Here is a 72,089-nt window from a genome sequence, read left to right on the forward strand (position 1 = left end):
AGGTGCCAAGACAAGAAATAATCGAAAATAAACTAGAGAGAGAGAGAGAGGATTTTCGGCCAAGTTCTAGAGAGAGAGTCTCTCAAATCTCTTAAACTTGGATGAATGAAATGTGAGGAAATGAGGCTCCTATTTATAGGAGAGGTCTCACCTTCAATAAGGTAGTTTCCTCTTCTATAGAATATCACATATTCATGAGCAATTTCCTCTTTTTTCCCTTTGAGACACTCGGCCAACTCAAGGCTTCTAGAAGCCTTGATTTGTTTCCAATTTTGTTCAAGGCCTTGCCTTGTCTCTCACTTGGCCGATTCCCACTTTCCTCTTGGAGGAAATTTGTCTCCTCTTTTTCTTTTGGCAAGTATCTAAATACATTTATGCACAAAATAAACTCTCCTATTTCTCTATTAGGGTAGGCGCCCAAGTCTCTCTAGAAGGAGCTTCTAGAAGCTTCTTCATTTGTTCATGACAACATGAGAAAGGCCCATTAGGAATTTTCAATAAAATTCTCATGAAATGAAATTAATTCACAAGGCCCAGTTAATCATATTATGGCCGAGTGACATTAAGTCATCAAATGAACTTGTCAAAATTTATTGACATCCATTTCATCTTTATGTCTCAAAAGACAAAAATACCCTTTCGACAATTTTCGTTCTTGTTTTGACTTAGCTTCCAGTTTAACTATTCCTATCGATGTGATTCGTGACAGTGACCTCATGGACCCAAATGAACAAAGCTTGAGCTAAACACTTGGACTCAAAAGTTCACAAACCTTTTCCAAGTTTAGCTTAATGTCAACTGACTCCACTAAAGAGCTGACACTGAAAATCTCTCGGTTCAAATGAATTTATTTTCTACTCAAGAATTCGACCTAATTATGATGAGCGGATCCACTGAATATTATCTATGTTTACCCTTCATGAATGTCATCAGCTAGTCGGGATTTACTAAATTACCATTTTACCCTTCTAGCTGTTATTTCCTCAACTCCTTTGTCGCTTGTGAATAAGTTAGAAACAATGTATTGACGAGGAGCTAACAAGTCACATTGTTTCATCCAAAAGAGTCAGGACTCAATTTGGACACTGGCCAGTTCATTTATTCACACTCCAAGGAACAAAGCATGAGGTGACATACATTGCATTTCAGCAATCTTGTACATGAATTCCATATCTATGAGAACTTCACAAAGTTACTCATGACAGACTCACAACTTAGTACTTCACCAATAGGCCTTGTTCGGAATCACATAGTGAGTCCGAACTTTGACTTTCTCAAATGAGAATACTAAGGTGTGAAATGGCATGTCTCATTTCAGGATTAAGGTAAGCATGATGCAATTCATACATAGTGACTTCGTGACATAAGAGGTTAAATGGTTTGTTCTTATATTGTCTCTAGAAGTGCACTGGTCAATTCAGTACCTTCGGAAGATACCTAGAAGAACTATAGAGTCCCCAACTCTCAATGCCTCATAACCAGACATCATAGATTCTTCTAACAATCATACTGAGGTCAATAGTCCTTTGACCCTAAGATTGCGAATATATCGTTTTAAGCAAACTACGAAGAGCTTGTTTATGCAAATCTACATTTGTCTCTTCGTAAGTTGTTAAGTTTGTTTATGGACTAAAAGACTAAGGTTTTATCATAAAGCTTCAAACAAAGAAAGAATGAATGAACGTTTCAACTTTATTAATGAATGAATAGGCAATTACAAGCAAGAGTCTTCGTAAGACTATATGACATCAAATGTACATAAATAGACACTACTACTCTTCTTGTGGGCACCATTGACAACAGCCCGTACTGGCATAAAACCCGAAAAGGACTGGACCCCCACTGAGGATGAGGCGGCCCTTGGTAACTCCCGTGCTCTTAATGCTATATTTAACGGAGTCGATAAAGATGTTTTCAGGTTGATAAATACATGCACTACTGCCAAATAGGCCTGGGAAATCCTCGCTGTTGCCTATGAGGGAACTACAAAGGTCCGTGAACAGAAGCTCCAATATCTCACAACCAACTTTGAAGCCCTCACGATGCTCGAGGATGAATCAGTTGCTGAGTTCAACGTTCGCATTCGTGATCTCGCCAATGAATCATATGCTCTCGGGAAACCAATGACAGATGAAGATCTTGTTCGAAAAACCCTGAGAGCCTTGAGCTCTAGGTTCAAAATGAAAATCACGGCCATTGAGGAAGTTCATGACCTAAAGACGTTGAAGTTCGACGAGCTAATGGGATCCCTCATGACTTTTGAGCTCTCCCTTCCTAAGGTGGAAAAGAAACACAGAGGGATGGCCCTCAAAAGCTCTGTTCATGAACAAAGGGAACAGGTATATTCAGACTCTGACAATGATATTGACGATACTATAGCTATGCTTGCAAAAAACTATGGCAGGGTCATGAAAAGACTCAACCAGATGAATGGGAAAAATGTCCCGCAAGATGTCAAGGACAATTTCCAACAACGATTCCAGAAGAATACTAATCCTCACAGGAATAGTAAAAGTGGTGAACGATCTAGGAAACGCAAAGGCATTCAGTGCCACGAATGTGAAGGTTTTGGACATATTCAAAAGGAGTGTCCCAACTTCCTCAAGAAACAGAAAAAGGGATACAACGCTACTCTTTCAGATGAAGAAGATGAAGATAGCGACTCAGATCAGATAAGTAACTTTGTAGCCTTTACTGCCTCTGTCCATACTCATGAGTCTACTAATGAATTTGGTGAATGCTCTCATAAATATGTTCTAGATGAAGAACTATCTGGCGATGCTATGAATGAAGCATACAATACCTTGCACACCAAATGGGTTGAGGAATCCCAGATTCTAGACAAACAGAGTGCTCTTATTCTTTCCCTGACAGAAGATAAGGCAAGGCTCCTAGAGACGATTGTGGATCTGAAGAAGGAAGTCAGTCGGCTGAATGGCGAACTCGATCACATGACCAAAACTGTCAGAATGTTGAACTCTGGGACTGACAGCCTTGACAAAATCCTCACCATTGGCAAACCTGCGAAGAACATGAAGGGGATTGGATATACCCATGGAGCTTCATCATCCCAGACTACGTTCGTTCCTCAAAAGCAGACTAGCTAGATGTCGCGAAACATGCCTCAACCATCTGGTAACTACAATTCTCATGATCTCTCTCGGCATCATCTCTCTGGATCAACCAGGTCTCCTGTCAACAGACCTCGTTGGGTATGCCATTATTGTGGTAGGAAGGGCCATATCCGTCCTTTTTGCTATCGGTTGTATGGGAGAAATGTCCGTCAGCAAAGGTCCATTCACAGGAATGTCCCATCTCGTCAACAACCTACTACTCGGCTGGAATGGAGAGTGAAAAATGCCTCATATCGTGCCAATATTGCCTACACATCTCTGAGTGCATCCACCGGGAATGACTGGTATTTCGACAGTGGTTGCTCTCGCCACATGACTGGTGATCACATCTTCCTGACCAACGTGAAACCTTATTCTAACTGTCATGTTACCTTTGGAGATGGAGTAAAAGCCAAAATTGTGGGTAAAGGTCAATTAAACTATCCTGGTATGTCTTGCTTGACTAAGGTTTTGTTGGTAGAAGGACTTACTGCTAACCTTATCAGTATTAGTCAGCTTTGTGATCTAAATTTGCATGTCAACTTTACTCGTGATAAGTGTGTGGTGATTAATGAGGAACAGGATGAACTTATGCGAGGAAACAGATCTCGTGACAACTGCTATATGTGGTCTCCCGTACCAAATAGCAATTGCCTCTTGACCAAAGTTGACGAAACCAGACTGTGGCACCAAAAGCTTGGTCACCTGAATCTCAGAAGCATGCAGAAAATTGTCTCTGAGAAAGCCATCATCGGTGTCCCAAACCTGAAGATTGTAGAAGGAAAAATTTGTGGTGAGTGCCAGATTGGGAAACAGGTCAAGAAATCTCACAAGATGGTGCAACATCTTACCACATCTCGTGTTCTGGAACTTCTTCACATGGACCTGATGGGACCGATGCAGGTCGAGAGTCTTGGAGGGAAGAGATACGTGTTCGTGTGTGTGGATGACTACTCCAGGTACACTTGGGTTGATTTTATTCGTGAGAAATCTGACACTTTTGCTGTTTTTGAAGCTCTATGTAAGAAGGTTCAGAGAGAAAAAGGAGAGAGCATATGCAAAGTGATCAGAATCCGGAGTGATCATGGAAGGGAATTTGAGAACATGAGCTTTGCTAAGTTTTGTACTGCAGAAGGGATAGCCCATGAGTTCTCTGCTCCAATCACACCACAAAAAAATGGAATTGTTGAAAGGAAAAATCTAACCCTCCAAGAGATGGCTAGAGTGATGATGTTGGCCAAAGATATTCCACCACATATCTGGCTGAAGCTCTCAATACTGCCTGCCATATTCACAATAGAGTTACTATTCGTCCAGGTACTTCCAGCACTCATTATGAAATATGGAGGGGGAGAAAGCCGAATGTGAAATACTTTCATGTCTTTGGTTCTGTTTGTTATATACTTGCTGACAGAGACCCTCGGCGTAAATTTGACCCGAAAAGTGATGAAGGTATATTTCTTGGATATTCTAGAAATAGTCGTGCCTACCGTGTTTTTAACAAACGCACTAAGACTATGATGGAATCCATAAATGTGGTGGTAAACGATGATCATGATGTTACTAACAGTACTAATGATGAAGATGAAGTTTTTCCTAGTAACACAGATGTCAGGACAGATGCTGAAAACTCTTTGGACGACATCTCTACTGGAAATCCAAATGTCAGGACTAATGTTGATGACAAAGTAAGCGACATTGTTCAAGATGAAGGATCTCCTCCTGAGACTGAACAGAGAATTCCTTCCCGAAGAATTCAGAAAAATCATCCGACTCATGAGGTGATTGGCGAAATCAGTGAAGGAATAAAGACTCGTCCAAAACCTCATGTTAACTACAGGGAGATGATTGGTAATCTCTGCTTTGTCTCTAATATTGAACCTAAGAATGTTAATGAGGCTATTGATGATGAATACTGGGTTAATGCTATGCAAGAAGAACTTGTTCAGTTTGAAAGAAATGAAGTCTGGGAGCTGGTTCCTAAACCTGACAATGTGAATGTCATTGGAACTAAGTGGATTTTTAAGAATAAATCTGATGAACATGGTAATATAACTCGGAACAAAGCTAGACTTGTGGCGCAGGGCTATTCTCAGGTGGAAGGCGTAGACTTTGATGAAACCTTTGCCCCTGTTGCGAGACTTGAAGCCATCAGACTCCTGCTTGGCATCTCTTGTCACCTGCACTTCAAGCTTTACCAGATGGATGTTAAGAGTGCTTTTCTCAATGGGTACCTGAATGAGGAAGTCTATGTAGCACAACCAAAAGGGTTTACAGATCCTACCTCTCCACAGCATGTCTACAAACTCAGAAAAGCTCTCTACGGCCTTAAGCAGGCTCCTCGTGCATGGTATGAGAGACTGACCCAGTTTCTTGTGCAGAATGGTTATACCCGAGGTGGAGTTGACAAGACCTTGTTCGTGAAAAAGGAGAATGGCAATCTCATGATAGCTCAGATCTATGTTGACGATATCGTCTTTGGAGGAATGTCAAACAAGATGGTGGATCTTTTTGTTCGACAAATGCAGTCTGAATTTGAGATGAGTATGGTCGGTGAGTTAAACTACTCTCTGGGCTTTCAGATCAAACAAATGAGTGATGGTATCTTCATCTCCCAAAGTAAGTATGCCAAAAACTTGGTGAAGAAGTTTGGCTTGGAAAAATCTTCTCACAAGCGGACCCCTGCCGCTACTCACATCAAACTCACTAAGGATGAGCATGGAGAATCTGTTGATCAAAGCCTCTACAGGAGTATTATTGGCAGCCTTCTTTACCTCACTGCCAGCCGACCAGACATAGCCTACTCGGTAGGTGTATGTGCGCGCTATCAAGCCAATCCCAAAGCTAGCCATCTGGCTCAAGCTAAGCGAATCATAAGGTACATCTCAGGAACTGCTGATTTTGGTTTACTGTATACCTATGATACTTCCTCTACGCTTGTGGGAAACTGTGATGCTGACTGAGCAGGTAGCACGGTTGATAGAAAAAGTACTTCTGGTGGATGTTTCTATCTTGGAAACAATCTCATCTCCTGGTTCAGCAAGAAGCAAAACTGTGTATCCTTATCCACAGCTGAGGCTGAATATATCGCCGCTGGGAGTAGTTGCACTCAGCTCCTCTGGATGAAGCAGATGCTCGCTGAATATGATGTTGGACAAGATGTCATGACATTGTTCTGCGACAACATTAGTGCAATCAACATCTCAAAGAATCCTGTTCAACACAGTAAGACCAAGCACATTGAGATCAGACATCATTTCATTCGAAATCTTGTAGAAGAAAAGAAGATCAAACTCGAATACATTCACACCGAGAAACAGCTTGCAGATATTTTCACCAAGGCTTTGGATGCTAACCGGTTTGAAAATCTCAGATCCTCTCTTGATTTATGCGTTATTGATCAATAGCAATTACTGTTTATCGGAGGAATTTTTGGTTTTAACTTCTGTGCTAATCCTTCGCTGATTCTTGTTGTGAAATTTCTCTCATGGGCCCATGTATCTGGTTGGCCCATTCGACTGGTTTGCCGGGCTAAAATGCCAATTATTGTCTCTCTGGGCCTAAGTCCGATCAAGGCCCACTTTAACTTTAAGTCCCGACGTCGTTTTACTCCCTGCCATGCTCTCATTCATGTAGACGGTTACATTCTCGAGAAAGAAGGGGAAGTTACTTCTTGTTTGAACTTTGAAATTTCCCGTTTTTCTTCGGTTTTCTTAAGCTTTGTTTCCCATATTTGCTCGCTTACCCTCTTTGACAGTTACCTGTGTGGCAGTTTCCTTAAAATTCTTTTCAAAATGGTTGGCACAAGAAGCGGGATCAGTACCACCACTCCCTCTGAAAAGGTGAAAGCCACAATGAAGAAGAAAAATGTCGCGACAAGAAAGCTAGACGCTGAAAGCAACATGCACGGAGTTAGGTGCGATCGCTGGGTCACATAGTGAATCTGAACTGTGACTTTCTCAAATGAAAATACATAAGCTATGAAATGACATGTATCATTTCAAGATTAAGGTAAGCATGATGCAATTCATACGTAGTGACCTCGAGACATAAGAGGTTAAATGGTTTGTTCTTATCTTGTCTCTAGAAGTGCACTGGTCAATTCAGTACCTTCGGAAGATACCTAGAAGAATTATAGAGTCTCCAACTCTCAATGTCCCATAACCAGACATCATAGATTATCCTAACAATCGTACTGAGGTCAATAGTCCTTTGACACTTAGATTGCGAATATATCGTTTAAACAAACTACGAAGAGTTTTTTCATGCAAATCTACATTTGTCTCTTCATATGTTGTTAGGTTTGTTTATGGACTAAAGACTAAGGTTTTATCATAAAGCTTCAGACAAGGAAGAATGAATGAACGTTTCAACTTTTTATTAATAAATAAGCAATTACAAACAAGAGTCTTCGTGAGACTTTATTACATGAAATGTACAAAAGTAAAGACTACAACTCTTCTTGTGGGCACCACTGACAACCATCGCCGGACCTGTGTTAGGAGTGAAACCTGGGTTCAGAACAAGGGAGTGAGAGAGTGAAAGAGGTAAAGAGAACGAATGAGAGACACAATCACCACAAACCATGGCGGGGCGGAGATGGCCATCAATTTATGGGAAAGTGCATAGCACAGAGCGGAAGAGTTGAGAGAGTGGTAACGTGGGAGGTTTAAATTTGGGTTATGAGTTTTTATTTATAAAGCCATAAATTCATTAATTAGTTGTTTCTATTTCATTTTCAACCTACAGACACGACGATACCCTACAGATGCAATTACTCACGCTTATATCTTTAGCGCAAAAAAATATGGAAGCAAAATTTTCCCTTTTATATCCCCCAGTTTTATATAGACGCGATTTTTTATTTTTAACGCGACAAGTCACGTCTATTACCAAACAAATTTAATAAAAATCAGGATAAATACGCGATCAAAATTTTTGTGAAATTTTGTATAAGATGCGACTTGTCGGTCTGTAATATTAAAAGTTGCATCTACATAGATGCGACTAGTCGTGTCTCAAAGTTTTTGTGTCTGAAGCCTTAGTTTGTAGTAGCGGTAGCTTGCCAAAGGACGATCACGTAGCTGGCTGAAGGAAAGTCACGTAACTTGCCGAGGGACGGTGACGTAGCTTAACGAAAGTCGGTCACGTGGCGCTCTAAGGGAAGGTCACGTAGCTTGCCAAAGAACGGTCACATAACTTGCCAAAGGACGATCATGTAGCTTGCCGAAAGAAGGTCTTGTAATTGGCTAAAGGAGAGTCATGTAGCTTGCCGAAGGACGGGCATGTAGTTGGCTGAAAGAAAGTCACATAGCTTGCCGAAGGATAGTCACGTGACGCGCCAAGGTCACATGATACGCCAAGGGAAGGTCATGTAGCCTCACACGTTCTGCTCCAAATCCTCCTGAGCCGAGCCTAATGAGTATTTTTATCCCATGTTTTTTGGGTTGTGTTTTCACTTTTTTTTTTATTTTTTTTTTTGGTGAAAACACCTTTGGAGTCTTTCTATCCCTCTATCCCTCCGAAGGTGAAGCTCTTGGCTTGGCGAGTGTGTAAGGGGTGGCTTCCGACCCTTACCTCTCCTGAGCGTCGGAAGATCGCTAGGGACATTCGCTGCCCCATTTGCTTAGGCTCCCCGGAGACGGTGTGCACGTCGTGCGGGGCTGCCCGCGGGGTCCGAAAAGGTGGAAAATTGTTTGGTTCAGTGCATTAGTGAAGCCTCTTCAAGGAATAGACGCAATTAGCCTATTCGCTAAGGCTATGGAGACACTCAAGGTTAGTGATCTTGAATTTTTTGTGTTTCTGTCGTGGGAAATGTGGAATTACAAGAACAATGTCTCCATCTGCAAGCCGTGGTGGTCCCCCGAAGATCTTTGGAGTGGAGTGGAGGGTACTTGGAGGACTTTCGGTGCTGCGATGGTGCCTTCTTCGATGGCGCCTCATGCCGAGCTTTCATCTTGGTCCGCGTCCGCGCGGGGAATGGTGTCGGCATGCGTCGATGCGGCTACGATCAACGAGGTGGGCAGCTTTGGCATGTGGTGTATCATTTGTGACCATGATGGTAAGGTGGTTTGCTTTGAAATTTCCTCAAAGTTCAGTAGACTCTCCCCCGTGCTTGCGGAAGATATGGCCATTCTTTATGGCTTGTCGCTGGCTAGGCACTTCGGGAGAGACTATGTTGTGGTTAAGTTGGATTGCATGGAGGTGGTCATGGCGGTCAAGAAGGGAATTATTCCTGCGAAGGAGCTTGGAACGATTCTTAAGGATATGCATGGTTGCTCATAAATTTGCGTGTTTTTCGCTTCGATGTCGGAGATGTTCTCACTGTGTGTGTGGCGAGAGGTCATCTCTGAGTGATCGAGTTCCTCTTAATTTATGTAATCACAGTATTTCTCCGCCACTAAGTAAGGGTTTTAATGAATATCTTCCGTGGTATTGCCCATGTTTACTAAAAATAAATAATTTTTTTTCTACCAATATACCAGTGACATAGCTGGAATTATTATGAGAATTGTTATGAGAGTTTGTGTTGATGATAATGACCCAGCAACAATCTCGCTAGAGACATTACTGGGCCCATCGCCTAAAGTGTTTAGTATTTGGTTCTAAATGGCCATTCCCATTACTAATGATATGAAATGCTAACCACCATCACACGAATGAAAAAAAAAAAGGCCTTTTTAGCATTTGTGTGTATGTTTATTGTTATTATTATATTTTTTTTTTTTGGTAAGCTAGCTCAATTGTTATTTAAGCTATTCCCATAATTGAGCTTCTATAATGTTCTTAGGATTCATAAGTAATAAACTTAAATGTGAGAAGGACAAATTATGACTAATGGATAGCCATATTGACAATAGTATATCCGAATATACAGGATTATTCACTACTGTGAAATGAAACTGTTAGAGGTATTTGAACAATTAAATTTCAAAAGATGCTACGGAAGGAACCTAAAATCATAATACATGAACGTTCCAATTCGGTAGTAGTGGGGTAGGCCATTTAGCCCATGTTAAAACAACCAGCGCCAAGTAATTGGAAACGGTCTACGGTAGTGTTTTTATTTTTTTGTTCTTTTTTTTTTTTTTACTTTCAAATAATGGAAAATATAATGTATGTAAACTTTTTATCGTGAAAATAGCTTTTCTTTAGTGTAAATAATCAATTTTTTTTATTTTTTATAAATTCGTTTATTGTTTTGCACTTTATTTAATTTTTTCTTTACTAAATACATATTTATTTATAAGAAACATAATTGTTTAAAATTTGAATTTTTTTGAAAACATACTATTATGTAAAGAGTTTCAAACACCTACAATTTTAGAAATGTTGTATTTTTTTAAATACAAACCCTGTAATTTTCCAATATAAGCAACAAAGTTAAAGGCCCAATAAAATTTCCTAGCGGGATAAAGAATAGATACTTGAAATAAAGACATGAATAGTGTGTTTTTTTAAGTGGAATTTGCTCTTAAAGTTATAACAACACATTATTTTATTTGTATCACAAATGAGTCTAAATTACATTCGTGTTTTTTTTTTTTTGCATATTTATCACCTATACATTGTCTTTATTACCTTTCTATTTTATATCCAACAAGAATCCATATCCACACCCAAACCTTAATCTCTCATCAAATTCCCTCCCAAACCTTAATCTTTCTAGCTCAAGCTCCGGCCACCGCGCGCGCCGATCGCCGCTCCGACGAGACCACCACCGTCGTAGCCCTCGTCGGAGTCGAGACGCTTCAGATTATCGATTTCTTCTTTTAGTCTATTTTTGTTATATAAATATTTAACTGTGGTTGTACTTTCTTCTTCTAGTCTACTTTTGTTTTGTAAATATTTAACTCTGGTTCTACTTTAAATGTATTTTGGCCTAATAATAAATCAAAGTGACTTACTTGCAACAAATTTTTTTGTGGTGACATAGATACAATTTTGTTCATAGTGACTTTGGTGCAAGCTAGTCCCTGAACCGTTGGACGAATACCTCAAGTCCGTCTATATGGCCCAAGCTAGACCCGAGTTTCATGTGCCAAAATATTTGTGGCCTAAAAGCCTCAACGAATTAGCAAGTGCGTTTCGCAAATTTATTTTTATCTATGGAGGTGTGGTTCCAAACTCAAGAACTTGCAAGCATGAGGTGGTATTGGAGAGTGGAGAGTATGTAAAAATTATATATAATTATTCGCCAATAAATGTCATTATTGCATCCACATGAGTCAGACACATTCATGCATATTTGTGTGCATGGAAGTGAATCCATGTGAGTTTCAAGCCAAAAATAAATTACACAACACAAACATAAGAGAATCCTTGTGAGAGTAATATTGTATTACATGCAATATTTTCAGTTGTTTCACTCGTTTTCATGTGACTCATTCGATGTCCCATATACGGTCTGTGACACACATCAATATTATATCCTCGTATAAAATCAATCCTTACAACTTTTTTTATTTCAATTCACCTCGCAACTCAAACCGACACCTACGTAGTTCTATCTTTTTATTACTTACTAAAAGTTATACAAATAGGTTGACAAATATATCACACCCCTAGCAATGAAGGCTTTTCTAAAATTTTCAGTGGCAATATTATTACTTGTGTTTATTCCAATAACATCGTTTGCCCGTCATGATTCTTCTTCTAAAACATGTACGTCGATACTTTTCTTACTCTTATGTGCCTATTGGATGCCTATATCTATGATTTCTATCAAGTTATTATACAAATTTTCATGTTATAATACAAATACATACATATCTATATATATAGTTTTTATTACCACTACGATTTATTAGTTATATGTTTACTCAATTTTGTTACTATTATTATTGAGGACCTTTAAGATGATTTTCTAGTTTTTCATAATTGTAGTATGAAAAAAAAAAACCTGATGAACGTGTAAAATTGAGTTTCTATCTATTGAAAGTGTCAAATTTTTATCAGAATAATTATCTGTATAATTTCAATTTTAATGACATTCACACATAGCTAATCATTTTTTTATGTCTACTTCAATGTCCATTTAACTAAATTATGATTCAAATTCTCACTTGTTTAATTTTTTTTTAAACAGAAAAATACAATGTGTTTTAAAAAGTGATGACATATCATAATTTCATTGGACAAATAAGGAAAAAAAAGGATATAAAAGATAAATATTCAATTAAAACTGAATTATTAAAAATTATGTTTTGTCAACTCTAAATTTTAGCAAAATGTTATGCGATTCTAATTATTTTTAATTTTACAAAATATAGACGACGAGAGGTGCGATGGTGTTCAGGGCGACCGCGCAAATATTAAATCCAAAAACATGATCAATGATCATCAAGAGTACAAGATGGGAACGAAGATGCTGCGTCCTTTGCAAATGGCAGCGGGGTCAAGGCTTCCAGATTGTTCCCACGCGTGTGGATCGTGCATGCCATGTCGCCTAGTTGCGGTTGGCTTAGTTTGCTCTTCTGCCGCTCACTCCGAGCCTTGTCCCATTTCCTACCGGTGTCTTTGCAACGGAAAATCATATCCTGTTCCTTAAATTATTAGTTAATTACATGTAGACGAGTCTCTGCTTTCACCGAATTTTTCGTATTCTTCCATAATCCATATAGTGGCGCTAGCTAGTAATCTTTTAGTACCAATTATTGCTTGATTTTTTTATTGTGCATTTGAAATATAGGCTTTGGAATTTAAATACGTATTGTTGATGTCAGATTCGGCTCATCAATAATCACGAGCTATATATTATATTTGATGTATCGTTTTAATTAGGCTTATGTGGATTTCAAGAATTCGTCGTATAAGAATTGAGTAAAATTAATTAATAGCGAAGTAATAAAAGAAAATAGAACAGAAGAGAAGAACAAATTGAAAATGATGTGTTTATTAAAGACTTATCAAATGAGTATAACTGTGATCGACCTCAACTCAATATGAGGACGAGCTTAACAAAAATTTCGAGTACAAACGTGACAAAAATAATAGCGACAATAAGATAACATAATGTAATTTCCATCTTAATTAGGTCTATTTATAGCTAAGGTTGATTCATCCTTGTCCTCGATCTGAATGACACATGGTTAGACTGAAGATCTTCACGGAGCTCTCTGTATGCTGACTTGAGCTTGTGGAGATGAGAAAACCGAAGGAAGACCGCTTCTTTCATGTTGACGACGTTGGAAACTGTGACTGAGTCATGACGCGGGATTGAGGTCGCCTGGACGAAATGGGCCTGGACAAGCTGGGCCTAGGATCTTCAGATCTTCGAGTGGGTTGAATATTGTTAGTGGGGAGGTCAAACTCCACCCACACACTGTCAGTCTTCTCAAGTTTTATACTTAGGAAATGAGAACATATTTTCAAACAGAAAGAAAATATTGCAGAATATAATGAAAGTAATGTTTTAAATATATGATTAATTAATATATAAAAAATTAATTATACATCAAATCAAATATATATACCTTAATTTAATAATCGATAAAGAATACATATAGATGAGCAAGCAATTAATTACTTATTGAAGATTTAGGGATAGTCTGAATTATAATACAGTAAAGAGAAATAGAATAGTGTGGGTATATATAATCATAATACAACCAAAAAAAAAGGAAAATAATCCTAAATAAATATTATAATAATAATAATGACTAATATAATAATAATAATAATAATAATAATAATAATAATAATAATAATAATAATATCCCACTAAAAGTCACGATGCTACAACAATAAACACTAAGAGTTTGTCAGCTAAGAAGCCGAAGCGCGAAGTGGAGTGGGCATTCGTGAATAAATCGACAATCTGAAGAGAAGAGGGAACATAGGGCAATGCGATCGTACCAAGCTCTAAATGATGGTGGGTGTAATGGCAATTTGTCTCAATATGTTTGGTTTGCTCATGAAAGACCGAGTTACAAGCGATCTGGATGGCTCTTTGATTATTACAATATAGCGGCGTAGGATGATGAAAAACAACACTTTGATCAACAAGTAACCATCGTAACCAAACAATCTCACATGTAGTTGTGGCCATAGCGCGATACTCAGCTTCAGTGGAAGAGCCAGAAATAACATCATGCTTCTTTCTTTTCCAAGAGATGAGTGACTCTCCAAGGAAAACACAAGACGACCTGTACTAATCATAGCAAAGCACCTAGTCAAATCAAACTTCAACAATTCAATCCCATCATAATCATCGCCGGTACTAATCATATCATCAACATACAAGAACATAAGGATACGACATGTACTTGTACGCTTGACAAACAAGACGGTTTCATGCTGACTAGGGAGAAAGCCAAGAGAGGTAATCACAGTGGAGAACTTCTTAAACCAAGCACGGGGAGCTTGTTTGAGACTATAGAGAGCTTTGGGCAGCTTGCACAAATGACCAGACTGTGGATTCTTCACATCCATCTGAGATATCTTCCACCGATGAACAGAAGCCACGGCGATCAGAGTGTGGATTGTCGACCTTTTACCGCTCCACGGACCCATCATATTTGGTCTTGATCTTATAGACCCATTGCGAGCCAATATCTCGCTTCCCCGATGGTAACGGTACGAAGTTCCAAGTACGAGTTTGCTCTAGAGCAGTAAGTTCCTCAGCCATAACAGTATCCTAAATGGGGTCAACAACAGCTTCTATAGGACAAAGGCTCAGACAAAGAGTGAAGAGACAACTGAAATGAAACAAAAGAGGTAGAGTTTGAAGAATAGGCAAAATCAGGAAGTTTAGTTGACTTACGAGGACGAGTGGACTGACGTAGAGGAGGATGATCCGCAATCTCGAGAGACGAATGAGCAGTCGTAGTATGGGAGTTCAGAGGCGTGTGTGTCTCGGGAACCAAAGTATCAGTGGGTATAGCTTCATAGGTATCGATATCAAAAGAATCAATACGAATAAAGTCATCCTGAGTGAAGTGATGAGAACTACGGGAATAGAGAAGAAATGAATATGCTCTAAGAATATGACATGACGACAGAAATACAATTTTTGATTAACCGGATCGAAACAACGGTATCTTTTTTTACCAATACCATATCACAAAAAGACACATAAACTAGACTTAGGAGACAATTTAACGCGCTCGACGTGAGGTCGAAGCATGAAACAAGTGGAACAAAAAACACGCAAAAAGGCATAATCAGGGACATTATCAAACAATTTTTCAAAGGGGGACAAACCTGAATTCTGCTTATGACATAGGCAGCGGCATGAATAGCCTCCCTCAAAAAAATACTAGGAACCTCGGCGGACATAGGAATGAGCGAGCGATCTTCCTTTCGCAACACCGTTTTGCTAAGGTGTATCGGTGCATGAGATTTGATGAATGGTACCAACAGAAGCAAGTATCTGGAAAAAATCATTAGAACTATATTCATGTCCTAAATCACAACGAAAGCATTTAATGACAAGTGAGTGTTGTGTTTAACGAGAGCTCTAAAATCACGATAAATGCCCAAGTGTTGAGTTTGTTGGAATAGATCTGGGATTAAGAATAATTTATCGCTTCAAGCAAGCGGCAGAATATAAAAATTCTTTAAAACATGTAAAACTATTTTACTACCTAGACAAATTGCATGAACATATAATCTAAAATAAAAATATAATGAGTTTTCACTCGCTACCAACCTTGCTTGAAGCTTGAGCGTTGAGAAGCTTTTGGATTGATTGAATCGCTCGTCTCCCCACTTAGCTTGTCTCCTTCGTGTCTTCTTGAATCCGAGTAATCACGATAGTTTCTACCACTAGAGTCTTCGAGTTTGGAAAGGATTTAGTGTGTGGGTACTATTAAACACAATGAGTCAAGAACTAGTCTTAGAGCCAAAGAGATAATAAAAAACACTAGGTCTAATAAGGACCTAGGTGCCAAAACAAAATAGCAAGAAGAAGAAGAAGAAGAAGAGAGAGAGAGAGAGAGAGAGAGAGAGAGAGAGAGAGAGAGAGAGAGAGAGAGAGAGAGAGAGAGAGAGAGAGAGAGAGAGAGAGAGGTCGGCCAAAACTAGAGAGAGAAGTTCTCACCAAAAACTTGTTTCAACATTGTGAATGAGGTGTGATATTTATAGGAGAAGAGATTGCCTTTAAGAGGTAATTTCCGCTTTACCATTGAATATTACATATTCGTGAGCACAATCTTTATTTCCCATTCCTATCATTAATAATACCAAGGTTGGAAATTTATTTCCCTTTTCTCCTCTCTTGGCCGTCCAACATCTTGTGGCATGTGCCATAAATTTGTTTCCTATTTTCCTTTTTGGCAAGTATCTTCATTCATCAATGCAAAAAATAATTTTTCTCTTTCTTTTATGATAGTGGCCACGAAATTCTTCATCTAGACATGCTTCTAGATGTTTCTTTATTTGTTCATGACAATACAAGAAAAAAGCCCATGTAGAATTTTCACATAAAATTCCATAAAATGAAATTCAATCCTCAAGGTCCAAATACCATACTTGGCCATGTGGACTTAATTCACATTGTCATCATATGAAAATGTCCAAAATCTTATTTTGACATTTATACCATCTTATGTCCTTATGTACAAAATTACCCTTTAGACAATATTCGTAAAATTCGTCTAGTTCAATACTTGAACTTGTTTTGACTTAGCTACTAGTTTAACTAATCATAGTCTAATGACTTGTGGTAGTGACCTCATGGATCTAAATGAAGAAATCTTGAGCTAGCATACTTGGACACAAAAGTTCACAAACCTTTACCAAGTTCTAGCTTAATGTCAACTCACTCCACTAAAGAGTTGGCATTGAAAATCTCTCGGTTCAGATGAATATATTTTCTACTTAAAATTCTACTTAATTGTGATGAGTGGATCCATTGAATATTATCTATGTTTATCCTTCATAAATATCATCAACTAGATGAGATTTATAAAATTACCATTTTACCCTTCTAGTTGTTATTTTCTCAACTCTTTTATCACGTGTGAATAAGTTAGAAACTATATATTGACGAGGAGCTAACAAGTCACATTGATTCATCCAAAAGAGTCATGACTCAATTTGAAAACTTGCCAGTTCATTTATTCACATTCCAAGGAACAAAGCATGCGGTGATATACATTGCATTTCCGCAATCTTGTACATGAATTCCATATCTATGAGATCTTCACAAAGTTACTCTTGACATCTTCATAACTTAGTACTTCACTAATAGGTCCTATTCAGAATCACATAGTGAATCCGAACTCTGACTTTCTCAAATGAGAATACGTAAGCTATGAAATGACATGTCTCATTTCAGGATTGAGGTAAGCATGATGCAATTCATTTGTAGTGACTTCAAGACAGAAGAGGTTAAATGGTTTGTTCTTATCTTGTCTCTAGAAGTGCACTCGTCAATTTAGTACCTTCAAAAGATACCTAGAAGAACTATAGAGTCTCCAACTCTCTATGTCTCATAACCACACATCCTTAGATTGTGAATATACTGTTTTAAGCAAACCATGAAGAGTTTGTTCATGCAAATCTGTATTCGACTCTTCATTTGTTGTTAGTTTTATTAAAGGACTAAAGACTAATCATAAAGCTTCAAACAAATAAGGAAGAATGAATGAGAGTTTCAACTCTTAATTAATTATTTAGCACCTAAAGCAAGAGTCTTCATGAGACTTTATTACATAAAATGTATATAAGTTATAACTACTATTCTTCTTGTGGGCACCAATGCCAACAGCGTTCATAAGATAAACTCAAGTGTAACGAGTGAAATCATCAATAAAAGAGACGTAATATCTAGAACAACCCTTAGTAGACACAGGGGTGGGTTCCCACACATTAGAATGCACAATATCAAACGGAGCAAGAAATGAAAAAACACTGTTTTGAAAATGGTAATACTGAGAATTTTGAAAGTTTAAAACAACTACAATCAGAAATATCATGGGAGTTCAATATGACCTAAAGCTCCCTTAGAAACCAAATTACGCAAACGAGACGCTGAAACATGACCCAAACGAGAATTCCACAAATAAAAGTCAGACGACAAATGACGCAAATGAAAAGAAGATAAATCCACACTAGAGGCAACCATAACCGATACTTTGAGTTCATCAAATTCATAGAGTCCCCCCTGCTTACGGCCTGTCCCAAGCACCGTCTAAGATCGCGGATCCTGAACACAATAAGTGGAAGAAGAAAATGTGACTAAGAAACCAGATTCAGTTAATTGACTAACAGACACAAGATTTATAGCAAGACTAGGGATATAGTAGACATCAAGAATAAAAATATGAGATATAACAATAGAACCGATGTCTCCTGATGGAATAGGGGTGCCATCGGCGGTCATAACGTGACGAGATGAATGACGAGAAAATGACACAAAAGATGAAAAGTGAGGAGACATATGGTTGGAGGCATCTGAATTAATGATCCACACGACAAGGACAAACCTTTTAAGGAAGAGGGGGACATGACATGAGGCTGCGAGGCAAGGAACTTCTCAAACATGTACGGATCCACAAATGAGGCCAACGACCGCTTATGGGACTGCGGTGGTTGTTGGTGTTGCGGCTGCGTTTTGCCTCTGCTCAACAATACGGGACACTCAGCCTTCCAATGACCCTTCTTCTTGCAGTAAGCACATTCGTCATTGTGCCTCACAATAACAAAAAATACTCAAACCCAAAACACTCCAACGATCGAATCAAACAACCAAATTCGAAATCCAAACAATCAAATAGACACTCCAAATCGAAGCAATTTGCAAACAAACAACAACCAAACTATACAATGCAAAGTAAAATTGTCCGAACAATTTGTGGCTCTGTGATTCACCTGATAGAGATATTTAGAAAGTTTGAAACTTTAATCCCACCGTTCAAAATGTTCTGTTTGTCCCGAACATGTTGTTCAAATTTTGTGACAATCTAACGGTTGACAAAAGCGAAAACTCAATTTCCCCGTTGTTGATTGGGACTGTTGTGAAAGTAAATTTGCAATTCATCTCTTTACTCGATAGACAAACTTAAAATTCTCAAAACAGTAATCCAACCATTAGAATGAGCGAATATGTTTCATGAATATTCTCTGAAAATATCGTCATAATCCAACGGTGAACAAATATAAAAAATCGATTTTAGAGCTCTGTTACTATGAAGATTTAGTAATTACGAAAATGGATGAGATATTCTGAATTATAATACATTAAAGAGAAACACAATTAGTCTTAGTGTATATAATCTTAATACAACAAAAAAGAAAATGGAAATAATCCTAAATAAATATTATATACAGTGCCGGCCTTGGGCTAAGGCGAGATAGGCATGGGCCTAGGGCCCCGTATTTGTATGGGCCCCCAAAAAAAAATATGTATATAATGCAGGGCTCAATCGACCCCAGACGAACGAACGAGTGCGACTGCGACCCAGACCTGCCTCCGCGCCGCGCGACCCAGTCGAACGCCGAACGCCGAACGCGCCATCTCCGCCCCGCGCGACCAGACGAACGCCATCTCCGCCCCGCGTGACCCAGATGAACGCCATCTCCGCCCCGCCCAGACGAACGCCATCTCCGCCCCACGCAACCCAGACGAACGCATCTCCGCCCCGCGCGACCCAGACGAACGCCATCTAAAACAGTTTACAAGTTTTAAAAAACAGTTTACAAGTTTTAAAAAACAGTTTACAGTTTACAATTGAGAATAATTTTGATCATTCTTTGCGTGTTTTCAGCAGTTAATTTAATGAGTTCAATTAGAAGATACAAGTCGGGTGCCGAAAAAAGAAAAGAAAAGGAGAAAAAAGAAGTTTTACATAAGAGTCAAATTGGTTCTCTCGATAGGTATTTTAAAAAAGATGTGGTTACGGATAAAACAAGAGCTGAAGTCGGCATTGAGAACGAACAAACTAGTCAAAACGAGAACGAGAACGAGAACGTGAACGAGAATGAGAACGAGAATGAGAACGAGAACGAGAACGAGAACGTGAACGTGAACGTGAATGAGAACGAGAATGAGAATCAGAATGAGAATGAGAACGAGAACGAGAACGTGACCCCGAATGAAGAACACGATAATGAAATAGGTTCCATTTGTTTGGACGAGGATGATCCGGCAAATTGGAAGCAAATAAATCAAAGTCTTATCGATTTTCTTGTTGAAAAAGGTCCTAAAAGAAACATTGATGTGAGATTTCCTAAAGATGAGTCTGATAGAAGTTTCTCTTCAAGTCATTATTGGCGAGTGTTACCGAATGGAGAGAGACAAGACATGAGGTGGTTGGTGTATTCAGCTTCAGTCGATAAAGTTTTTTGTTTTTGCTGTAAGTTATTTGCAATGAATCGTCATAATGTAGGCCTCTTAGGTGATGGAGGTTTAAATGATTGGCATAATATTTCTGCACGACTTTATAGCCACGAGAGAAGTAAGCTACACGTTGACGCTATTGCTAATTGGGTGGATTTGGAAAAAAGACTTAAACAAGTGTCAACCATTGATTCGAGTTTACAAGAACATATCAACAAAGAAAAGGAGCACTGGAAACAGGTTCTACAAAGGATACTAGCTGTTGTAAAAAGGCTTGGGAGAAATAATTTGGCATTTCGCGGGGATAATGAAAAAATATATGACGAGAGGAATGGGCTTTTTCTACAGATGATAGAATTGCTTGCAGAGTTTGATCCCACGATGCAAGAACATGTTCGCCGTATCTCGAAAAAGGAAATTAATTATCATTATTTGAGTCACAAAATTCAAAATGAATTGATTCAATTGATGGAAAACGAGGTGAAACTCTCAATTGTTTCTACAATCAAAGAAGCAAAATATTTTTCGGTTATACTTGATTGTACGCCGGATGTTAGCAATGAAGAACAGATGTCTCTAGTAGTAAGGTGTGTGAATATTTCCAAAAATCCAATTGTGGTTGAAGAGTTTTTTATAGAGTTCATAAAGGTAGATGACACTTCAGGACTTGGACTCTTTAATGAACTTCTTCATGTTTTGGAGGCTCTTCATCTTAATTTTGATGACATAAGAGGGCAGGGATATGATAACGGTGCTAACATGAAAGGTAAAAATAAAGGTGTACAAAGTAGAATGCTTGAAAAGAATCCTAGAGCATTTTATTCACCTTGTGCTTGTCATTCTCTAAATCTTATGCTTTGTGATATGGCTAATTGTTGTCCCAAAGCTGTGTCATTTTTCGGTGTCATACAACGAATATACACATTATTCTCAGCTTCTACGAAGAGATGGAAAGTCTTTAATGATCATGTGAAAGGTCTCACTGTCAAGCCATTGTCGGAAACACGTTGGGAAAGTCGCATTGATAGCGTTAAAGCAATAAGATACCAAGCCCCGCAGATAAAAGAAGCTTTAATGTTTTTGGCAAATAGTAATGAAGATGCTAAGACAAAAAGTGATGCTGAGACTTTAGCCGTATACAATATCCAGAATTATGAGTTCTTGTTGGCATGAATTATTTGGCATGATCTGTTATTTGTTGTTAACAACGTGAGCAAATTTCTCCAAACTAAAGATATGCAAATGGATGTTGCCATCAAAGAATTAGAAAGTCTACTTGGCTTTTTGAAGCAATACAGGGAAATTGGATATGATCAAGCTAAATTGCAAGCTACAACGATAGCAATTGAGATGGATATAGAGCCTGTGTTCATTGAAAAACGAAGAGTACAGAGGAAAAGACAATTTGATGACAACGCTAGTGACGCGCTCTCACAATCCGAGGAAGAGTCCTTCAAAATTAACTATTTTTTCTACATTGTTGATCAAGCTATATCGTCATTCCATAGCAGGTTAGATTATTTAATCTTATTATTCAACACTTACTGTATCAAGAAATATTTTTGTTCATAATTTATTGTCATAATTATCTTTGTCAATAGGTTTGTACAGTTTCAGGATTTTGAAAAACAGTTCGGGCTTTTATTTGATTTGAAGAAATTAAAGGTCGTCGATAAACACACTTTAAAGAGTTTCTGCGACAATCTTGCATCATCGATGGAGCATAATGAGATTTCAGATTTAGACAAGAATGATCTCTTCAAGGAACTGGAAATGTTGAGCCGTAGTGTCCCGGAAGATATAAACCAAGGATTAAATTGCCGGGGAAAGTCGTCGAAAGGGCGGCGAAATCGCGAGATTCAGAGGTGGCCGGCAAAAATATGCCCATTTGTCGTTTCGTGTTAAGTTGTCGTCGACATATCCTGGGGATGTCGTTTTCGCGTCGTCGTCGTCTTGCCGAAGCTATGTCGTTTGGGGGCTGGTATAAAACCATCATTTTCGGGGAAAAATCATCGACTCAAACCAGGAAGAAACCCTAAAAATCCTCTGCTCTAAGTCGACGAAGATCACCGACAAAACGGCGCGATTCCCACCGTGCCCAGGTAATGTCGACTGCTCATGAACAAAATCAGCGTTTTTTCGGTCATGTCGTCGACAAGGCGACGTGATTTCGGTCAGTTGTCTGAGAATTTGTTTCGGACTGAGAAGAAATAGCCATTTTTGTGGGTCTGTGAATTGTTTTGGTGAAACTTTCCAAAATGAAGGTTGAAGATGAGTGAAGTGCGGCTGTCATCTTTTTTTTTCCAAATTTTTTTAAAATAAGTCCGAATGTGTGGTTGTCATTTAATGTGAGTTAAATACCTTTTCTCTAACAAAGTTTGTGTGGTTGTCAACCAACTTGTTGTCAACTTTGTGTGGTGGTCAACTTTGTGCGGCTGGAACTTGGAAATTGGAAATTTGGAATCATGTAATTAATTAGTAATAATGGATTTTTTTCAAATCATGTTACCTTCTTGATCAACCCATCATTAAATCACGTTAATGAATTGTCATGAATATATTTTGTTATTTAATTAATTAGTAATAATGGGTTTTTTTTCAAATCATGTTACCTTCTTGATCAACCCATCATTAAATCACATTAAAAAATTTCAAACAGACACGGGTATTTAACTAAATTTTTTTAAATAGTTATAAAAAAATATTTTCATGATATGGGTATTTAACTAAATTTATTAAGTAGTTATTTTCATTAACATATTTCTTTTATTGCTGTGATATGGGTTTTTGTCTATAAATGTATTGATGGATTTGAACTTTGAAATGTTAATGAATTGTCAAGGAATTGTTAGTTGATGTTTACTATTTGGTGGACAAAATTATTATACAATGCTTGTAGGTAAGTAACGATGGCAGATGAAGGTGTACGAAAGCATTGTATGCAGGTGCCGGGAAGCAATAATCATTTTACATGCAAGTACTGTGGAGTGACGACACGAGGAGGGGGTGTGACTCGTATGAAACTTCATTTGAGTGGAAACGACCCGAAAAAGAACGTGAAGCGGTGTGAGAAGTGTCCGCCAGAAGTTAGAGAAGAAATGACGTTGTTGCTACAAGAGGCAGAAAGGAAGAAGAAAAATAAACAAACCATGGAGGAGACAATTCGGAGAGAGATGCGTGCGACTCTTGGTCCACTTGATGAAGAAGGAGACTTCGATGCTGAGATGGAGCGTGACCTATACAAGGCAATGAAGAGAAGTCGTGAAGAAACTGCTGCGGCAAATTGGAGATCCGGTCCAGGTGGAGGTTCACAACCGCATCGTGATTTGGGAAGGGGGACGTCAACGGCTGCACCATCTCTTTATCGATCCGATAGTGCACGGCAAGCAACCCTTCATCCGGAGGGAAAGACGTCACTGAAAAAGCGTTTGGGTAAAATTGTGAGTCGTTTCTTTATTCACGAGAGTGTGCCGGCTAACAAAGTGAAGTCCCACCATTTTCAGAACATGATGCACGAAGCGTCGGAGATAGGTAAGGGAATTTGAAAAATTATTAGGTGAAAACTGATGAATCGATTAATAGGTTTCTAATATTGGATTACTAAAATTATGTTTCTTTACAGGTCGTGGTGTCCCTTTACCTTCCCCGTACGAGATTCACAACACGTATCTTCAAGAAGAGGTGGCGGAAGCACAAGCTTACGTTGATAGTCAAAGACCAATATGGCAAGAGTATGGGTGCACCATCATGTCTGACGGTTGGACCGGACCAACTAGATTGAGTATTATCAATGTCATGGTCTACTCCGCTGGAAAGACTGTTTTCTTGAAGTCTATAGACGCGTCGGACAAGATAAAGAATTGGCAATACATTTTCAAGATATTGTCGGACGTGGTCAAAGAGATCGGGCAACACAACGTCATCCAAGTTGTGACAGATAACGGATCGGCATACAAAAAAGCCGGTAAGAAATTGATGGACAAATTTAATTTGTATTGGACACCGTGTGCAGCTCATTGCATGGATTTGATGTTGGAAGACGTTGGTAAGAGAGAAACTATCTCACGGATCGTGAAGGATACAAGGGAAATTACTAAATTCATCTACAATCACGGGATTGTGTTATCGAAGATGAGAGAGCAAGGAGAAGGTGAGATTGTTCGCCCAGGTCCGACGAGGTTTGCCACCAACTATTTAGCCCTTACAAGTTTAAAAAGCAATAAGGGAGGGTTGAGAAAAATGTTCACCTCTGATTGGTGGGAGACGACCACGTTCCGTAATACTTCGATCGGAAGATTTGTTGAATCAAAAGTACTCGATCAAACGTTTTGGTTACACCTTGACGGAGTTTGTAAGGTGTTCGAGCCGATGTATACCGCTCTACGCTTTGTGGATATAGAAGTCGTCCCGACCCTAGGTACGTGTTTGAACTTGCTACACATTCAGTAACATATTATGGTATGAGCTTAACATGTTTTGAATTTTTTTAGGTGCGCTTTACCACGTATTCAACTTGATGAAAGCAAAGTTGGAAAAAATTCCAAACAAACAATGGGTTGTGGATATCGCAGTCGAGCGGTGGGAGAGACAACTTCGTCACCCGTTACACGAGGCAGCCTACTACCTAAACCCGAGGTGTCAATATAATTCGAGCATCCTGATGAAGCCAGAGCATGTCACTGCAGTGACTACCGTTTTTGAAACATTGCACCCACATGATGATTGCTCTAGCCTTGGCAATGAGGTACGTGTTTCAAATTGTACATGTTTTGTTTGAGGTTGTTTGTATTGAGACCTTATTTTTTAGATTATCCAATTTCGTGAGGCGAAAGGATTATTCGGAAAGAAAAGTGCGGTGGCTAACCGAGAGAAGATGGCCGCTGGTATGTTTATCCAACTCATATAGTTTATGCTTTACGAACTAATTATCTCTCAGAGTTTGATTCTAAGACTCATTTTGTAGCCGAATGGTGGAGCATGTTCGGGATCGAGACACCGACGTTAAGGAGGTTGGCCATGCGAATCCTTTCACAAACATCATCGTCATCGGCATGCGAACGAAATTGGAGCACTTTTGCTCTAGTCTACACCAAACAGCGAAACCGTCTGGCTTATAAAAGGTTGGAACAACTCGTCTTTTGTACCTACAATATGAAGTTACAACTCCGAGACTGAAAAGACAGGTATGAAAATAATGAGAGGCGAGATCCGTTAGACATCATAGAAAGTTCCATGCAAGCCATGGGAGACGATGTGGACGATGATATTCTTCTTGACTGGATTCGACCTGCGCACCTTGATGATGAATCGCAACGGCCCGAGCCACAAGTTGCTGCACAAGCTCGATCAGAAGGCATCAATGTCGAACGAGTATTGAGTGAAGATGTGGGTGTAACTTCATCTGACGATGACATTGATGGTGGTGATGGTGGTGATACTGGTGGTACTAGTGGTGGTGGTGGTGGTGGTATTGATGTTGCTAGTGGCAGTGGTGGTGGTGGCCATGGTGGTGACGGTGGTGGTGGTCTTCCTTATGATCCCTGGACTATGGAATCAGGATACCAAGCTACACAAGATGAGGACCACGGAGCGCGCGATCCAGCTGGAAGGTATGTTCATTAATATGTTTTATGTATTCGATTGATCTTCATGCAATTAAATATGTCTACCAGGTCCGACCAATTCTTTGATTTTGAGACTGATCAATACAGTGGTGGTAGACAAAGGGGAATGGGTTCCACCATGTCCATGACCTCTACTGAGTATGATGTCGATTCCATAGCGACTCAATTTGGCTCAATGTCGTTTGACCAAATGTCGACTCAATCATATGGTGACGGTTCGTATGCGTATCCTTACCCATGTCCTTATCCAGTGCCTGTGCCTGTACCTGTTCCCGTCCCCACCCCCATGGACAACGTAGATGATGGTTCGCCTCAAATTCTTGGATATACGGTCGAGACGCTTCATGGGGCATTACCGGAGTATCTCGTCCTTTGCAGTGTTGTTGGAGATAACCAGTTTAACTACAACGCTCATTTCGTAAACTATCGAACCAACTATGAGGATCACATGACATGGGCCGACTATTGTGATCTCCAAGCACGAACGGGGGGTTTCTACCAACCCCACCGCCACTCAACATACTATTGAGTCGGTTTTACTTTGTTGTTGGACATTTTGTTTATGTTTTTTTTGTCATGTGTGAACTTATTACGTGTGTTGAAGACTTGAATTTCGAATTTAAACTTATTATATGTGTGTTAGAAATTACTTTTCTTACGTGTGCCTACTATGAATTTTATTTCTTATATTCGGGATTATGCAACATTTTTTCCGTCGGCATTTCCGTGTTTTATCGAAATTTCCATCGGCATCGAAATTTCCGTCGGCATTTTCTTCAGCAAATTTCCGCATTTTTTCCGTCGCAATTCCCATCGGCCACCGCAATTCCCGTTTTTGGAGACCATCGACACGAAATCGGCAATCGGCATTTCAATCCTTGATATAAACAAAGCAATCGATGTTTTGAATTACATAAAGGACTTGGATTGCATTTATCCAAATGCGTGGATCGCTTACAGAATTATGTTAACTTTACCAGTCACGGTTGCCCATGCAGAAAGAAGCTTCTCAACGTTAAAATTGATCAAGTCTTATCTTCGTTCAACTATGTCGCAAAAAAGATTGAGCGCTTTAGCTACTTTGTCTATTGAAAAAGATATGGTCGAGAAATTTGATTATACGAATTTGATTAGTACTTTTGCATCTAAAAGTGCTAGGCGTGTTATGTTTTGATGAATGAAAAACTTGATTATAATTTTTTGTTTTATATTTAATTTTTTATTATTATTAAAAGGCCCCAAAAATTTTATTCGCCTAGATATGCAATACATATAATACCCAAACAAAAAAAAAATGACATTATTTCATAGAAATTCTGCTTGTCCGGTCAAATACATCACAAGAAATAATTTATATCAAAATTTTATTAAAATATAAAAATGCAATTATAAGATAATTCCGTTGATTTTGACCGAAATTATGACCTTTGATTATTTAGTTGGTTTGTGGCTAGTAATAGACACTATTATAAATATTGATCTTATTTGTGTATCTTGGTTTGTGGAGTAGTTTCAGGCGTTCACCTTCTGATCGTGACTGACTTTTTAAGAAGATGAATAAAGACTATGATCCAAAACCCAAAAAGTTCAATAAATCGATGTGCAAATACACGTGATTAAACAACTAACAATGTATACAATTGACAGACAAAATTAATACAACAATTATCTTACGGATAGCACTTAGTTCAGAGTAGGCAGTCTCTAGAATTCCGAGCATCTTGACAATATTATCTGCAAATACAGACGAATTTAATAAAAGAGGAAAAGTAATTGAGGGTACTAAACAACATGTGAAATTTCTGGAATGTGCTTGTGTGTATCCAAATGTGGATCTCCCTCGCTTCAACTCTGCTCCTTTCTATTTATAGTCTTTTGGGTCGAGTTCATGGGGTGATCAATTTCAAGTCCTTGACAGTTACTGAATAACCGCTCTTGAGCATTCGTAGTTGACGGTTATTAATTTGCTCTTCTGCTCGCCATAACCTTTGAGGTGAGTGTTTTATTTAAATTTGAATTTTTACATGTGTTTACATTTAGTTTAACTAGTCTTTGACCTATCAGCTTCTCTTCTCTATGAAGTTCTGCTCGGTAAGGTTCATTATTGCTTTATGAACGGATCGTTCATTATTTGACTCAGGCTCGGTGCTAGATTCCTAACATTTTCGGTGCATCCGAGCTCTTGCTTGGACCGTGCAAATTATATGAGTAACACATGGCATGCTAAAAGTTAATATTTGTTTGTGCGAAAAAAATAATATTTTATTTGTTTTATTTCTGAGCTCAAGAAACAAGTTCAAATTATACCATACATTACCTGTATTTTAGTCTGATCCCGTTTTTTAACCCAAAATTACAATTGTGATCAAGATATATTTTTATTTTACTTTACTTATTTTCTCTGATACACTTTTGAAGGAAAAAAATGATACATCTGCACAACTGATTTAGCTAATGTAATGATCATTTTAGCAAATCTAGTTTTTGATTTCCATAGGCAGTTACAAACTTACAATAGCTCTCCTCGGAACCAGTCAGCGTTAATTTCCAAAATGATAACGAAAGTCTTCGTTTTACTTTTCAATATCCATTGCATTACATTCAACAAAACCATCTCACAGCAGTCATCCTCATATTTAACAACTCTATTCATATACAAGAGAAAACACATGAAATCTATGTTTTCTATTTGTTTTAGTTTCTTTAAAAAAAATGTATTCAGCGAATCAAGTCAGAGAACAATTCAAACGATATGCATTATGGTTCTCTACAGTGTGTGTGTAATCTCGTGGAAGTTTCTGACTGTTTTTTTAAGACAGTCAAATAGTCTTATTTTTGTTAGTGTCTAATCATATATAGCTTTCTCATTATATATTGTGTTTATAACCTCTGTTTCTATAAATGTTTACCACCGACGTGATGATTTATAATAGAAGATTGAAATTAGCTATGATGGACTTTTCTGACTCGGATTTTTTTTATTAAAATTTAAAACCAAAAAATATGACAAAGCTGGCTGTCGATATTTTTAGGTCAAAAGAAAACATTCTAAATAGTACAACTGAACATTGTCGGGTGAATAATGTAGGACTCTAAACTTGGTAGTTAAGGAAGTAAACATAGAATTGCAAGGAACAAAAACGTTTTCAAGCAAAAAAAGAAAAAGAAAAAAAAAGGACCATAACGTCTGTAGAGAACGCGCATATGTGCCATACGTACGTTTTTCCACAAATATTTCCATGGTTGACACACCCATTTTTGGCTCCAGAAATAACGATGATTACGTTTACGTAATTTCATACTAATGTCGAGGACATTTTAAAATAATTTTGTATACTCCTCATATACGACTTTTTGTACATATAAATTGGCTTAATTATTATAAGTAATAAAATTCATTCCATAAGTGAAAGTTGCAAAGAATTGTAAGATGGATATCAATGTATTATTAATTTTATTTTTTATTTTTAGAAAAAACTTGACATGAATATTATCAATAACAAAGATAGAGACAATTATCACGTATTCTTGTTTTAGGCCTTTTTATTACTATATTGTACGATAATTATAATGTTTTATGATGATGTCGCGTGGCAGAAATAATTTTATTTTAATTAGTAGGGACATAAATGACGAATTTTTTTAGGAGGGGCATTTATGAGAAAAAAAAAAGGTCATTCGATCTTATCAAATCTGCAGATATTGATTGACTTTTCCTGATGATAAAAGATCTACTGGTGTTTATTTTGTTTCTAACTGCGGCAAGGACTTGTTGCCAGATCGAATATTGAAGCTTAATACGGCATTGGCTTATATTGCAGTTGAGCTTTTGTAGATCAAAATATTGACTGAGAGAGTTGGAAGTAACACTGCCACAATAACATGTGAAGTGTGACAATCTCAAAGCTACAGCTATAGCTACTAATCAGGTGCGACTTTTGCACTTTCAAGTGCGAAAACAGTCGCACCTGATGTTATATTTTGTAATAGTGATCTTATTAGTACAAGTGAGCCAACTTTGTATGAGCTAGTTAGAGAATAGGTAGTTGTGACGTGGTTATGTATGAATACGCAAAACTCTGACCACTACTACAAACAGTGGATTCCACAACGGTACAATACCGTTGTGGAATGATTCCACAACGGTTCTGTACCGTTGTGGAATCCTCCGCTGTGTAATGATTCCACAACGGTACTCGTACCGTTGTGGAATCTTAGGGATTCCACAACGGTACTGTACCGTTGTGGAATCCATAAGATTCCACAACGGTATTGTACCGTTGTGGAAAAATTTAACAGATTTAAACATCTCGCCGCGGCAACATGTATAGTTCGCCGCGGCGAATCTTTCCACAACGGTACAATTGTACCGTTGTGTAAAGTTTCGCCGCGGCGAAATATACACGTAGCCGCGGCGAAATTGTACCTGAGAGCTTATTTTGTAGTTTTCTAATTAAAAAACCTGAAATGAAATTATATATCCAAAACAAAATATTCATAACATCCAAAACCAAATATATATAAAAAAAACATCCAAAACAAATATCTATATCATCCAAAATCAAACTAATATTCACATTCTATAAAAGTTTGTACATAAAATACCCACTCTTCTCGAACTTAAAAAAAAAACATCCAAAACAAATATCTATATCATCCAAAATCAAACTAATATTCACATTCTATAAAAGTTTGTACATAAAATACCCACTCTTCTCGAACTTTTTCTAAGTTATCCGGTGTATATGACTTCTTCAATTGTACGTAAACTTTGATTGACTGTTACTTCGGGCTCCTTGGTTGTCAAGCTTGAAATCCGAAAAAAAATCATTATACGCACAACAACAAAAAACATTAGAAAACAAATATTCGTGTAAATTCAATACTTCAAATAACATGTAATTAATTTACCTTTTTATCAACTTCCTTGGTTGTAGTAGACATAATCTATGAAAAAAAAAATTAAATATAATCTCAATTCAAACCAATTCCAACACAAACTCAAAACGAAATTCAATTTCAATTCAAACTAATTCCGACATAAACTTAAACCGAAATTCAATTTCAATTCAAAACAATTCCAACACAAACTAAAACCGAAATTCAATATAATATTCTAACTCAATTCCAACTCAAACTCAAGGTAATCAAATATTCTAACTCAAATCCAACATAAACTCAAACCAAAATTCAATTCCACACTCATTTTCTACATAAATATCAAATTCAATATTCAATATCTACATAATTTAGACACAAATAAACAATTCTAACCTAATTTCAACATAAAAATACAAATTAAATAAAAAAAATACTTACCCGGAGTGAAGACGACGAGCATGGGGCGTGGTGAGTCAATGAAGTTGTCGGAGATGTGGGTTGTGTTCGGAGGCAAGGTTTTTGTTATTGTCTACTTCAACAATAAAAAACATTAGAAAACAAATATTCGTGTAGATGAAATACTTCAAATAACATGTAATTAATTTATCTTTTTATCCACTTCCTTGGTTGTAGTAGATATAATCTATGAAAAAACAAAATTAAACATAATCTCAATTCAAACCAATTCCAATACAAACTAAAACCGAAATTCAATTTCAATTCAAACTAATTCCGACATAAACTTAAACCGAAATTCAATTTCAATTCAAAACAATTCCTACACAAACTAAAACCGAAATTCAATCTAATATTCTAACTCAATTCCAACTCAAACTCAAGGTAATCAAATATTCTAACTCAAATCCAACATAAACTCAAACCAAAATTCAATTATTCAATATCTATATAATTTAGACACAAATAAACAATTCTAACCTAATTTCAACATAAAAATATAAATTAAATAAAAAATACTTACCCGGAGTGAAGACGACGAGCATGGGGCGTGGTGAGTCAATGAAGTTGTCGGAGATGTGGGTTGTGGTCGGAGGCATGGTTTGTGGGTTTGTGTGGGGGTGGGTCGGAATGTTTGGTGGGTTTGTGAAGAGTGGGTTTGGTGGGTTTGGAAGAAGGAGAGGCGGAGAAGAAGAAGGAGGGCGGAGAAGAAAAAGGGGGCGGAGAAGAAAATGAGGACGGGGAAGAAGAAATGGGCGGAGAAGAAAAAGGAGGGCGGGGAAGAAGAAGAAGGGCGGAGAAGAAGGAGAGGGTTGCGGGGAAGAAGAAGGGCGGGGAAGAAAAAAAGGTGAGAAGAAGAGAAGGTTGGAGGAAGAAGAGAGAAGGGCGGATAAGAAGAAGAGAGAAGAGAGAGAGAGAGATGGCGGCGACGGCGGCGGAGGAAGAAAGAGGGGCGGCGAGTGGGCGTGGGTTGGAGAGAGAGAGAGAGAGAGATAGAGAGAGAGAGATAGTGGGTTTTGGTCGGGGAGAGAGAAAGAGAAGAAGAAGAGAATGAAATTTCTGAAATTTTTGAAAAAAAAATCGAGAGGAAAATTTTTAAGTTCCAGTCTGCGACATTTCGCCGCGGCCAAATATATACGTGACCGCGGCGAAATGTTTCCACAACGGGTTATTGTACCGTTGTGGAAACATTTCGCCGCGGCCAAGGCATAAGCTCGCCGCGGCGAAATGTTTGGTTTTACAGATCTCCCACAACGGTACATTGTACCGTTGTGGAAGAGTTTGGCCGCGGCGAGTTGATGCCTTGGCCGCGGCGAGATCCAACAACGGGTCATTGTACCGTTGTGGAATGTCCGGGATTCCACAACGGTACCACAGTACCGTTGTGGAAGCATAAAGATTCCACAACGGTACAGTTGTACCGTTGTGGAATCCCGGACATTCCACAACGGTACAGTGACCCGTTGTGGAATCCCGGACATTTCACAACGGTACAACTGTACCGTTGTGGAAGCATTATAGATTCCACAATGGTACTGTGTTCCGTTGTGGAATATCCGTTGTGTAATCCAACATTTGTAGTAGTGGACATAGGTGAGGAAACTCACTTTGGAGAGTATATAAAATTATTTTGGAAAAGCATTCCGACTTTCAAAAATGACCTAATTTGGTAGAGGAATTAAGATGCACATAAGTCCATCTCCACAATCACACGCACGCCTGCACCATCGCCCCTGTCAGGACTGAGCTAAGGTTGGGCCTACCTTAGGACCATTTTTATTTTTCCTAGATTTTATTTTATTTTATTTATAAAAGAAATAAAAAAATATTATTATTAAAAAGGTGACCACAATTTTCTTGGAACCGCGAACGTTCCAGCAGTTTGAACGTGTGAAACCTTAGATTAACCGTGCAATAACATGAGTGTTAACGTTGTAACTGTTGGTAGTTTCTTTCAATTCTTCACAGATTATTTAAAAACTTTTAATGTGAGCCCATGAAGCTCACAACGGAATCTGGTAGATTTTTTTTTTTTATATTTAATGCGGAAAAGGTAAGTTCAAAACAACTTTAATATAAAACAAGGATAGCTCGATTTAGCTCCCTAGAAAATCTAACTAATCATAGAGGAAGGTATGGCTAACAAAACAACCACAAGACGTAAATATCAAGATCAGAAGACTTACATGATATCCTGCTATTTAAATTGCCACGCCGGTTGACAGTCTTCGTGTTCACCACGTTCCTCTCGTTATTCGGAATGGATCAATACACCAAGTCTTCCAAGCTGTTTCTCCTAATGAGATAGAACCAATGTGTTGAGATTTCTTCATCGAAACCCTACTCCCAGACAGAAACAAATTAAATAAATAGCAAAGAAACGACACAAGAATTTATAATGGTTCACTTTCAATGCGAAAGTTACATCCACTTTGCCGCGACACAATCACTATAAACCCAATAGAGAGGTGTTTACACTATACAAGTGTTTCTTATTTTGGGATGATGAGAATACACCCTATGGAACCCCTTTTATGTACTAAAGAGCTTACAAAAGTGATTATCCCTATCCGATGTGGGACTTTTTTTTTACTCTTATAAATTAGGCTCCATCTCTCTAACAATCTTCCGCTTGGAGACTAATCATCACATATCTCCATTCTGCAGCGGCGACTCAACTCATCAAGCAAGGAGTCCAACTGAGGTCAAACATATGTTTGTCGTATGGCATTGACTTCGTCAACATGTTAGCTGGATTCTGACTTCCCGCGATCTTCTCAAGCATTAACACTCCATCTTCTAACACCAATCTGATGAAGTGGTATCTCAATTGTATATGCTTCATCCTAGCATGATACACCGAGTCCTTCACCAACTGAATGACATTCTGGATGTCACTGTACATCACACTCCCGTCATGGTCTTGATCCAGCTCACACACTCGGTGATGGCCACGTACACCGCCTCGAAGCTCGACAAGGCAACAATCTTCTGCAACCTCGACTCCCAGCAGATAGCCGTCCATCTGAAAATGTAGACGTATCTGGATGTGCTCTTCCTGCTGTCGACGTCGCCCCCATTGTCAGCACCGACATAACCTTGGAGTTCCAGCTCGGACTTCCTGAATACTAAAGCCGAATTCGATCTGCCTCTCAGATATCAGAGGATCCACTTCACAGCCTCCAAGTGCTCTCTCCCTGGGTTACTCGTAAACCTACTCACAACTCCCACTGCATGAGCAATTTTTGGCCTCGTACATAGCATTTCGTACATCAAACTTCCGATGGCTGAAGCATTGGGGATATTGGCCATTTACGCCAGCTCGTCCCCCGTGACTGACGATTGCTCCTTGGACAATTTAAAGTAGCTGACCAGCAGCGTGCTGACCGACCTCGTGTCTTCCATGTTGAAGCATTCGAGAACCTTCTTCACGTACTCCTCATGTGAGAGCTCGATGCTCTCTCTGGTCCTCTTGATCCTCATCCCGAGAATCTGCTTCGCGGCTCCTAGATCCTTCATCGCGAACTCTTTGGACAGTTTCTTCTTCGGCTCGTCGATCTTGTGTAGGTCGGCACCTACAATCAACATGTCATCGACGTACAACAGAAGAATCACGTAGGAGCCTTCAAGTCTCTTGAAGTAGCAGCAATGGTCGGCCTCGCATCTGCCGAACTTAGCTCGTTTCATGAAGTTATCGAACTTCTTATACCACTATCTTAGGGCCTGTTTCAACCCGTATAGACTCTTATGGAGCTTGCACACGAGCTCCTCTTTTTCCTTCACCTCGAAGCCTTCGGGCTGCCTCATTTAGATGTCTTCATCGAGATCATCATGAAGAAATGTCGTCTTTACATCGATCTGTTGCAGATGTAGATTCTCCTTGGCAACAAACCCTAGCGCGGTTCTGATCATTACGAGCTTGACGATCAGAGAGAAGATTTATGTAAAATCGATTTCCTCCTTCTGGTGGAAACCTTTCACAACCAGCCTCGCCTTGAACCGTTGGCTTCCTTTGCTCTCCTCCTTTATCTGGTACACTCACTTGTTGTGCAGTGCTTTCTTCCCAGGTGGTAACCCCGCCAGCTTCCAAGTATGATTCGTGATCAATGAATCCATCTCGTCTTTCATAGTGAGCTCCCACTTGGTCGAGGCATCAACCTCCATAGCCTTTTCATAGCATTCCGGCTCTCCTCTGTCAGTCAGGAGGATGTAGTTGAGAGACGAAGAAAATTTATGCACCGGTTTCCTGACTCTAGACGATCTCCGTAGTTCGGTGACCGGAGTCTGCTGACTCACCTCGAGCTCGGTGTCTTCATCAACTTGTTCTTCTTCGATCTCGTGATCCCCATCAGCTCGTGCTGATCTCACCTCGGTCATCAATGTTTCTTCTTCTTCCATCTCGGTCGTCGAGAAGTCTTGTAGGTTGATCATTGTATTCTCGCCCTCAGGAGCTTTCCTTGTCGAGTTCCCCTTCAGCTCGTCCTTGTACATCTTCTTCTCGTTGAAGACAACATTCCTGCTCCGAACTATATTTCTCAAGTTGGCATCCCAGAAGCGACAGCCGAGTTCATTGTCACCATAACCAATGAAATAACACTTTTTAGATTTCGGATCGAGCTTAATTCGAACAAATTAATATATGAACGTATGACAAATAATCAAACACTTTCAGATAAGAAAGGTTTACCTTCTTCCCATTCCACGCTTCTTCTGGAATTCTGAAACCCAAGGGGATGCTCGGTCCACGGTTTATCAAGAAGGCTGCCGTGTTGATTGCATCGGCCCAAAAACATCTTGGGCAGCCCGAAGTGAATCCGCATATTCCGAGCTCGCTCATTCAGCATGCGATTCATCCGCTCTGCTACTCCATTCTGTTGGGGACTCCCTGGGATCGATTTCATCATCTTGGTCCCATTCTCAGCACAATAATGCTTGAAGTCGGAGTCGACGTACTCCCATCCGTTGTCTGACTTAAAGGACTTCACTTTCGAGCTCGTCTCCAGCTCGACCATTGCCTTCCACGTCTTAAAGGTATTGAACACGTCAGATTTATTTTTCAGAAAATAAACCCATACCTTCCTCGTACAGTCGTCGATGAATGTCACATAGTAGCGAGATCCCCCCGAGTGAAGGGACAGGAGCTGGTCCTCATACGTCGGTATGTACGAGCTCGAGCTCTCTGCTCGCATTCGTGAAGATGGCTCGCTTATGCTTCCCAAGAATGCAGCTCTCGCAGGTGTGATGTTCCACCGTCTTCAGCTCTGGGATCTTGCCGTCTTTCACCAGCATCTTCATCCCTTTCTTGCTCATGTGCCCGAGCCTGTTGTGCCACAGATCGCTCTTCTCCATGTTGTCGACCACGACCACCATGTCTCCGTAGCTTGACGTCATGTAGAGTGTGCCCAACTTCTGGCCTCGAGCTACAACCATAGCTCCATTCGTCACTTTCCACGAACTACCTCAAAATGTCATGGTATGACCTTCGGTGTCGAGCCGACCCACCGATATTAGGTTTCTCATCAAATTTGGCACGTGTCTGACTTTTGTCATCTTCTAGATCTGCCCGTTGACATTCACAGTCTGACATCTCCAACGCTAAGAATATCAAGCGGCTTGCCATAAGCAACGTAGACCTTCCCGTAGTCACCAGCGGCATGGTTCTTCATAACTCCACGATTTGCCGTAGTGTGGGACGATGCTCCCAAATCGAGCACCCATGAGTCTATGGAGCAGTCGACCGCTAATAGAAACGCATCGGTCAAATCCTCTGTGGTGGCAGTTACACCGGCCTTTTCCTTAGGCAGTGACTTGCAGTACTTCCTAATGTGGCCGGACACACCACAATTCCAGCACGCAAATGGTTGTCCTGACTTCGACTAACCACGCCATTTCATGACTTTGATCTGTCATTCCCTCGGTTTTGATTTCGATTGTGGTTTATCCCTCTGTTCTCCACGTTCAAGGCCGAACTTGTCGAGACCTCGTCAGAATCAATCCTCCGCACCTCTTCGGCGAGAATGCGATCTTGCATGTCGTTGAACTCCAACTTCACGCTTCCAATCGAGTTGCTAACAACAGCTTTCATCGGCTCCCAGCTATTTGGTAAGGATGCGAGCAGGATCAGAGCTCGCATTTCATCGTCGAACTCGATTCCAACCTGTTGGAATCGATCTAGGGTTTAAGAAAAAGTTTAACGCTTCGTTAAGCGGCGGAATTTTAAAAATTTTCTTTTTAAGTAAAACTAGTTTTTACTAACCTAGACAAGAGCATATGCATGTAAATAAAAACTAATATGAGCTATAAAAGTTACTAACCTTTTTGATGCTTGAACGTTGATGAGCCTTTGGAAGGTTGGCAACGTTCGTCTTGTTGGAATCGATCTAGGGTTTGAGAAAAAGTTTAACGCTTCGTTAAGCGGCGGAATTTTAAAAATTTTCTTTTTAAGTAAAACTAGTTTTTACTAACCTAGACAAGAGCATGTACATGTAAATAAAAACTAATATGAGCTATTAAAGTTACTAACCTTTCTTGCAGCTTGAACCTTGTAGAAGCTTTTTGGAAAGTTGCAACGCTCGTCTCCCCTCGCAGCACGTCTCTCTTCCTTTCCTCGGCACCTCGAGCAACCACGAAAGTTTCTATCACTAAATCACTCGAAAAGAAGGAATCAGTGAGTGGGCACTTTTAAACACTACGACTTAAGAACGAGTCTCAAAGTCGCAGAGCTAAAGACTAGGTCGAGTGAGGACCTAGGTGCCAAGACAAGAAATAATCGAAAATAAACTAGAGAGAGAGAGAGAGGATTTTCGGCCAAGTTCTAGAGAGAGAGTCTCTCAAATCTCTTAAACTTGGATGAATGAATTGTGAGGAAATGAGGCTCCTATTTATAGGAGAGGCTTTACCTTCAATAAGGTAGTTTCCTCATCTATAGAATATCACATATTCATGAGCAAATATTGCCTCTTTCCCACTTGAGAAACTCGGCCAAACAAGGCTTCTAGAAGCCTTGATTTGTTTCCAATTTTGTTCAAGGCCTTGCCTTGTCTCTCACTTGGCCGATTACCCTAAAGCATCCTCATGCAAATTTGTTTCCTCTTTTTCTTTTGGCAAGTATCTTGATACATTTATGCACAAAATATTCTCTCTTGGTTGGGTATGTTGGGCGCCTATGTCTTCTAGAATGGGCTTCTAGAAGCTTTTCCATTTGTTCATGACAACATGAAAAAGGCCCAATAAGAATTTTCAATAAAATTCTTATGAAATGAAATTAATTCACAAGGCCCAATGATCAAGTCATGGCCGAGTGAAACATGTCATAAAATGACCTTGTCAAAAATTTATTGACATTCATTTCATCGTTTGTCTCAAAAGACAAAAATACCCTTTTCACTATTTTCGTTCTTGTTTTGACTTAGCTTCCAGTTTAACTATTCCTATCGATGTGATTCGTGACAGTGACCTCATGGACCCAAATGAACAAAGCTTTAGCTAAACACTTGGACTCAAAAGTTCACAAACCTTTTCCAAGTTTAGCTTAATGCCAACTGACTCCACTAAAGAGCTGACACTGAAAATCTCTCGGTTCAAATGAATTTATTTTCTACTCAAGAATTCGACCTAATTATGATGAGCGGATCCACTGAATATTATCTATGTTTACCCTTCATGAATGTCATCAGCTAGTCGGGATTTACTAAATTACCATTTTACCCTTCTAGCTGTTATTTCCTCAACTCCTTTGTCGCTTGTGAATAAGTTAGAAACAATGTATTGACGAGGAGCTAACAAGTCACATTGTTTCATCCAAAAGAGTCAAGACTCAATTTGGACACTGGCCAGTTCATTTATTCACACTCCAAGGAACAAAGCATGAGGTGACATACATTGCATTTCAGCAATCTTGTACATGAATTCCATATCTATGAGAACTTAACAAAGTTACTCATGACAGACTCACAACTTAGTACTTCACCAATAGGCCTTGTTCGGAATCACATAGTGAGTCCGAACTTTGACTTTCTCAAATGAGAATACTAAGGTGTGAAATGGCATGTCTCATTTCAGGATTAAGGTAAGCATGATGCAATTCATACATAGTGACTTCGAGACATAAGAGGTTAAATGGTTTGTTCTTATCTTGTCTCTAGAAGTGCACTGGTCAATTCAATACCTTCGGAAGATACCTAGAAGAACTATAGAGTTCCTAACTCTCAATGCCTCATAACCAGACATCATAGATTCTTCTAACAATCATACTGAGGTCAATAGTCCTTTGACCCTAAGATTGCGAATATATCGTTTTAAGCAAACTACGAAGAGTTTGTTCATGCAAATCTACATTTGTCTCTTCGTAAGTTGTTAAGTTTGTTTATGGACTAAAAGACTATGGTTTTATCATAAAGCTTCAGACAAGGAAGATTGAATAAACGTTTCAACTTTATTAATGAATGAATAGGCAATTACAAGCAAGAGTCTTCATGAGACTTTATTACATCAAATGTTCAAAATAAAGACTACAACTCTTCTTGTGGGCACCATTGACAACAAACTCCCACTTGACTCAAAGAAGGTGTGTGTAGTCCTTCATGCCTAATCCCTCACGATGTTGGTCGAAGACCTTGTTCGCTAGGGCCTTGGTGAATGGATCTGCGAGGTTGTCCACCGTTGAGATCTTCTTCACTTCCACGTCTCCGCGCTGCACGATCTCTCGAATCAAATGGTATTTCCTCTCAATATGCTTAGAGCGCTTATGGCTTCTAGGTTCCTTTGAGTTAGCGACAGCCCCACTATTATCACAATAAAGGGTCATGGGCTCGTCGACGTTTGGAACAACTTCCAAATACTTAAGGAATTTCTTAAGCCATACAGCCTCTTTGGATGCTTCACAAGCAGCCACATATTCTGCCTCCATTGTGGAGTCAGCAATGCAAGATTGCTTAATACTCCTCCACACGACAGCTCCACCATTAAGGATGAACACAGATCCCGAAGTGGATTTCCTGGAATCCTTATCCGCTTGAAAATCGGAGTCGGTATATCCCGTCATAGTCAGGTTAGTACCTGAGTATGTAAGCATCAAGTTCCTAGTTCTTCGAAGATACTTAAGAACATGCTTAACAGCAATCCAGTGCTCGGGTCCAGGGTTGGATTGGAAACGACTAACTACGCCAACGGCGAAACATATATCAGGTCGGGTGCAAAGCATAGCATACATGAGGCTTCCTACGGCAGAGGCGTAAGGAATTTTCCTCATGTCTTCAATCTCTTGTGCAGTCTTGGGAGACTGGTCCTTAGAGAGTGAAACTCCATGCCTAAAGGGTGTTTGACCCCTCTTGCAGTCTTGCATCGAGAAGCGATCCATCACCTTATCAATATAAGATGCTTGAGAGAGCGACAGGGTCCGGTTTTTCCTATCTCGAAAGATTTGGATTCCCAGAATGTATGCAGCTTCTCCTAGATCCTTCATATCGAATTGCTTTGCCAGCCAGACCTTAACCTCAGATAACTTACCCACGTCATTACCAATGAGTAGTATATCATCGACATATAGTACCAGAAACACAACTTTGCCTTCGTGTATTAACTTGTAAACACAAGGCTCATCTATTGACTGTTCAAAGCCGAAGCTCTTTACAGTTTCATCGAATCTAATATTCCATGACCTAGATGCTTGCTTTAGTCCATAAATGGATTTAAGCAACTCACAAACCTTGGTCTCTTGACCTTTATCCACGAAACCGTCTGGTTGAGCCATGTAAATGCGCTCGTCAAGATTGCCATTCAGAAAGGCTGTCTTGACATCCATTTGCCAGATCTCATAGTCGAGAGCTGCAGCTATGGATAGGAGTATGCGGATGGATTTAAGCATCGCGACTGGCGAGAAGGTTTCTTCATAGTCAATCCCTTCTTGTTGGGTATAACCCTTTGCCACAAGTCGTGCTTTGAACGTCTCGACGTTCCCATCAGGACCCCTTTTCTTCTTGTATATCCACTTACACCCTACGGGTTTAATCCCTTCAGGAAGGTCTACAAGCTTCCAGACTTTGTTGACATACATCGAGTGCATTTCAACTTTCATGGCGTCAAGCCAAAGGTTTGATTCAGAACAAGCCATCGCTTGGCTATAGGAAACAGGGTCATCCATGTCGGAGACGGCTACAAGAGAGTCTCCATAAGACATGTACCTGTCAGGCTTTTGAGTAGCCCTCCCACTACGTCGAAGTACTACTTGACGAGATTCTGATGAGTTAGGTTGTGTTTCAGTTGGGGTAAGAACAGTTCTTACAGACGAGGTAGAAGCTTCCTCACCCAACTTTTCTTCAAGCACAATTTTGCTTCTAGGTTTCGCATCCTTCATAAAGTCCTCCTCAAGGAAACGAGCATTCGTGCTAACGAAAGTCTTATCGTCCTCGGGACTATAGAAAGTAAAACCTTTGGTTTCCTTCGGATATCCTACAAACAGGCACAATTCTGACCTACTAGCCAACTTGCTAGTCTTTTGCCTCAGCACGTGTGCAGGGCAACCCCAAATTCGGATGCGGCCAAGATTCACTTTACGGCCAGTCCATCGTTCATAAGGAGTACCAGGAACCGTCTTGGACGGAACTTGGTTCAGAATGTAGGCGGCTGTTTCGAGGGCATATCCCCAAAAGGAAAGCGGGAGTGATGAGTAACTCATCATCGATCTAACCATCTCCATAAGAGTTCGGTTTCTTCTCTCTGACACTCCGTTTTGTTGAGGTGTGCCAGGTGCGGTAAGCTGAGAAGCGATACCTTCTTCTTTAAGAAAGTCATCGAACTCTCCAGACATATACTCACCACCTCGATCAGATCGAAGGGTTTTGATCACTTTGCCAGTTTGCTTTTCCACTAAAGCCCTAAAGACCTTAAATACGTTAAAGGTCTCGGATTTGTGTTTAAGCAAATAGACAAACCCATATCTTGAGTAGTCATCAGTGAAGGTAACGAAGTATTCGTATCCTCCACGTGCCTGTTGGTTGAGCGGACCACATACATCAGAATGTATTAGTTCCAGCAACTCAGTGGCTCTTCGACCCTTATCGGAGAAAGGTCGCTTAGTCATTTTTCCTTCTATGCAGGATTCACAAGTAGGTAGTGAACCTATTGCAGAGGCTTGGAGTGGACCATCCCTCACAAGTCTCTTAATCCTATCTAGACTGATATGACCAAGTCTCAAGTGCCAGAGGTATGTTGATTTTGTTAGATCGGAGGATTCAGAAAGTTTGATCCTCTTTGGCTCCCTAATTAGATCGTTATCTATTTCGGTGTCTAAAAGAGAAGGTTGAGTGGGATAGATGTAGAAAAGAGAATTCTTCATACATGCATTAGTGACAAAAGAATTATCAGGAAACGAAATACGAATTCCATTCTTTATAAACTTTAAACAATAATCTTGCTCACAAAGACGAGCAACGGATATTAAGTTCTTCCCAAAGGTAGGAACAAAATAAACATCATTCAAGTTTAAAGTGCGGTCTTCAAAAGACAGCGTCACGGATCCCACAGCCTTTGCAGACACCAGGCTCCCATCACCCCATTTGAAACAGAACTCGCCTTCCTCTAAGCTTTTGGTTTTCTTGAAACCATTCAAGGAACAACAAATATGGTCTGTAGCAGCGGAGTCAAGAATCCACGTTGATACATTATCAGCTACTAAGCATGCTTCGGTAACTAGTACAATACTATGTTCCTTTGCTTTGAGATAGGCAGGACAGTTCGTTTTATCGGCCTTGTAAGGTCTCTTCACAGTTCCAGAGGCGGAGGCTTTTTTGCTCAGTAGCATGTGCCTCTCCTTGATTCCTCTTTCTCTTAGTGAAACCTACAGCAGTGTGAAGTTCCTCCATAAGCTTGGTAAAAGTGTACTTTAGCTTTGTAATGGAGTAGTTCAGCATGAAGGTATCAAGAGACTCGGGGAGAGTTTCTAAGATCATATCTATGATATTCTTCCCATCAATCTCAGATCCTAGGATTTCCACTTCATTTAGGTAACTAATGATCAGCATCATATGGTCCCTAACAAGAGTCCTAGCCTTCATGCGACAGTTCATAAACTGTCGGACTGCTTGTAGCCTTGTTTGACGCCTTTGCCCTCCAAACATCTCAAGGAGATTGTAGAGCATGTCAGCGGCAGTCTCGATGTCACGATGTTGCTCTTTCAACACATTGTTCATAGATGCCAATATATAGCACCTCACAATCTCATCGGATCGAAGCCAGGCCGCTAAGGCGTCATTGTCCTCTTGAGTTGAATCATCATTCGTCAGAGGAGGACACGGGGTGGTGAGTACCCATTTGTGCTTGTTGACGGTAGGTATTATGTCGAGGTTACGTTTTGAATCTACGTAGTTTTCGTTTTCGAGTTTGATCGAGGAAAGAAAGATTGAGAGATGGTTGAGAGACATATTGCCTATTTAAGTTGAAACAAGTTTATGATTAGTCATTGGTTTAGGATTTAAGTTTCATTAAGACTTTTGTAAAACCCAAAGGTGTTATAAACCAAACGATAATTTACTCCCTCAAGAGAAGGCCGCAAAAAATCTCCATTTATAAGTAAATGACACATCATTAATGCTAAGCCAAGATGTCAATACATCTATTTTGACTAGCCACCTTGTAAATTGGTTTGATCACTCACATCCTTTCGCAGAGCCTCAAGGGAGGATACTAGGGATTGAGCCTAAGCGTGCAACCAACCACTTAGTCCAAAAGATCAGCTTTGAAAAACAATCCCCCAAGGGGAGGCCTTGCCATCATTGCATCACTCTCGGACGTAGCTCATTGAGCAATGATCGAAGCAATAACGCCTTGGAGTACTCACATTTAAGTGAGGGTCGCAAGAGCGGCTCTTAGTCCCACGTTATTGCATCTTTCACTAGTGTTGGGGATCGCGGGTTACAAACAACGAATATAACCCTCCCACTTAGTTTTTGGAGTTGGTTCATCGACTCTTATAAGTTCGGAAACAAATTTCCTAGTTAGAGAGCGACAGAGCGGACAACTAGAAGAGAATCCTAGATCGACATGTTCAGAGCAGTATTAGTGCATAAAGGCACAAGGGACATACTCGATCTTTTCCTATTTTCTATTTCGGGAAAGTGCGTGAGGGAAGTGTGAACTTCAACTCACTCGAACACTTGAAAGTTTGAGATTACACATCTTTTTATTTTTCGGCTTGTCTACAAGGAGACCTCCCACTCAAATTTTCAAGAGCATATAGATTTTGAACATATGTGATATAGATATAGTTTTGAAAACATTTTGAAAACTTATTTGATTTGGATGACAAAATATTTTCAAGTTTGAAAGTGAAAACGGTTTTTCAAAATTCAAACTAGTTTTGTAAAAATTCAATTTCAATTAATCTTTCAAAAATCAAAACTTTTAATCTTTACACATCATGTTTATAATCATATGAAAAACATTTTTGCTCAAGAAAATTTTCTCATTAGAGTTCTATAACTCATGGTAGTGGGGTTTGAAAATCCGGATTTCTAAAAAAAACTGGAGTTTCAGACAGCCGCGCACCTCGGAGTAAAATCGCCATAACTGGCGGCTCCGATGTCCTTTTGAGCCGAAACCGGTGGCATTGGACAGAGGACAGACAGAGATTTAATTTGATTCAAGAATCATTAAATTTAGATTTCTGAGCAGAGAGTTATGCCGCTTTTAATGCGGGTTTACATTCCAGCTCGAAGAAAAAGAAATAAATTAAAGCTTTGTCCTTTTAGGTGCGAAAAAGAATCGAGTGTAACGGAACGTTTTAAGATATTGTTTAAAGCTTTTATTTGTGTTTTATTAGCAGGGTAATAACATAGAATAAAAGAAATAACAACATGCATAAAACGATTCAAGTAAATAAACGAAACTAGCAAGAAAATAAAACTAGTCACAAAATTTACTCGAAAAATCTCAAACCTTTAAAACACGTTTTTCAATATAAAAAATTAAAAACTTTTAGAACTGATTCTAATGTGTTTTAACATCATCCCAAACTCATAGAAAATCAGCATGGTTTTTAATTTAAAGGCATGAGCAATAAATTAAAAAAAATCTAAGATTACAATTCTAACTTGTCACAAAATTAGTAAACTTTCGAAAACGATTTTCAAGCTCATAATTTAAAAACATGCACATGCATTCCTTTGACCATAGCTCTGATACCAATTGTTGGAATCGATCTAGGGTTTGAGAAAAAGTTTAACGCTTCGTTAAGCGGCGGAATTTTAAAAATTTTCTTTTTAAGTAAAACTAGTTTTTACTAACCTAGACAAGAGCATGTACATGTAAATAAAAACTAATATGAGCTATTAAAGTTACTAACCTTTCTTGCAGCTTGAACCTTGTAGAAGTTTTTTGGAAAGTTGCAACGCTCGTCTCCCCTCGCAGCACGTCTCTCTTCCTTTCCTCGGCACCTTGAGCAACCACGAAAGTTTCTATCACTAAATCACTCGAAAAGAAGGAATCAGTGAGTGGGCACTTTTAAACACTACGACTTAAGAACGAGTCTCAAAGTCGCAGAGCTAAAGACTAGGTCGAGTGAGGACCTAGGTGCCAAGACAAGAAATAATCGAAAATAAACTAGAGAGAGAGAGAGAGGATTTTCGGCCAAGTTCTAGAGAGAGAGTCTCTCAAATCTCTTAAACTTGGATGAATGAATTGTGAGGAAATGAGGCTCCTATTTATAGGAGAGGCTTTACCTTCAATAAGGTAGTTTCCTCATCTATAGAATATCACATATTCATGAGCAAATATTGCCTCTTTCCCACTTGAGAAACTCGGCCAAACAAGGCTTCTAGAAGCCTTGATTTGTTTCCAATTTTGTTCAAGGCCTTGCCTTGTCTCTCACTTGGCCGATTACCCTAAAGCATCCTCATGCAAATTTGTTTCCTCTTTTTCTTTTGGCAAGTATCTTGATACATTTATGCACAAAATATTCTCTCTTGGTTGGGTATGTTGGGCGCCTATGTCTTCTAGAATGGGCTTCTAGAAGCTTTTCCATTTGTTCATGACAACATGAAAAAGGCCCAATAAGAATTTTCAATAAAATTCTTATGAAATGAAATTAATTCACAAGGCCCAATGATCAAGTCATGGCCGAGTGAAACATGTCATAAAATGACCTTGTCAAAAATTTATTGACATTCATTTCATCGTTTGTCTCAAAAGACAAAAATACCCTTTTCACTATTTTCGTTCTTGTTTTGACTTAGCTTCCAGTTTAACTATTCCTATCGATGTGATTCGTGACAGTGACCTCATGGACCCAAATGAACAAAGCTTTAGGTAAACACTTGGACTCAAAAGTTCACAAACCTTTTCCAAGTTTAGCTTAATGCCAACTGACTCCACTAAAGAGCTGACACTGAAAATCTCTCGGTTCAAATGAATTTATTTTCTACTCAAGAATTCGACCTAATTATGATGAGCGGATCCACTGAATATTATCTATGTTTACCCTTCATGAATGTCATCAGCTAGTCGGGATTTACTAAATTACCATTTTACCCTTCTAGCTGTTATTTCCTCAACTCCTTTGTCGCTTGTGAATAAGTTAGAAACAATGTATTGACGAGGAGCTAACAAGTCACATTGTTTCATCCAAAAGAGTCAAGACTCAATTTGGACACTGGCCAGTTCATTTATTCACACTCCAAGGAACAAAGCATGAGGTGACATACATTGCATTTCAGCAATCTTGTACATGAATTCCATATCTATGAGAACTTCACAAAGTTACTCATGACAGACTCACAACTTAGTACTTCACCAATAGGCCTTGTTCGGAATCACATAGTGAGTCCGAACTTTGACTTTCTCAAATGAGAATACTAAGGTGTGAAATGGCATGTCTCATTTCAGGATTAAGGTAAGCATGATGCAATTCATACATAGTGACTTCGAGACATAAGAGGTTAAATGGTTTGTTCTTATCTTGTCTCTAGAAGTGCACTGGTCAATTCAGTACCTTCGGAAGATACCTAGAAGAACTATAGAGTTCCTAACTCTCAATGCCTCATAACCAGACATCAGAGATTCTTCTAACAATCATACTGAGGTCAATAGTCCTTTGACCCTAAGATTGCGAATATATCGTTTTAAGCAAACTACGAAGAGTTTGTTCATGCAAATCTACATTTGTCTCTTCGTAAGTTGTTAAGTTTGTTTATGGACTAAAAGACTATGGTTTTATCATAAAGCTTCAGACAAGGAAGATTGAATGAACGTTTCAACTTTATTAATGAATGAATAGGCAATTACAAGCAAGAGTCTTCATGAGACTTTATTACATCAAATGTTCAAAATAAAGACTACAACTCTTCTTGTGGGCACCATTGACAACACGTCTCCCCTCGCAGCACATCTCTCTTTTCTTTCCTCGGGAACTCGAGCAACCACGATAGTTTCTATCACTAAATCACTCGAAAAGAAGGAATCAGTGAGTGGGCACTTTTAAACACTACGACTTAAGAACGAGTCTCGAAGTCGCAGAGCTAAACACTAGGTCGAGTGAGGACCTAGGTGCCAAGACAAGAAAAAAATCGAAAATAAACTAGAGAGAGAGAGAGGATTTCGGCCATAAGTTCTAGAGAGAGAGTCTCTCAAATCTCTTAAACTTGGATGAATCAATTGTGAGAAAAAGGGGCTCCTATTTATAGGAGAGGTCTCACCTTCTATAAGGTAGTTTCCTCTTCTATAGAATATCACATATTCATGAGCCAATTACCTCTTTTCCCACTTGAGATGCTCGGCCAAGGATGCCTTCTAGAAGGCTTGGATTTGTTTCCATTTTTGTTCCTTGCCTTGCCTTGTTCTCTCTTGGCCGATTACCCTAAAGCATCCTCATGCAAATTTGTTTCCTCTTTTTCTTTTGGCAAGTATCTTGATACATTTATGCACAAAATATTCTCTCTTGGTTGGGTATGTTGGGCGCCTATGTCCTTCTAGAATGGGCTTCTAGAAGCTTTTCCATTTGTTCATGACAACATGAAAAAGGCCCAATAAGAATTTTCAATAAAATTCTTATGAAATGAAATTAATTCACAAGGCCCAATGATCAAGTCATGGCCGAGTGAAACATGTCATAAAATGACCTTGTCAAAAATTTATTGACATTCATTTCATCGTTTGTCTCAAAAGACAAAAATACCCTTTTCACTATTTTCGTTCTTGTTTTGACTTAGCTTCCAGTTTAACTATTCCTATCGATGTGATTCGTGACAGTGACCTCATGGACCCAAATGAACAAAGCTTTAGGTAAACACTTGGACTCAAAAGTTCACAAACCTTTTCCAAGTTTAGCTTAATGCCAACTGACTCCACTAAAGAGCTGACACTGAAAATCTCTCGGTTCAAATGAATTTATTTTCTACTCAAGAATTCGACCTAATTATGATGAGCGGATCCACTGAATATTATCTATGTTTACCCTTCATGAATGTCATCAGCTAGTCGGGATTTACTAAATTACCATTTTACCCTTCTAGCTGTTATTTCCTCAACTCCTTTGTCGCTTGTGAATAAGTTAGAAACAATGTATTGACGAGGAGCTAACAAGTCACATTGTTTCATCCAAAAGAGTCAAGACTCAATTTGGACACTGGCCAGTTCATTTATTCACACTCCAAGGAACAAAGCATGAGGTGACATACATTGCATTTCAGCAATCTTGTACATGAATTCCATATCTATGAGAACTTCACAAAGTTACTCATGACAGACTCACAACTTAGTACTTCACCAATAGGCCTTGTTCGGAATCACATAGTGAGTCCGAACTTTGACTTTCTCAAATGAGAATACTAAGGTGTGAAATGGCATGTCTCATTTCAGGATTAAGGTAAGCATGATGCAATTCATACATAGTGACTTCGAGACATAAGAGGTTAAATGGTTTGTTCTTATCTTGTCTCTAGAAGTGCACTGGTCAATTCAGTACCTTCGGAAGATACCTAGAAGAACTATAGAGTTCCTAACTCTCAATGCCTCATAACCAGACATCAGAGATTCTTCTAACAATCATACTGAGGTCAATAGTCCTTTGACCCTAAGATTGCGAATATATCGTTTTAAGCAAACTACGAAGAGTTTGTTCATGCAAATCTACATTTGTCTCTTCGTAAGTTGTTAAGTTTGTTTATGGACTAAAAGACTATGGTTTTATCATAAAGCTTCAGACAAGGAAGATTGAATGAACGTTTCAACTTTATTAATGAATGAATAGGCAATTACAAGCAAGAGTCTTCATGAGACTTTATTACATCAAATGTTCAAAATAAAGACTACAACTCTTCTTGTGGGCACCATTGACAACACGTCTCCCCTCGCAGCACATCTCTCTTTTCTTTCCTCGGGAACTCGAGCAACCACGATAGTTTCTATCACTAAATCACTCGAAAAGAAGGAATCAGTGAGTGGGCACTTTTAAACACTACGACTTAAGAACGAGTCTCGAAGTCGCAGAGCTAAACACTAGGTCGAGTGAGGACCTAGGTGCCAAGACAAGAAAAAAATCGAAAATAAACTAGAGAGAGAGAGAGGATTTCGGCCATAAGTTCTAGAGAGAGAGTCTCTCAAATCTCTTAAACTTGGATGAATCAATTGTGAGAAAAAGGGGCTCCTATTTATAGGAGAGGTCTCACCTTCTATAAGGTAGTTTCCTCTTCTATAGAATATCACATATTCATGAGCCAATTACCTCTTTTCCCACTTGAGATGCTCGGCCAAGGATGCCTTCTAGAAGGCTTGGATTTGTTTCCATTTTTGTTCCTTGCCTTGCCTTGTTCTCTCTTGGCCGATTACCCTAAAGCATCCTCATGCAAATTTGTTTCCTCTTTTTCTTTTGGCAAGTATCTTGATACATTTATGCACAAAATATTCTCTCTTGGTTGGGTATGTTGGGCGCCTATGTCCTTCTAGAATGGGCTTCTAGAAGCTTTTCCATTTGTTCATGACAACATGAAAAAGGCCCAATAAGAATTTTCAATAAAATTCTTATGAAATGAAATTAATTCACAAGGCCCAATGATCAAGTCATGGCCGAGTGAAACATGTCATAAAATGACCTTGTCAAAAATTTATTGACATTCATTTCATCGTTTGTCTCAAAAGACAAAAATACCCTTTTCACTATTTTCGTTCTTGTTTTGACTTAGCTTCCAGTTTAACTATTCCTATCGATGTGATTCGTGACAGTGACCTCATGGACCCAAATGAACAAAGCTTTAGCTAAACACTTGGACTCAAAAGTTCACAAACCTTTTCCAAGTTTAGCTTAATGCCAACTGACTCCACTAAAGAGCTGACACTGAAAATCTCTCGGTTCAAATGAATTTATTTTCTACTCAAGAATTCGACCTAATTATGATGAGCGGATCCACTGAATATTATCTATGTTTACCCTTCATGAATGTCATCAGCTAGTCGGGATTTACTAAATTACCATTTTACCCTTCTAGCTGTTATTTCCTCAACTCCTTTGTCGCTTGTGAATAAGTTAGAAACAATGTATTGACGAGGAGCTAACAAGTCACATTGTTTCATCCAAAATAGTCAGGACTCAAATTGGACACTGGCCAGCTCATTCATTCACACTCCAAGGAATAAAGCATGAGGTGACATACATTGCATTTCAGCAATCTTGTACATCAATTCCATATCTATGAGAACTTCACAAAGTTACTCATGACAGACTCACAACTTAGTACTTCACCAATAGGCCTTGTTCGGAATCACATAGTGAGTCCGAACTTTGACTTTCTCAAATGAGAATACTAAGGTGTGAAATGGCATGTCTCATTTCAGGATTAAGGTAAGCATGATGCAATTCATACATAGTGACTTCGAGACATAAGAGGTTAAATGGTTTGTTCTTATATTGTCTCTAGAAGTGCACTGGTCAATTCAGTATCTTCGGAAGATACCTAGAAGAACTATAGAGTCCCAAACTCTCAATGCCTCATAACCAGACATCACAGATTCTTCTAACAATCATACTGAGGTCAATAGTCCTTTGACCCTAAGATTGCGAATATATCGTTTTAAGCAAACTACGAAGAGTTTGTTCATGCAAATCTACATTTGTCTCTTCGTAAGTTGTTAAGTTTGTTTATGGACTAAAAGACTAAGGTTTTATCATAAAGCTTCAAACAAAGAAAGAATGAATGAACGTTTCAACTTTATTAATGAATAGACAATTACAAGCAAGAGTCTTCGTAAGACTATATGACATCAAATGTGCATAAATAGACACTACTACTCTTCTTGTGGGCACCATTGACAACAAACTCCCACTTGACTCAAAGAAGATGTGGGCAGTCCTACATGCCTAATCCCTCTCGAAGTTGGTCGAAGACCATGTTCGCTAGGGCCTTGGTGAATGGATCTGCGAGGTTGTCCACCGTTGCGATCTTCTTCACTTCCACGTCTCCGCGCTGCACGATCTCTCGAATCAAATGGTATTTCCTCTCAATATGCTTAGAGCGCTTATGGCTTCTAGGTTCCTTTGAGTTAGCGACAGCCCCACTATTATCACAATAAAGGGTCATGGGCTCGTCGACGTTTGGAACAACTTCCAAATACTTAAGGAACTTTTTAAGCCATACAGCCTCTTTGGATGCTTCACAAGCAGCCACATATTCTGCTTCCATTGTGGAGTCAGCAATGCAGGATTGCTTAATACTTCTCCACACAACAGCTCCACCATTAAGGATGAGCAAAAAGATCCCGAAGTGGATTTCCTGGAATCCTTATCCGATTGAAAATCGGAGTCGGTATATCCCGTCATAGTCAGGTCAGTACCTGAGTATGTAAGCATCAAGTTCCTAGTTCTTCGAAGATCCTTAAGAACATGCTTAACAGCAATCCAGTGCTCGGGTCCAGGGTTGGATTGGAAACGGCTAACTACGCCAACGGCGAAACAGATGTCAGGTCTAGTGCAAAGCATAGCATACATAAGGCTTCCTACGGCAGAGGCGTAAGGAATTTTCCTCATGTCTTCAATCTCTTGTGCAGTCTTGGGAGACTGGTCCTTAGAGAGTGAAACTCCATGCCTAAAGGGTGTTTGACCCCTCTTGCAGTCTTGCATAGAGAAGCGATCCATCACCTTATCAATATAAGATGCTTGAGAGAGCGACAGGGTCCGGTTTTTCCTATCTCGAAAGATTTGGATCCCCAGAATGTACGCTGCTTCTCCTAGATCCTTCATATCGAATTGCTTTGCTAGCCAGACCTTAACCTCAGATAACTTACCCACGTCATTACCAATGAGTAGTATATCATCGATATATAGTACCAGAAACACAACTTTGCCTTCGTGTATTAACTTGTAAACACAAGGCTCATCTATTGACTGTTCAAAGCCGAAGCTCTTTACAGTTTCATCGAATCTAATATTCCATGACCTAGATGCTTGCTTTAGTCCATAAATGGATTTAAGCAACTCACAAACCTTGGTCTCTTGACCTTTATCCACGAAACCGTCTGGTTGAGCCATATAAATGCGCTCGTCAAGATTGCCATTCAGAAAGGCTGTCTTGACATCCATTTGCCAGATCTCATAGTCGAGAGCTGCAGCTACGGATAGGAGTATGCGGATGGATTTAAGCATCGCGACTGGCGAGAAGGTTTCTTCATAGTCAATCCCTTCTTGTTGGGTATAACCCTTTGCCACAAGTCGTGCTTTGAACGTCTCGACGTTCCCATCAGGACCCTTTTCTTCTTGTATATCCACTTACACCCTACAGGTTTAATCCCTTCAGGAAGGTCTACAAGTTTCCAGACTTTGTTGATATACATCGAGTGCATTTCAACTTTCATGGCGTCAAGCCAAAGGTTTGATTCAGAACAAGCCATCGCTTGGCTATAGGAAACAGGGTCATCCATGTCGGAGACGGCTACAAGAGAGTCTCCATAAGACATGTACCTGTCAGGCTTTTGAGTAGCCCTCCCACTACGTCTAAGTACTACTTGACGAGATTCTGATGAGTTAGGTTGTGTTTCAGTTGGGGTAAGAACAGTTCTTACAGATGAGGTAGAAGCTTCCTCACCCAACTTTTCTTCAAGCACAATTTTGCTTCTAGGTTTCGCATCCTTCATAAAGTCCTCCTCAAGGAAACGAGCATTCGTGCTAACGAAAGTCTTATCTGTTGGAATCGATCTAGGGTTTAAGAAAAAGATTAAACGCTTCGCAAAGCGGCGGAATTTTAAAAATTTTCTTTTTAAGTAAAACTAGTTTTTACTAACCTAGACAAGAGCATATGCATGTAAATAAAAACTAATATGAGCTATAAAAGTTACTAACCTTTTTGATGCTTGAACGTTGATGAGCCTTTGGAAGGTTGGCAACGTTCGTCTCCCCTCGCAGCACGTCTCTCTTTTCTTTCCTCGGGAACTCGAGCAACCACGATAGTTTCTATCACTAAATCACTCGAAAAGAAGGAATTAGTGAGTGGGCACTTTTAAACACTACGACTTGAGAACGAGTCTCGAAGTCGCAGAGCTAAAGACTAGGTCGAGTGAGGACCTAGGTGCCAAGACAAGAGAAAACCGAAAATAAACTAGAGAGAGAGAGAAGAGGACTTCGGCCAAGTTCTAGAGAGAGAGTCTCTCAAATCTCTTAAACTTGGATGAATGAATTGTGAGGAAATGGGGCTCCTATTTATAGGAGAGGTCTCACCTTCAATAAGGTAGTTTCCTCTTCTATAGAATATCACATATTCATGAGCAAAAATCCTTCATTTCCCATTCCTTGTTGGGCGCCCAAGGCTGCCTCCTAGAGGCAAGGATTTGTTTCCTTTTTTGTTCCTTGGCTTTCCCTTTTCTCACTTGGCCGAATTTCCCATTGCATGTGTGGGAAATTTGTTTCCTCTTTTTCTTTTGGCAAGTATCTAAATACATTTATGCACAAAATAAACTCTCTTTCCTTGGGTATTATGGGCGCCCATTTCACTTCTAGAAGGAGCTTCTAGAAGCTTCTTCATTTATTCATGAGAACATGAAAAAGGCCCATTAAGAGTTTTCAATAAAATTCTTATGAAATGAAATTAATTCACAAGGCCCAATTAATCATATTATGGCCGAGTGACATTAAGTCATCAAATGAACTTGTCAAAATTTATTGACATCCATTTCATCCTTATGTCTCAAAAGACAAAAATACCCTTTTAACTATTTTCGTTCTTGTTTTGGCTTAGCTTCCAGTTTAACTATTCCTATCGATGTGATTCGTGACAGTGACCTCATGGACCCAAATGAACAAAGCTTTAGCTAAACACTTGGACTCAAAAGTTCACAAACCTTTTCCAAGTTTAGCTTAATGCCAACTGACTCCACTAAAGAGCTGACACTGAAAATCTCTCGGTTCAAATGAATTTATTTTCTACTCAAGAATTCGACCTAATTATGATGAGCGGATCCACTGAATATTATCTATGTTTACCATTCATGAATGTCATCAGCTAGTCGGGATTTACTAAATTACCATTTTACCCTTCTAGCTGTTATTTCCTCAACTCCTTTGTCGCTTGTGAATAAGTTAGAAACAATGTATTGACGAGGAGCTAACAAGTCACATTGTTTCATCCAAAAGAGTCAAGACTCAATTTGGACACTGGCCAGTTCATTTATTCACACTCCAAGGAACAAAGCATGAGGTGACATACATTGCATTTCAGCAATCTTGTACATGAATTCCATATCTATGAGAACTTCACAAAGTTACTCATGACAGACTCACAACTTAGTACTTCACCAATAGGCCTTGTTCGGAATCACATAGTGAGTCCGAACTTTGACTTTCTCAAATGAGAATACTAAGGTGTGAAATGGCATGTCTCATTTCAGGATTAAGGTAAGCATGATGCAATTCATACATAGTGACTTCGAGACATAAGAGGTTAAATGGTTTGTTCTTATCTTGTCTCTAGAAGTGCACTGGTCAATTCAGTACCTTCGGAAGATACCTAGAAGAACTATAGAGTTCCTAACTCTCAATGCCTCATAACCAGACATCATAGATTCTTCTAACAATCATACTGAGGTCAATAGTCCTTTGACCCTAAGATTGCGAATATATCGTTTTAAGCAAACTACGAAGAGTTTGTTCATGCAAATCTACATTTGTCTCTTCGTAAGTTGTTAAGTTTGTTTATGGACTAAAAGACTATGGTTTTATCATAAAGCTTCAGACAAGGAAGATTGAATGAACGTTTCAACTTTATTAATGAATGAATAGGCAATTACAAGCAAGAGTCTTCATGAGACTTTATTACATCAAATGTTCAAAATAAAGACTACAACTCTTCTTGTGGGCACTATTGACAACAAACTCCCACTTGACTCAAAGAAGGTGTGTGTAGTCCTTCATACCTAATCCCTCACGATGTTGGTCGAAGACCTTGTTCGCTAGGGCCTTGGTGAATGGATCTGCGAGGTTGTCCACCGTTGAGATCTTCTTCACTTCCACGTCTCCGCGCTGCACGATCTCTCGAATCAAATGGTATTTCCTCTCAATATGCTTAGAGCGCTTATGGCTTCTAGGTTCCTTTGAGTTAGCGACAGCCCCACTATTATCACAATAAAGGGTCATGGGCTCGTCGACGTTTGGAACAACTTCCAAATACTTAAGGAACTTTCTAAGCCATACAGCCTCTTTGGATGCTTCACAAGCAGCCACATATTCTGCTTCCATTGTGGAGTCAGCAATGCAAGATTGCTTAATACTTCTCCACACAACAGCTCCACCATTAAGGATGAACACAGATCCCGAAGTGGATTTCCTGGAATCCTTATCCGCTTGAAAATCGGAGTCGGTATATCCCGTCATAGTCAGGTCAGTACCTGAGTATGTAAGCATCAAGTTCCTAGTTCTTCGAAGATACTTAAGAACATGCTTAACAGCAATCCAGTGCTCGGGTCCAGGGTTGGATTGGAAACGACTAACTACGCCAACGGCGAAACATATATCAGGTCGGGTGCAAAGCATAGCATACATGAGGCTTCCTACGGCAGAGGCGTAAGGAATTTTCCTCATGTCTTCAATCTCTTGTGCAGTCTTGGGAGACTGGTCCTTAGAGAGTGAAACTCCATGCGTAAAGGGTGTTTGACCCCTCTTGCAGTCTTGCATCGAGAAGCGATCCATCACCTTATCAATATAAGATGCTTGAGAGAGCGACAGGGTCCGGTTTTTCCTATCTCGAAAGATTTGGATTCCCAGAATGTACGCGGCTTCTCCTAGATCCTTCATATCGAATTGCTTTGCTAGCCAGACCTTAACCTCAGATAACTTACCCACGTCATTACCAATGAGTAGTATATCATCGACATATAGTACCAGAAACACAACTTTGCCTTCGTGTATTAACTTGTAAACACAAGGCTCATCTATTGACTGTTCAAAGCCGAAGCTCTTTACAGTTTCATCGAATCTAATATTCCATGACCTAGATGCTTGCTTTAGTCCATAAATGGATTTAAGCAACTCACAAACCTTGGTCTCTTGACCTTTATCCACGAAACCGTCTGGTTGAGCCATGTAAATGCGCTCGTCAAGATTGCCATTCAGAAAGGCTGTCTTGACATCCATTTGCCAGATCTCATAGTCGAGAGCTGCAGCTATGGATAGGAGTATGCGGATGGATTTAAGCATCGCGACTGGCGAGAAGGTTTCTTCATAGTCAATCCCTTCTTGTTGGGTATAACCCTTCGCCACAAGTCGTGCTTTGAACGTCTCAACGTTCCCATCAGGACCCCTTTTCTTCTTGTATATCCACTTACACCCTACGGGTTTAATCCCTTCAGGAAGGTCTACAAGTTTCCAGACTTTGTTGACATACATCGAGTGCATCTCAACTTTCATGGCGTCAAGCCAAAGGTTTGATTCAGAACAAGCCATTGCTTGGCTATAGGAAACAGGATCATCCATGTCAGAGACGGCTACAAGAGAGTCTCCATAAGACATGTACCTGTCAGGCTTTTGAGTAGCCCTCCCACTACGTCGAAGTACTACTTGACGAGATTCTGATGAGTTAGGTTGTGTTTCAGTTGGGGTAAGAACAGTTCTTACAGATGAGGTAGAAGCTTCCTCACCCAACTTTTCTTCAAGCACAATTTTGCTTCTAGGTTTCGCATCCTTCATGAAGTCCTCCTCAAGGAAACGAGCATTCGTGCTAACGAAAGTCTTATCGTCCTCGGGACTATAGAAAATGAAACCTTTGGTTTCCTTTGGATATCCCACAAACAGGCACAATTCTGACCTACTAGCCAACTTGCTAGTCTTTTGCCTTAGCACATGTGCAGGGCAACCCCAAATTCGGATGTGGCCCAAACTTACTTTACGGCCAGTCCATCTTTCATAAGGAGTACCAGGAACCGTTTTAGACGGAACTTGGTTCAGAATGTAAGCGGCTGTTTCGAGGGCATATCCCCAAAAGGAAAGCGGGAGTGATGAGTAACTCATCATCGATCTAACCATCTCCATAAGAGTTCGGTTTCTTCTCTCTGACACTCCGTTTTGTTGAGGTGTGCCAGGTGCGGTAAGCTGAGAAGCAATACCTTCTTCTTTAAGAAAGTCGTCGAACTCTCCAGACATATACTCACCACCTCGATCAGATCGAAGGGTTTTGATCACTTTGCCAGTTTGCTTTTCCACTAAAGCCCTAAAGACCTTAAATATGTTAAAGGTCTCGGATTTGTGTTTGAGCAAATAGACAAACCCATATCGTGAGTAATCATCAGTGAAGGTAACGAAGTATTCGTATCCTCCACGTGCCTGTTGGCTGAGCGGACCACATACATCAGAATGTATTAGTTCCAGCAACTCAGTGGCTCTTCGACCTTTATCAGAGAAAGGTCGCTTAGTCATTTTTCCTTCTATGCAGGATTCACAAGTAGGTAGTGAACCTATTGCAGAGGCTTGGAGTGGACCATCCCTCACAAGTCTCTTAATCCTTTCTAGACTGATATGACCAAGTCTTAAGTGCCATAGGTGTGTTGATTTTGTTAGATCGGAGGATTCAGAAAGTTTGATCCTCTTTGGCTCCCTAATTAGATCATTATCTATTTCGGTGTCTAAAAGAGAAGGTTGAGTGGGATAGATGTAGAAAAGAGCATTCTTCATACATGCATCAGTGACAAAAGAATTATCAGGAAACGAAATACGAATTCCATTCTTAATGAACTTTAAACAATAATCTTGCTCACGAAGACGAGCAACGGATATTAAGTTCTTCCCAAAGGTAGGAACAAAATATACATTATTCAAGTTTAAAGTGCGGTCTTCAAAAGACAGCGTCACAGATCCCACAGGCTTTGCAGACACCAGGCTCCCATCACCCCATTTGAAACAGAACTCGCCTTCCTCTAAGCTTTTGGTTTTCTTGAAACCATTCAAGGAACAGCAAATATGGTTAGTAGCAGCGGAGTCAAGAATCCACGTTGATACATTATCAGCTACTAAGCATGCTTCGGTAACTAGTACAATACTATGTTCCTTTACTTTGAGATAGGCGGGACAGTTCTTTTTGTCGGCCTTGTAAGGTCTCTTCACAGTTTCAGAGGCGGAGGCTTTTTGCTCAGTAGCATGTGCCTCTCCTTGATTCCTCTTTCTCTTAGTGAAACCCACAGCAGTGTGAAGTTCCTCCATAAGCTTGGTAGCAGTGTACTCTAGCTTGTTTATGGAGTAGTTCATCTTGGAGGTATCAAGAGACGCGGGGAGAGTTTCTAAGATCATATCTATGAGATTCTTCCCATCAGTCTCAGATCCTAGGATTTCCATTTTATTTAGAAAACTAATGATCAGTATCATAAAGTCTCTAACAGGAGTCCTAGCCTTCATATGACAGTTCATAAACTGTCGGACTGCTTTTTGCCTTGCTTGACGCCTTTGCCCTCCAAAACTCTCAAGGAGATTGTAGAGCATGTCAGCGACAGTCTCGATGTCACGATGTTGCTTGTTCAGCATATTGTTCATAGATGCTAAGATATAGCACCTCACAATCTCATCGGATCGAAGCCAGGCCGCTAAGGCGTCATTGTCCTCTTGAGTTGAATCATCATTCGTCAGAGGAGGACACGGGGTGGTGAGTACCCATTTGTGCTTGTTAACGGTAGGTATTATGTCGAGGTTACGTTTCGAGTCTATGTAGTTTTCGTTTTCGAGTTTGTTCGAGGAAAGAAAGATAGAGAGAGGGTTGAGAGACATATTGCCTATATAAGTTGAAACAAGTTTATGATTAGTCTTTGCTTTAGAATTTAAGTTTCATTAAGACTTTTGTAAAATCCAAAGGTGTTATGAACGAAATGACACTTTACTCCTTCGAGGGAAGGCCGCAACGAGTCTCCTTTCATAAGTAAATGACTCATCATTAATGCATAGCCAAGATGTCAATACATCAATTTTGACTAGCCACCTTGTAAATTGGTTTGATCACTCACATCCTTTCGCAGGGCCTCGAGGGAGGATTACTAGGGATTGAGTCTAAGTGTGTAACCAACCACTTAGTCCAAAAGATTGACTTTGAAAAACAATCCGCCGAGGGGAGGTCTTGTCATCATCGTCTCACTCTCGAACGTAGCTCATTGAGCAATGATCAGAGCAAAGCGCCCTTGAGTACTCTCATTTAAGAGAGGGCCACGAGGGTGACTCTTAGTCCGGCGACACTTGCACTTTTCATTAGTGTTGGGGATCGTGGGTTACAAACAACAAGTATAACCCTCCCACTTAGTTTTTGGAGTTGGTTCATCGACTCCTATAAGTTCGGAAACAAATTTCCTAGTTAGAGAGCGACAGAGCGGACAACTAGAAGAGAATCCTAGATCGACATGTTCAGAGTAGTATTAGTGCATAAAGGCACAAGGGACATACTCGATCTTTTCCTATTTTCTATTTCGGGAAAGTGCGTGAGGGAAGTGTGAACTTCAACTCACTCGAACACTCGAAAGTTTGAGATTACACATCTTTTTATTTTTCGGCTTGTCTACAAGGAGACCTCCCACTCAAAATTTCAAGAGCATATAGATTTTGAACATATGTGATATAGATATAGTTTTGAAAACATTTTGAAAATTTATTTGATTTGGATGACAAAATATTTTCAAGTTTGAAAGTGAAAACGGTTTTTCAAAATTCAAACTAGTTTTGTAAAAATTCAATTTCAATTAATCTTTCAAAAAACAAAACTTTTAATCTTTACACATCATGTTTATAATCATATGAAAAACATTTTTGCTCAAGAAAGTTTTCTCATTAGAGTTCTATAACTCATGGTAGTGGGGTTTGAAAATCCGGATTTCTAAAAAACTGGAGTTTCAGACAGCCGCGCACCTCGGAGTAAAATCGCCATAACTGGCGGCTCCGATGTCCTTTTGAGCCGAAACCGGTGGCATTGGACAGAGGACAGACAGAGCTTTAATTTGATTCAAGAATCATTAAATTTAGATTTCTGAGCAGAGAGTTATGCCGCTTTTAATGCGGGTTTACATTCCAGCTCGAAGAAAAAGAAATAAATTAAAGCTTTGTCCTTTTAGGTGCGAAAAAGAAACGAGTGTAACGGAACGTTTTATGAGGTTGTTTAAAGCTTTTATTTGTGTTTTATTAGCAGGGTAATAACATAGAATAAAAGAAATAACAACATGCATAAAACGATTCAAGTAAATAAACGGAACTAGCAAGAAAATAAAACTAGTCACAAAATTTACTCGAAAATTCTCAAACCTTTAAAACACGTTTTTCAATATAAAAAATTAAAAACTTTTAGAACTGATTCTAATGTGTTTTAACATCATCCCAAACTCATAGAAAATCAACATGGTTTTTAATTTAAAGGCATGAGCAATAAATTAAAAAAAAAATCTAAGATTACAATTCTAACTTGTCACAAAATTAGTAAACTTTCGAAAACGATTTTCAAGCTCATAATTTTAAAACATGCACATGCATTCCTTTGACCATAGCTCTGATACCATTTGTTGGAATCGATCTAGGGTTTAAGAAAAAGATTAAACGCTTCGCAAAGCGGCGGAATTTTAAAAATTTTCTTTTTAAGTAAAACTAGTTTTTACTAACCTAGACAAGAGCATATGCATGTAAATAAAAACTAATATGAGCTATAAAAGTTACTAACCTTTTTGATGCTTGAACGTTGATGAGCCTTTGGAAGGTTGGCAACGTTCGTCTCCCCTCGCAGCACGTCTCTCTTTTCTTTCCTCGGGAACTCGAGCAACCACGATAGTTTCTATCACTAAATCACTCGAAAAGAAGGAATTAGTGAGTGGGCACTTTTAAACACTACGACTTGAGAACGAGTCTCGAAGTCGCAGAGCTAAAGACTAGGTCGAGTGAGGACCTAGGTGCCAAGACAAGAGAAAACCGAAAATAAACTAGAGAGAGAGAGAAGAGGACTTCGGCCAAGTTCTAGAGAGAGAGTCTCTCAAATCTCTTAAACTTGGATGAATGAATTGTGAGGAAATGGGGCTCCTATTTATAGGAGAGGTCTCACCTTCAATAAGGTAGTTTCCTCTTCTATAGAATATCACATATTCATGAGCAAAAATCCTTCATTTCCCATTCCTTGTTGGGCGCCCAAGGCTGCCTCCTAGAGGCAAGGATTTGTTTCCTTTTTTGTTCCTTGGCTTTCCCTTTTCTCACTTGGCCGAATTTCCCATTGCATGTGTGGGAAATTTGTTTCCTCTTTTTCTTTTGGCAAGTATCTAAATACATTTATGCACAAAATAAACTCTCTTTCCTTGGGTATTATGGGCGCCCATTTCACTTCTAGAAGGAGCTTCTAGAAGCTTCTTCATTTATTCATGAGAACATGAAAAAGGCCCATTAAGAGTTTTCAATAAAATTCTTATGAAATGAAATTAATTCACAAGGCCCAATTAATCATATTATGGCCGAGTGACATTAAGTCATCAAATGAACTTGTCAAAATTTATTGACATCCATTTCATCCTTATGTCTCAAAAGACAAAAATACCCTTTTAACTATTTTCGTTCTTGTTTTGGCTTAGCTTCCAGTTTAACTATTCCTATCGATGTGATTCGTGACAGTGACCTCATGGACCCAAATGAACAAAGCTTTAGCTAAACACTTGGACTCAAAAGTTCACAAACCTTTTCCAAGTTTAGCTTAATGCCAACTGACTCCACTAAAGAGCTGACACTGAAAATCTCTCGGTTCAAATGAATTTATTTTCTACTCAAGAATTCGACCTAATTATGATGAGCGGATCCACTGAATATTATCTATGTTTACCCTTCATGAATGTCATCAGCTAGTCGGGATTTACTAAATTACCATTTTACCCTTCTAGCTGTTATTTCCTCAACTCCTTTGTCGCTTGTGAATAAGTTAGAAACAATGTATTGACGAGGAGCTAACAAGTCACATTGTTTCATCCAAAAGAGTCAAGACTCAATTTGGACACTGGCCAGTTCATTTATTCACACTCCAAGGAACAAAGCATGAGGTGACATACATTGCATTTCAGCAATCTTGTACATGAATTCCATATCTATGAGAACTTCACAAAGTTACTCATGACAGACTCACAACTTAGTACTTCACCAATAGGCCTTGTTCGGAATCACATAGTGAGTCCGAACTTTGACTTTCTCAAATGAGAATACTAAGGTGTGAAATGGCATGTCTCATTTCAGGATTAAGGTAAGCATGATGCAATTCATACATAGTGACTTCGAGACATAAGAGGTTAAATGGTTTGTTCTTATCTTGTCTCTAGAAGTGCACTGGTCAATTCAGTACCTTCGGAAGATACCTAGAAGAACTATAGAGTTCCTAACTCTCAATGCCTCATAACCAGACATCATAGATTCTTCTAACAATCATACTGAGGTCAATAGTCCTTTGACCCTAAGATTGCGAATATATCGTTTTAAGCAAACTACGAAGAGTTTGTTCATGCAAATCTACATTTGTCTCTTCGTAAGTTGTTAAGTTTGTTTATGGACTAAAAGACTATGGTTTTATCATAAAGCTTCAGACAAGGAAGATTGAATGAACGTTTCAACTTTATTAATGAATGAATAGGCAATTACAAGCAAGAGTCTTCATGAGACTTTATTACATCAAATGTTCAAAATAAAGACTACAACTCTTCTTGTGGGCACTATTGACAACATTATCGTCCTCGGGACTATAGAAAGTAAAACCTTTGGTTTCCTTCGGATATCCTACAAACAGGCACAATTCTGACCTACTAGCCAACTTGCTAGTCTTTTGCCTCAGCACGTGTGCAGGGCAACCCCAAATTCGGATGCGGCCAAGATTCACTTTACGGCCAGTCCATCGTTCATAAGGAGTACCAGGAACCGTTTTGGACGGAACTTGGTTCAGAATGTAGGCGGCTGTTTCGAGGGCATATCCCCAAAAGGAAAGCGGGAGTGATGAGTAACTCATCATTGATCTAACCATCTCCATAAGAGTTCGGTTTCTTCTCTCTGACACTCCGTTTTGTTGAGGTGTGCCAGGTGCGGTAAGCTGAGAAGCGATACCTTCTTCTTTGAGAAAGTCATCGAACTCTCCAGACATATACTCACCACCTCGATCAGATCGAAGGGTTTTGATCACTTTGCCAGTTTGCTTTTCCACTAAAGCCCTAAAGACCTTAAATACGTTAAAGGTCTCGGATTTGTGTTTAAGCAAATAGACAAACCCATATCTTGAGTAATCATCAGTGAAGGTGACGAAGTATTCGTATCCTCCACGTGCCTGTTGGTTGAGCGGACCACATACATCAGAATGTATTAGTTCCAGCAACTCAGTGGCTCTTCGACCCTTATCGGAGAAAGGTCGCTTAGTCATTTTTCCTTCTATACAGGATTCACAAGTAGGTAGTGAACCTATTGCAGAGGCTTGGAGTGGACCATCCCTCACAAGTCTCTTAATCCTATTTAGACTGATATGACCAAGTCTTAAGTGCCAGAGGTATGTTGATTTTGTTAGATCGGAGGATTCAGAAAGTTTGATCCTCTTTGGCTCCGTAATTAGATCGTTATCTATTTCGGTGTCTAAAAGAGAAGGTTGAGTGGGATAGATGTAAAAAGAGCATTCTTCATACATGCATCAGTGACAAAAGAAATATCAGGAAATGAAATACGAATTCCATTCTTAATGAACTTTAAACAATAATCTTGCTCAAGAAGACGAGCAACGGATATTAAGTTCTTCCCAAAGGTAGGAACAAAATAAACATTATTCAAATTTAAAGTGCGGTCTTCAAAAGACAGCGTCACGGATCCCACAGCCTTCGCAGACACCAGGTTCCCATCACCCCATTTGAAACAGAACTCGCCTTCCTCTAAGCTTTTGGTTTTCTAGAAACCATTCAAGGAACAACAAATATGGTTAGTAGCAGCGGAGTCAATAATCCACGATGATACATTATCAGCTACTAAGCATGCTTCGGTAACTAGTACAATACTATGTTCCTTTGCTTTGAGATAGGCGGGACAGTTCTTTTTATCGGCCTTGTAAGGTCTCTTCACAGTTCCAGAGGCGGAGGCTTTTTGCTCAGTAGCATGTGCCTCTCCTTGATTCCTCTTTCTCTTAGTGAGACTTATAGCAGTGTGAAGTTCCTCCATAAGCTTGGTAACAGTGTACTCTAGCTTGTTAATGGAGCAGTTCATCTTAGAGGTATCAAGAGATGCGGGGAGAGTTTCTAAGATCATATCTATGGCATTCTTCCCATCATTCTCAGATCCTAGGATTTCCATCTTATTTAGAAAACTAATGATCAGTATCATAAAGTCTCTAATAGGAGTCCTAGCCTTCATATGACAGTTCATAAACTGTCGGACTGCTTGTTGCCTTGCTTGACACCTTTGCCCTCCAAACATCTCAAGGAGATTGTAGAGCATGTCAGCGGCAGTCTCGAAGTCACGATGTTGCTCTTTCAGCATATTGTTCATAGATGCCAAGATATAGCACCTCACAATCTCATCGGATCGAAGCCAGGCCGCTAAGGCGTCATTGTCCTCTTGAGTTGAATCATCATTCGTCAGAGGAGGACACGGGGTGGTGAGTACCCATTTGTGCTTGTTAACGGTAGGTATTATGTCGAGGTTACGTTTCGAATCTACGTAGTTTTCGTTTTCGAGTTTGTTCGAGGAAAGGATGAACGAGAGAAGGTTGAGAGACATATTGCCCATATAAGTTGAAACAAGTTTATGATTAGTCTTTGGTTTAGGATTTAAGTTTTATTAAGACTTTTGTAAAATCCAAAGGTGTTATAAACCAAACGATAATTTACTCCCTCAAGAGAAGGCCGCAAAAAATCTCCTTTTATAAGTAAATGACACATCATTAATGCTTAGCCAAGATGTCAATACATCAGCTTTGACTAGCCACCTTGTAAATTGGTTTGATCACTCACATCCTTTCGCAGAGCCTCAAGGGAGGATACTAGGGATTGAGCCTAAGTGTGCAACCAACCACTTAGTCCAAAAGATCAGCTTTGAAAAACAATCCCCCAAGGGGAGGCCTTGCCATCATTGCATCACTCTCGGACGTAGCTCATTGAGCAATGATCGAAGCAATAACGCCTTGGAGTACTCACATTTAAGTGAGGGTCGCAAGAGCGGCTCTTAGTCCCACGTTATTGCATCTTTCACTAGTGTTGGGGATCGCGGGTTACAAACAACGAATATAACCCTCCCACTTAGTTTTTGGAGTTGGTTCATCGACTCTTATAAGTTCGGAAACAAATTTCCTAGTTAGAGAGCGACAGAGCGGACAACTAGAAGAGAATCCTAGATCGACATGTTCAGAGCAGTATTAGTGCATAAAGGCACAAGGTACATACTCGATCTTTTCCTATTTTCTATTTCGGGAAAGTGCGTGAGGGAAGTGTGAACTTCAACTCACTCGAACACTTGAAAGTTTGAGATTACACATCCTTTTATTTTTCGGCTTGTCTACAAGGAGACCTCCCACTCTAATTTTCAAGAGCATATAGATTTTGAACATATGTGATATAGATATAGTTTTGAAAACATTTTGAAAACTTATTTGATATGGGTGACAAAATATTTTTCAAGTTTGAAAGTGAAAACGGTTTTTCAAAATTCAAACTAGTTTTGTAAAAATTCAATTTCAATTAAAATTTTCAAAAATCAAAACATTTTAATCTTACACATCATGTTTATAATCATATGAAAAACATTTTTGCTCAAGAAAGTTTTCTCATTAGAGTTCTATAACTCATGGTAGTGGGGTTTGAAAATCCGGATTTCTAAAAAACTGGAGTTTCAGACAGCCGCGCACCTCGGAGTAAAATCGCCATATCTGGCGGCTCCGATGTCCTTTTGAGCCGAAACCGGTGGCATTGAACAGAGGACAGACAGAGCTTTAATTTGATTCAAGAATAATTAAATTTCGATTTCTGAGCAGAGAGGTATGCCACTTTTAATGCGGGTTTACTCCAGCTCGAAGAAAAAGAAATAAATTAAAACTTGGTCCTACTTAGGTGCGAAAAAGAATCAAGTGTAACGGAACGTTTTAAGATGTTGTTTAAAGCTTTTATTTGTGTTTTATTAGCAAGGTAATAACAAGGCATAAAAGAAATAACAACAAGCATAAAACGATTCAAGTAAAAATAAGAAACTAGCAAGGTAACAAAACTAGTCACAAAATTTTACTCGAAAATTCTCAAACCTTTAAAACACGTTTTTCAATATAAAAAATTAAAAACTTTTAGAACTGATTCTAATGTGTTTTAACATCATCCCAAACTCATAGAAAATCAACATGCTTTTTAATTTAAAGACAAGAGCATTAAATTAAAAAAAAAATCTAAGATTACAATTCTAACTTGTCACAAAATTAGTAAACTTTCGAAAACGATTTTCAAGCTCATAATTTAAAAACATGCACATGCATTCCTTTGACCATAGCTCTGATACCATTTTTTGGAATCGATCTAGGGTTTAAGAAAAATTTTAACGCTTCGTTAAGCGGCGGAATTTTAAAAATTTTCTTTTTAAGTAAAACTAGTTTTTACTAACCTAGACAAGAGCATATGCATGTAAATAAAAACTAATATGAGCTATAAAAGTTACTAACCTTTTTGATGCTTGAACGTTGATGAGCCTTTGGAAGGTTGGCAACGTTCGTCTCCCCTCGCAGCACGTCTCTCTTTTCTTTCCTCGGGAACTCGAGCAACCACGATAGTTTCTATCACTAAATCACTCGAAAAGAAGGAATCAGTGAGTGGGCACTTTTAAACACTACGACTTAAGAACGAGTCTCGAAGTCGCAGAGCTAAACACTAGGTCGAGTGAGGACCTAGGTGCCAAGACAAGAAAAAAATCGAAAATAAACTAGAGAGAGAGAGAGAGGATTTCGGCCATAAGTTCTAGAGAGAGAGTCTCTCAAATCTCTTAAACTTGGATGAATCAATTGTGAGAAAAAGGGGCTCCTATTTATAGGAGAGGTCTCACCTTCTATAAGGTAGTTTCCTCTTCTATAGAATATCACATATTCATGAGCCAATTACCTCTTTTCCCACTTGAGATGCTCGGCCAAGGATGCCTTCTAGAAGGCTTGGATTTGTTTCCATTTTTGTTCCTTGCCTTGCCTTGTTCTCTCTTGGCCGATTATCCTAAAGCATCCTCATGCAAATTTGTTTCCTCTTTTTCTTTTGGCAAGTATCTTGATACATTTATGCACAAAATATTCTCTCTTGGTTGGGTATGTTGGGCGCCTATGTCTTCTAGAATGGGCTTCTAGAAGCTTTTCCATTTGTTCATGACAACATGAAAAAGGCCCAATAAGAATTTTCAATAAAATTCTTATGAAATGAAATTAATTCACAAGGCCCAATGATCAAGTCATGGCCGAGTGAAACATGTCATAAAATGACCTTGTCAAAAATTTATTGACATTCATTTCATCGTTTGTCTCAAAAGACAAAAATACCCTTTTCACTATTTTCGTTCTTGTTTTGACTTAGCTTCCAGTTTAACTATTCCTATCGATGTGATTCGTGACAGTGACCTCATGGACCCAAATGAACAAAGCTTTAGCTAAACACTTGGACTCAAAAGTTCACAAACCTTTTCCAAGTTTAGCTTAATGCCAACTGACTCCACTAAAGAGCTGACACTGAAAATCTCTCGGTTCAAATGAATTTATTTTCTACTCAAGAATTCGACCTAATTATGATGAGCGGATCCACTGAATATTATCTATGTTTACCCTTCATGAATGTCATCAGCTAGTCGGGATTTACTAAATTACCATTTTACCCTTCTAGCTGTTATTTCCTCAACTCCTTTGTCGCTTGTGAATAAGTTAGAAACAATGTATTGACGAGGAGCTAACAAGTCACATTGTTTCATCCAAAAGAGTCAAGACTCAATTTGGACACTGGCCAGTTCATTTATTCACACTCCAAGGAACAAAGCATGAGGTGACATACATTGCATTTCAGCAATCTTGTACATGAATTCCATATCTATGAGAACTTCACAAAGTTACTCATGACAGACTCACAACTTAGTACTTCACCAATAGGCCTTGTTCGGAATCACATAGTGAGTCCGAACTTTGACTTTCTCAAATGAGAATACTAAGGTGTGAAATGGCATGTCTCATTTCAGGATTAAGGTAAGCATGATGCAATTCATACATAGTGACTTCGAGACATAAGAGGTTAAATGGTTTGTTCTTATATTGTCTCTAGAAGTGCACTGGTCAATTCAGTATCTTCGGAAGATACCTAGAAGAACTATAGAGTCCCAAACTCTCAATGCCTCATAACCAGACATCACAGATTCTTCTAACAATCATACTGAGGTCAATAGTCCTTTGACCCTAAGATTGCGAATATATCGTTTTAAGCAAACTACGAAGAGTTTGTTCATGCAAATCTACATTTGTCTCTTCGTAAGTTGTTAAGTTTGTTTATGGACTAAAAGACTAAGGTTTTATCATAAAGCTTCAAACAAAGAAAGAATGAATGAACGTTTCAACTTTATTAATGAATAGACAATTACAAGCAAGAGTCTTCGTAAGACTATATGACATCAAATGTGCATAAATAGACACTACTACTCTTCTTGTGGGCACCATTGACAACACAACCGATGTCAACTGATTGAAAATCGTATTGAATTCGTTCGTGTGCGCTGCCATTCTAGCGACTTCATCCATCTTCAGATGAAACAACTTCTTCATCAGAAACACCTTGTTGTTCGCCGAGGGTTTCTCGTACATGTCTAACATGACCTTCATCATCCCTGATAGGTGCGTTAATCACGCGTAAAACTATTATTTCCCGAACCAAAAACCAACGAGTCCTCAAATATTTTAATGGTTTATAGTAGGTTTTTGAGTAGTTTCAGGTTCAGAGGAGCAATAGAGCGTCTACAATCAATTTCGTGGAAAGATGACGGGATTTGGAGACAAAACGGTCGAAATAGAGTCAAAAAGCGATAAGCAAGAAAATTGGAGACTACGCAAGCCGCGGGAAGACAGACTTCGAGACCGCGCGCCCCGTATATGGGGGCACAAACCGTGAAAACGCACAGAGTCTTATGCGCGGAGCGAGCGTAACCTGGAATTTGGTCCATGCGCCGCGCATCGACCGCCGCACGCCGTGCGCCTCCGAATGGCTGGAATAGGAAATTAACATTTTCTGAAGATTTTTTACCCTTGGATTGAATTGGAAGGCTTAGATAACTCCGAAAAATACACATTCAGGGCTAAAAACACCTCTTGTAACCTAATTAACTCATTCTAGTTTTTGGGAGTTGTTCTTCCTACTTTTTGTGCACTTTTTCTTTGAGAGCTTTTGCTTGGGAGCGAAGTTGAGTCGAAGATCTGACGAACAAGCAGCCGTGAACTCCCATTTTAAATAGTTTTTCCTTCTTTCCCTTATTCTTTATTACTTTAATTTTTCGTTAATTTATAGTTTCATTCTTCCCGTCATGAATTTCATATTGTTACTCTTATTTATGGTTATGTTGATTCTTGTCTTGATCATTATGTTATTGAATATGGATTTCGTTAGAGGATAGGTTTTTAGCGTGGTTGCGATGTAGCCGGATTGAATTGGGTTAGGGGGTTCGTTAGGGTGAAATTATGCTTTGATTTACTTAATTATTCATGCTTGTGTGGATGTGTTCTTAATGCATTCTTTAGATTGGCCATCTCTAGGATTGTTTTTTAGGAGTTTTCTGTCACTCGAGAGAGGGAAAAAACTCACGCTCATCATTCATGCTTCGTTTTGTTCTTAGGTTGCTAGACGGCTTAAGCTTAATGTAATCGTTTGAATTCTAGTGTTCATTGCTCGTAATTGTTTTAACAGGATTAGAGGCCGAGAGGATATATAATCCGTCAATTGCGTATGTTGCTAGATCACTCGAGAGAGGCTAGTAATATCATAAGGAGAATGAGATTAGTGTGAGTAGAGTAGGTCAAGTTGTTTGAACCTGAAACCACCGAGTCTTAATTTTCCGGTGAAGCCATAACCCCCATTTTCTCTTATTCAAAGTTTCGTGTTACATTTCCGTTGCTGTTTTTGTTAGTTTAATTGTAGTCAATTCCTGCACCACCCACTTTAATACTGTGAAATCAATTCGCTTTAGGTTGTTTAACGTCGCTATAGTAACTAGTGTATGTGGGATTGATACATGTTACTTACGTAACACTATTACTTGTTCGATACGTCCGCTTGCATGCTAGTTATAAAAATATCGCAACAATCCCCACTGTGGTCTTCTCCTTCGCCACATTGTGAGCTTCATTCTTCGACAATTTCAGTCGAACAACTCCCATAACCTGCCTGTCGAGGAGGTTCTATTCTGCCTCGTCCATCTTCTATGGTCTCTCGCTCAGCGGTTGATGAAGCTTTCTGCCATACAGATAATCCTCGATCTGCATCCTCCAAACTTGTGTAGTCCCACTACTAGAAAATGGCTTTTTACGGCGCTCAAAAAGCGATGCAATTGGTATTTAGCGTCGCTTTTGGAGCGCCGTTATATCGGCCGACGCTCTTGCTCTAGAGCATCGCTTTATAGAAAGAGACGCTCCACGTGGCACCACATCAGATTTGGTGCTACATAAAGATTGGGCGTCGCTTTTAAAAAAAGCGACGGTATAGGGCCTGGCGTCGCTTTATTTCTAAGCGACGTCCCACATGTCAGATGTACATCACTTACATTTCAAGTGATGCCCCAGGTATTTAAATTATTTTTTTTATTCCGGCGTCACTTAATTAACGAGTGATGCCCTAGTTATTTTTTTTAAAATTCGTAAATATGTCCGATTTTCCAAAGATCTCCTATAACTAAATAGACTCCTATTCCAGCAGTATTATATACCGAATCACACAGAAACAACAAAATTTAAATATTTTGATTTCAATCTAAATTAATACATATAATCATTTCTAACATATTAGTCCATACAAATACTTGTAGAGAACAAAACATAACCAAGTAATTGTATGTACAATCAATCGTCTCATCATAATTTGTAGCTAATCAAGTACTCGCAATCTTCAAATTTATCTACGAGTAGGCGGCCCGTTGACGATAATATGAAAAATACTCTTCTTGAAGCTCTTCCATATCCCTTTCATTATATAACAATGTGGCTAACTGAAATTTTGACATGCACTATTACTTAGTAACATTAAAAATTATAATTAACTTGAGGTACACACATCACTAGCTAAATATTTACTTACATC

The 72,089-nt window shown here is 39.2% G+C and overlaps 1 protein-coding gene and 2 pseudogenes across 2 annotated transcripts; 2 read left to right on the forward strand and 1 right to left on the reverse strand.

Annotated features, from left to right (window-relative positions):
- The first annotated feature begins 19,836 nt into the window (after positions 1–19,836).
- Positions 19,837–27,195, forward strand: LOC149376138 (uncharacterized). The gene is made up of 6 exons (XM_089606657.1): positions 19,837–20,308; positions 20,447–21,163; positions 21,332–21,531; positions 21,577–21,908; positions 21,999–22,193; positions 26,901–27,195. The coding sequence occupies exons 1-6, from the start codon at positions 19,837–19,839 to the stop codon at positions 27,193–27,195; spliced, it is 2,211 nt and encodes a 736-aa protein (XP_089462783.1).
- On the forward strand, positions 23,630–26,550 carry LOC149376139 (uncharacterized; annotated as a pseudogene). Its single transcript, XR_016295424.1, has 6 exons — positions 23,630–23,928; positions 24,020–24,814; positions 24,888–25,141; positions 25,205–25,280; positions 25,361–26,006; positions 26,070–26,550. The product of XR_016295424.1 is annotated as an uncharacterized LOC149376139 (transcript).
- A 7,067-nt stretch (positions 27,196–34,262) lies between the features above and the next one.
- Positions 34,263–34,670, reverse strand: LOC149376140 (secreted RxLR effector protein 161 pseudogene; annotated as a pseudogene).
- Positions 34,671–72,089: the final 37,419 nt, after the last annotated feature.

The sequence above is a fragment of the Urtica dioica genome, unplaced genomic scaffold (assembly GCF_054948205.1).
Source record: "Urtica dioica subsp. dioica isolate 48M unplaced genomic scaffold, U.dioica_male_clone48M_v1_H2 Urtica_dioica_male_H2_contig_74, whole genome shotgun sequence".
In the NCBI taxonomy this organism is placed as follows: domain Eukaryota; kingdom Viridiplantae; phylum Streptophyta; class Magnoliopsida; order Rosales; family Urticaceae; genus Urtica; species Urtica dioica.

What these genes read in the sequence shown, in the direction of transcription:
- LOC149376138 (XM_089606657.1), top strand. Translation starts at nt 19,837, where the DNA reads ATGAGTTCAATTAGAAGATACAAGTCGGGTGCCGAAAAAAGAAAAGAA. An exon ending in GTGATGCTGAGACTTTAGCC is followed by an intron (nt 21,532 to 21,576) that starts GTATACAATATC and finishes GCATGAATTATT; the next exon opens with TGGCATGATCTGTTATTTGT. An exon ending in TTGAGCCGTAGTGTCCCGGA is followed by an intron (nt 22,194 to 26,900) that starts AGATATAAACCA and finishes CATTTCAATCCT; the next exon opens with TGATATAAACAAAGCAATCG.